Source organism: Onychomys torridus, chromosome 2 (genome assembly GCF_903995425.1).
Source record: "Onychomys torridus chromosome 2, mOncTor1.1, whole genome shotgun sequence".
Taxonomy (NCBI): Eukaryota; Metazoa; Chordata; class Mammalia; order Rodentia; family Cricetidae; genus Onychomys; species Onychomys torridus.
In genome coordinates this window covers 154,826,578-154,896,506 of record NC_050444.1, presented here as the reverse complement: position 1 = coordinate 154,896,506, position 69,929 = coordinate 154,826,578, and the positions used below count along the sequence as shown (strand labels likewise).

The 69,929-nt window shown below is 52.3% G+C and overlaps 2 protein-coding genes across 6 annotated transcripts; both read right to left on the bottom strand.

Annotated features, from left to right (window-relative positions):
* Positions 1-35,014: 35,014 nt before the first annotated feature.
* Positions 35,015-63,405, bottom strand: Arhgef19 (Rho guanine nucleotide exchange factor 19). 4 transcript variants are annotated; one of them, XM_036178866.1, is made up of 16 exons: positions 63,350-63,405; positions 45,379-45,825; positions 44,771-45,052; positions 44,509-44,617; positions 44,361-44,437; positions 43,889-44,151; positions 42,859-43,019; positions 42,625-42,777; positions 42,305-42,434; positions 41,871-41,945; positions 41,696-41,785; positions 41,393-41,553; positions 37,528-37,686; positions 37,173-37,252; positions 35,773-35,877; positions 35,015-35,460 (listed from the first exon to the last, which is right to left on the bottom strand). In XM_036178866.1, exons 2-16 carry the CDS (start codon positions 45,794-45,796, stop codon positions 35,303-35,305), a joined length of 2,421 nt encoding a protein of 806 aa, XP_036034759.1. In that variant the 5' UTR covers positions 45,797-45,825; positions 63,350-63,405; the 3' UTR covers positions 35,015-35,302. The 4 variants fall into 4 exon arrangements, with proteins under 4 accessions (XP_036034759.1, XP_036034758.1, XP_036034756.1 ...); XM_036178865.1 differs by lacking the exon at positions 63,350-63,405 and adding an exon at positions 46,865-46,927; XM_036178863.1 differs by lacking the exon at positions 63,350-63,405 and adding an exon at positions 46,536-46,577.
* On the bottom strand, positions 61,722-67,512 carry Cplane2 (ciliogenesis and planar polarity effector 2). 2 transcript variants are annotated; one of them, XM_036178868.1, is made up of 6 exons: positions 67,206-67,512; positions 66,788-66,938; positions 64,430-64,582; positions 63,796-63,920; positions 63,384-63,520; positions 61,722-63,198 (listed from the first exon to the last, which is right to left on the bottom strand). In XM_036178868.1, the coding sequence occupies exons 2-6, from the start codon at positions 66,897-66,899 to the stop codon at positions 62,949-62,951; spliced, it is 777 nt and encodes a 258-aa protein (XP_036034761.1). In that variant the 5' UTR covers positions 66,900-66,938; positions 67,206-67,512; the 3' UTR covers positions 61,722-62,948. The 2 variants fall into 2 exon arrangements, with proteins under 2 accessions (XP_036034761.1, XP_036034760.1); XM_036178867.1 differs by having other exon boundaries at positions 66,788-66,907; positions 67,206-67,511.
* Positions 67,513-69,929: the final 2,417 nt, after the last annotated feature.

The window sequence follows — 69,929 nt, the reverse complement described above, 5'->3', positions numbered from 1 at the left end:
TGGAGGAAGGAAGGAAAGAAGGGAAATAGATGTGGAAGATGAGGTTGTTGGTGGAAAATGGACAGTGCCTGGCATCCAGGTATTCATCAGCAAACTTTGGTTGAATGAAAGAAGCTGTAAGTGAATAGGGTGTTGGCCCATTCTCTAGTGCTAGATTCTGTGGAGGGCTGTCCCTCTGTGTGCCATGTATGTGATTCATGCATAACCCCCCAAAGTTGATCCCCCCACGTGCCAGGGTGCTGGCAGGCCTCAATGTTGGGGCCCTGTGCTGAGAGGTGTGCACTGGAGTGGGGGTGCTGGGCACAAGGCTGTGCCCCCCCCCCCCACAGCATGTAACATGAGTGGAAGAAACACAGTGGCAGGAGCCAGGGGCTTTAGTGACCCATTTGCTGGCACACCTTTCCCTTCTCCTGGCTGGCCCTGTGTGAGTGGATGCTAAGGGGGAAAGTTCCCTAGTGAGTCTCATAAATTGGCCCTGGAACGTGGTATTTATTGCGGCGTAATCAGCTGTAATGAAGATGGAATTGCCCTGTAAAGGCCCCAAGGAGCCCTGGGGGCCTGAGTGCCACTGCAGCAGACAAGGCTTCCAGGACAGGCAGGTGAAACCAGAGAGAGAGAACATGCCAGCTCACCTGCTGCCTCAATGCCCACCTTTGCTAGGCACAAGCAGACCACCCTCAAGAATGTTGACACCTCGGTTTCCCCACCCAGCTTTGATCTCCATCGGCCTTTGGCCAAGAGCCAGATATAATCAAAAAAAGACCATTGGGCTTACTGCATGCCAGGCTCAGTTCTAAGCACTTTGTCAAGTTGACCCCCATTAGGTGGGAAATCCTGCTCCCATCGTGCGGGGGGGGGGGGGGGCAGGAATGACCCTAGGGAAGTTGGAGAAGGCACCTCAGCCAGTCTGGACCCAGTACACACCTTTCTTCTGTCTCTGGATTTCACAGTTCCCCATCTGGAATGATGTGCCAGCTGTCTGCAACCAGGATTTCCAGGCCGGTGTGATGACTGTCCCCTTATTGGGTTCCGGGGGTGGGTTCTCTCCTAAGTCCTCCTGGACCAATGAGGATCATCACCTGAGCCAAAGGAACTCTTTCTCAGATTCCTGAGTCTCTAGAACTCTCTCCAACCAGCCTGGATGTCTCCCTGAGAGAGCGGTTGAGTATGATGCATCCACATTCCTGGAGCCAAGAGACAGGTGGCCTGCATCATGCAGGAGTCATTCCAGAGATGGTCATGACTGATGGTGACATTCTGAATCAATTCCCTTCATTTTATTTTTATTTTTACATCTATATATGTAAAGTGAGTGGTGTTTGTTTGTTTGCTTGTTTGAGACAGGGTTTCTGTGTAGCCCTGGCTGTCCTGGAACCCACTCTGTAGACCAGGCTGGCCTCGAACTAAAAGATCTGCCTGCCTCGGCCTCCCGAGTGCTGGTATTAAAAGCATGCGCCACCACCTGGCTTTTTTTATTTTTGAGACAGTGAGACAGTGAGACAGGGGGACAGGGGGACAGGGGGACAGGGGGACAGGGGGACTTGCTAAATCCCCAAGCAGGCCTTTAGCTCTGGATTCTTCAGTCTCTCTGGAGAGGCTACAAGGTGTGAGTCAACACACCCAAGGACATCATACACTCTCCTGCCTTCAGGTGATCTAAGTTGTGCCCTGTCTGTGGGTGTCCTTTCCATCTGGACAGTTCCTACCCATTATTATTATTTTTAAGATTTATTTATTTATTATGTATACAGAAGAGGGTGTTAGATCTCATTAAAGATGGTTGTGAGCCACCATGTGGGTGCTGGGAATTGAACTCAGGGCCTCTGGAAGAACAGTCGGTGCTCTTAACCTCTGAGCCATCTCTCCAGTCCCCTACCCATTCTTCAAGACCTTGATGAATGTGTTTCTCAATGTGTGGGTCATGACCCCTTGGGATCCCATATCAGACATTTACGTTAGGATTCATGACAGTAGCAAAATTACAGTTATGAAGTAGCAACAAAATAATTTTATAATTGGAGTCACCACAATATGAACTGTATTAAGGGGTCACAGGGTTAGGAAGTTTGAGAACCTGAAGTGCAGAGGGAACCCAAGACAGATTTAGTATGTTGAATGAATGGATGGATAAAGAGGGAAGAATGGATGTAAGATGAATGGATGGGTTCAGGAAGGGGTGGGTGGGTGGATAAATGGATGCTAAGATGGAGGTATGGTGGCCCAGCATATCTGTCTCCTGCTGCAAAGTATATATGTGACTTGGCTGTGTGGTTTATAAAAAAAGGCACAATAATGGGTTTGTACCCTCCAGGGCAGTGGCTGGGATTCCATGGGATCACATAGTCAGTGTCCTTGGCAGCTCGAATGGGTCTACAGTCAACATACCTTAAATTTCAACTATCCACCAGCTACAGTCAAGACACTTCTGAAGGCAGACTGAGCCAACTAGATACCCTCCGAGAACAAACCCAAGGTCAGGTGTACTACACCACCTCCCCCTTAAGCAGGGAGGTCCTTGAAGGGCAGGGGCCCAGTTCACTCCCTCTTTCTGGCCCCAGTGGTGCCTGGCATACGGTAGGTGTTCAGCAAATATTTGTGGACCGCACACAGGCTTTTCAAAAGAACGCACTTTCCAAGCTCAGGGGAAAAATGAAATTGGCTAATCAGCTTTTCGGGTAAGGCTTTGGGGTGATTTAGGTAAAAGCTTTGCTGAGCACCGCTTCCCGCCCCACTCCCAACACACACACACACACACACACACACACACACACACACACACACACACACACACACACGGGAATGAGGCGGTTTGACGTGAGGGTCGTGGACTCATGTGTGGGCTCCCAGATTTTAAGGGGGTAGCACAAGAGGAAACCCTTGTGTAATTGCGGGGCTTCCCCCACCCACCCCCAGAGCTGGATTAGAGGCTGCACCGCTTCCTCTGGGGCTAGCAAGCGCTTCCTGGGACCCTTTGAAGTGGGTTCTCCGCAAATCCTGCCCGCAGGGCCCAGGGCGGGGCCTCCGCTCGTCTCCCCCCCCCCCCCCCGGGTCACCAGGGTGCCTTCCGCCCACCTCCAGTCTGGATTCTCAGACCCCTCCTCCAGCCCCCGCCCCTCATTCCGCTGGGCCGTCCCCTCCCCCATCTGTCCACATCCTCCTGGCCTTCCAGCTGGGTTTAGATGTCTGATTCGTACCTTACAGAGTGTCGGGCCTACAGCGAAGTATTTTTAAAAACAAAGCAAGCTAGGCATGGTGGCTCAGGCCTGCAAGTCCAGCGATTGGGACTCGGAGGCAGGAAAGGACTTGCCCCGAGTTCAAGGCCAGCCTGGGCTTCATAATGAGAAATCAAAGCAAAAGAGGCGCTCCCTTGAGTTTATGAATCCTGCTGCAAGCCAGAGGAACGCATTGCCAGTATGTGGCACCCAAAGGCTCTGAGAAGTGGGAATTCTATCCCCATTTTACACATTAAAACATGAGTCTCACCTTAAAACCGACTTCCCACCCCCAAGCCCACCCAACTCCATTCCACATGTATGAAATACAGGGAAATCAAGCCCTTGCTTTTCTTTCTGTCCATCTGTCTGTCTTTTCTTTTCGAGACAAGGTCTCAAAATATAGCTCCGGCTGGCCTGGAACTTGCTGTGTAGACCAGCTGGTCTCAAATTCGTACAGATCTGCCTGCCTCTGTCCCCTGAGTGCTGGGATTAAAGGCATAGGCCACAACCCTCTTCTCTTATTTATTTTTGACATATACCTATTTTGTGGTGCCTGCTTGCCACTGTGCCTGAGTGGAGGTTCCAAGGATGACTTGTGAAAGTCCTGTTCTCTCAAGCCACCATGTGGGTCACAGGGACAGAAGCTGCTGCCTACTCCTGCTGAGCCATCTCTCCAACCCCAGGTTGTGTCTTCTATGGAAGAGCCAGGTCCACGGAGGGGGAGGGAGAGGGGCTAGCGGAAAATTCCAGAGCCACAGTGAAGACTGCAACTCTGGCCTGTGTCCTCTTCCTGTCAGGTCTCCCCAGTGCAGCACCTGAAGGCTGTCAGCTCCAGGAAAAGGGCTTCATCATAACCCCTATGCCAGGACATTTGCAATACCGGCAGAAATCAGAGTACCCTGCTTCTTACTGGCTCTGGCACTTCCTGGCCTCTCTGCCTGGATCACTACACACACACACACACACACACACACACACACACCCTGCAGTGTGTGGCTCTTTGCTCTCCCCCCACACTTTACCAACGGGGACATGCAGGGCTAACCGTAGCTCACCCACTAGAGACTTGTGAGTCTGGCACAGGTATATATATACCTAGCACAAAGCTGGCTTCCTGCCTAGAGTCCCAAGGCCTCGGAGATAGTGGGGGATTCCCACTGCTACAGAGGTGGGGCAAAGGGGTCTCCAGGAATGCCCCTACCTGAGTGCCAGAGTCCTCCGCTCTGACCCTGGGGCCTTCCATTCTAGGTACTTTCCTGACAGTCTTATTTCATCATCATTATGGCTCTATTTCACAGGCAAAGAAACTGAGGTGCATACAGATCCTGCTCAAAGCTGCACCACACTGCTGTGGCCAGTCCATCTGATCCTATGGTCCTGGTTCAGCTCTGCTACCCAAGTGGTCTCCTGTGCCCTCTGGTCGTCCCCCCCAAAAAAAACCCCAATGTCCCCCAGTCAGGTGGGAAGATGGAACCATGGCTGGCCCTCATTCACGGTGGGTGAAGAGGTCAAAGAGGTACTTCTGGGACCCAGGCTTGTTTTATCCTACGTCAAGTGGGGATAAAAATAATGCAATATCCACCTTGTGGGGGTAGACACAAAAGTGTGAGAAGTTGGCACGATGCCTGGCACATGGCAGGTCCTCAGAACATCAGCTTTGCTTATTTTTATCACTAACACCCTACTTAGGGGCCCCAGGCTGGCATGGGACCTGTCAAGTGTCACCCCCTTCATTTCCGAGAGCTGGGCATTGGGCGGAAGCTCAGAGGGAGGAGGAATGGAAGGGCGAGAGATGCCACGCTGTAGGTTTGATGCCTCTGAGAACCCCTAAACCTGCCCCTCACTCCTCGCCTCCCCAGTCATAGGTAACCTGCTCCAGGCTCAGTACAGTAACCGGATTCAGCACCGGAGGAATTGGGGGACACAAAGGTACCTAAGGGCACACACACATCCCTACCCAGTGCTTCCTGAGGGGAGCCTCCACCAGGGAGCATGTGAATGGTGACAAGAACCCCCAAGTGGCTTGCATGATGGATGGGCTAGTGGATAGATGGATGGATGGGCTCGGAGACAGACGGATGGATGGGCTGGTGGACAGACAAACAGATGAAAAGCCTACCTGGCAGCGCAGGACTGTCAGTAAGTTGATGGATGGGACATAGGGAGTGTTGAGAGAGATGGGGCCCAGCAGGGAAGGAAGGAAGGGTGGATGGATAGATGGACAGACAGACAGATTGACAGAGGAGGGAAACAGATAGGAGGATGAAGGATGGGTGAGTGGGGGTCTGGATGAGTGATGAGAGGCCCTGCTGAGGAAGGGAGAGGGGTCTTGCTGGGGTGGGTGTGGCTGAAAGAAAGACAGAACCCATGGAGGAATGACTCTTTCCTGTTCCCTGCTGGGACAGGTTGCAGATAGATGGATTAACATCTCACACCGGATGAATGGGCCAAGGGGGTTCCCCTGAGACGGGCTGATGGAGAAAGACAGACAGATGGAGGGAAATGGGACAGGAAGGGGGAACAGGGACAGGGGAGGACCCTGACCCAATTTGGTATGTAGGGAGCCCTAGGGATCCAGCCGCTAGGAAAGTATACATTTCGGGATAATCTCTCCTGGGCACACACAAGTGAGTGCAAGGGTGTGTGTGTGTCCTGATGAAGGTGCACAGCTGTGGCTGGGTACTAGGCACTTCCCAGCATGTATGTGAACTAGTGAGCATGTAAGCCTGGTGATGAGTATAGGAACTGGGGGCCCTCCTCTTCTCTCAAGGCTTGGGTAGGAATCTGGGCATCACTTTGCTTGAGGACCCGGTGTGTTTGGAAACAAGGAACCTCCTGGGGTGCGTGCAAACGACTAGTTTACTGTGTGTACTTCCTGTGTGTTGTTCGGGTTTCTCACCAGATCCATCAAAGGCCTCTTCAAAATGACACATATAAACGAGTGTGGTGCCTCACACCTGGAATCCCAGATGTTGAAACAGGAGGATTGCTGTGAGTTTGAGACCAATTTGGGCTGCATAGTGAGATTGGTTTCAACACACACACTTTGGTGTGGTGATTTAGGCCTATAATGCCCAGCACTAGGGAGATGGAGGCTAGAGGATGATGATTTCCAGGGCAGCCTTGGCTACTTAGCAGAGCTGGCGTCGAGCCTGGATCTGTTTAACCAAAATAAAACAAAACCACAACCACAATTTGAGATATTCTGCGGGTCCCCTGCAGTACACTTACGGGAGTGGGGCTCAGGTAGCCCTGCCCTGGAAGACCAAGGCTAGCCCCCAGCCCTGCCCAGGCCACTCACTGCCATCCCCCAGCATCTCTGCTCTCCCTGCTGCTGAGAAATGAGCCAGGCAGTAGCAAGCGCTGGGCCGGACCGATCCCAAGCGCTGGGGGAGGGGAGGCCACAGACCTTGGGCAGCCGCCCCGCCCCGTCTCGCACCGGCCGAGCCCCGCCTCCCACTTCCGACCCCGCAGGTGCCGCCTCTGAGGGTCGCTAAGTGAGGTTTATGGCACCGCCGCGTCTGCACCCCGCGGAGAGGAACCGGCTCTGCGCCTCGTAAAGGGGGTCGCGGCCTGCGGAGCCTCTGCCTCCGTCGCCTTGGAAACGGGGCGCATCCCCCGCCGAAGGAGAGGCGGGTGGCACCGGCCTGGGGTCACCGACGCTCCCGCTGCGCGTTCTGCATATCTCCACCAACTCCACCGGGTGGTCCCTGCTCTCCTGCTGCCCTTCTCCGCCCGTCTCCCCAAGCGCCTTTGAGAGTCACCTCCTCCAGGAAGCCTTCAGACACAGCCACCTGCAGGGGGCCGAGGTAGGGGGACTGGAGCTTTCTTGCAATGCCCACCAGTGTGGTCATAGCTCTCGCCGTGAACCTTGACCTCAAGCCCAGCACCAGGATGTCCTTTGCTGAGGTCATCTTTTGTCCTCATACCAACTCCTCAAATGAACCAAGGACCAGCTAAGAAAAAAAAAAAAAAATCATCTGGCCACAGTTTACCCATCTGTGATTTTCTAAGTCCGGTGCCTGGAGCCCACAGGGTGAAAGCAGGGGACAGATCTCGCCGTTACGCTCCGACCTCCACAACGCCTTCCTCTAAGGCACATGTGCTGCAGGCGTGCGCAAACACAAAGTAAGTAAGGGAGGCAGAAGCAGGAAGATCTGTGAGTTCGAGGCCAGCCTGGTCTACAGAGAGAGTTCCAGGACAGTCAAAGCTACAGAGTTTTAGGAATTATTTTTTCAACCGGGCGGTGGTGGCACAGATTAACCCTGTCTCAGAAAGAAAGAGAGAGAGAGACAGAGAGAGACAGAGAGACAGAGGGAGTTAGTTATTTTAAAGGGAAGCGTCCAGTACAAGAGTCTTGCAACTCAATACCAAAGTGGAAGGAGACCAAAGGAGACTGAGTAGGACATCCTCACTGAGCTACATCCCACACCAAACCCTGGCTTTGAACACCTACAGATAAGGGATACGGGCTCCAGCTGGTCTTTGCCCCCAGTGCCTGCTGCACCACACAGTGCCAGTGAGTGCCACCCTTGTGGCTTGAGTGGGGCTCTCCAAGCAGTCGGTGAGTCTAGACATCTTTAAGGGACCTCCAACACCCACATCCTGAAGGTCATTAGTAGGTCATTAGGCATGACCTGTGACCCTGCCTCCCCAGCCCAGCTGAGTGCCCCACTCACAGCCTTTTCCTGCAGACACAATGCCAAGGACCAGTAACTAGAAATGCCCAGGGGTTGGGGATTTAGCTCAATGGTAGAGCGCTTGCCTAGCAAGCACAAGGCCCTGGGTTCGATCCTCAGCTCCACATACACAAAAAAAAAAAAAAAAGAAAGAAAGAAAGAAAGAAAGAAAGAATGAAAAAATGAAAAGAAAAAGAGATGCCCAAAGCCAGGCTGATGAGAGTTGCCTTGTCTTGCCACGGAACAGGCACACTGAGGTGTCTTTCTCAGCCTCTTTCCTGGCCTTGAGACTTAGTGACTGACTCCAGAGCTAGACTCTGCCATGGGAGCAGACAGCCTTGGCCATACTCTGAGACTCTTCCTAACACAGGCTTAGAAGGAGAGAAAGGGGCCCAGAGACAACACCAGTCCAGGGTGGCAAACACCCACAGCCATCATCCCCTTTGGCTGTGTGCCCATAGCTCTTGAATATGGACAACAGCCCAGCCAGGTGGCCATTTTATGCCCATTTTATGGATGGGAAAACTGAGTCAAGGAGGGAAAGTCACTTGACAAACATTACCCCCTGGCAAGTGATAACTCTGTTCCTTCCCAGGCACTCTGCCTCTCCATTGCGCTGACTCAAAGCTGACTACAGAGGTGTTCCTGGTGCAGGGTGAGCACCTTCAGGAAAGAGAGGGAATGGAGATTGATTTACTTCATTGTCAATCTGAGGCTTCAAAACCCAGTTTAGGGCCTAGAACATAACAGGTTTGTTGAAGGCACCAGGCAATTATGTCTTCTGGCAACTCCACAGAGATCCTGTCTCCCAGAGGCCACATAGCCAGCGTGTGTTGAGCATCTGGCTTTGACCCCAAAACTTCACACACATCACACTATGATGGACCCTCTCACAGAGTCCAAAGACTGTTCACCTCCCCATTTTACAGGTGGGGAGGCTGGAGAGAGCAAGCTGCTGGAGGAGGGGACGAAGGCTTCTCTTGAAGTGCTGGTCAGGTCTTCCGTGTTGTAGACCTACGGGTGGGCTCATGGGCCCTGAGGGCAGGGTTGAGCCCGGCTGAGGGGTCAGGTGAAAGTGCGGGGCCGCACGTGCATCTACATCTGATTGTTTGCGCAGAGGCATTGGGACACAGAGAAACTGTATCAGACAGGCTGCTGTCAGCACCCTGCACAGCAGCTGGAGGGAGAGAGAGAAATGAAAGGTTTGCTCAGTCAGACAACGAAGGCTGGGCATGTAAACTCAGGCGCTCCAGTGCTTGCCTAGCATGCAAAAGTCCTGGGTTTGCTTGGCCCAAAATGGGCGTGTGTGGTGATGGGGGTCTGTGATCCCAGCATTCAAAAAGTGAAGGCAAAAGTTTAGCTGTGAGTTTCGGGTTAGCTTGAACTACATAGTGAATTCCAGGCCAGCCTGTGCTGTAGCGTGAGACCCATCTCAGGACCTCCGGAATAGCAGCCAGTGCTCTTAACCTCTGAGCCATCTCTTTAGCCCCGTGAGCCCCTATCTTAATAAACCAAAAAGACAAAAGCTAAATGTGACAGACATACTCCTGTAATCCTACTTACTTGAGAGGTAGAGAGAGGAGGAGGACCCTTAGGTAGGCTACATGAGTACCCGTCTTTTCTTTATATCTATGTATTTTATTTTTATGTGTATAGGCGTTTAGCCTTAGTGTATTTATGTGTACCATGTGTGTGCCTGGTGCCCTCAGAAGCCAAAAGAGGGCATTGGATCCCCTAGAACTGGAGTTACAGAGGGTAGTAAGCCTATGTGGGTGCTGGGAACAGAACCTGGGACCTCTGGAAGGACAGCCAGTGCTCTTAACCCCTGAGCCACCTCTTCAACCCTGAGATCCTGTCTCTAAAATAATAATAATGATAATGATAATGGGGAGGGGTGAAGAAATAATTCAGTTGACAAAACACTTGCCTTACAAACATGAGGACCTGAGTTCAATCCCCAGAACCCACATAAAAAGCCAGTTGTTGTGGAGTACAGTTATAATCCAGCACTAGAGAGGAGGGGACAAGGGCTAGCCTAGGCTACTTGCCATGTTCCAGGCCAGTGAGAGAGCTTACTTAAACAAAAGGGTACAAACCTGAGGAAGGACATCCCACACACATGAACATACACACATACCCCCCCCACACACACACACACAAACAGAACAATACAAGTGTCCTCCAGTGGGTGCACATGCAGGGCAGTGTGTCTGTGTAGGAGGTGTGTGGTGGGGAGCTGGGGAGGGAGGCAGACTGCCTGCTGCTGCCCTGTAATAGACCTTCTGTCTTGGCCCCGTCTCCCCAGGGAGCAATGCTAATAACTGTTTTGCACAGAGCATCTGCCTCGTGTGTGTTATGACCTGAACTTATGTCTCAGGCCCACCTGGGGGAAACTCCCCTCCTGTGAACACATCCTCATCCAGGCCTGACCCCAGGGTCCTGAGGCCCCACCCAGCCTTCCTCACCTCCAGACTGGCCTTCCACAGTTCTTCCTGCTTCCACCCTCTGCCTGGGAACTCCTCAAGTGGAGGCCAATGCTCCCCCTTCCGCAGAACACACACCTTTCCAGTGATGGAGCGTTTGGTCCAACTGGGGGCCAGGGGATGCTCCCAGAGCTGAGGCCCACCTCTTCAGACACTGTCCCACTGTCAACCTCTCAGAGCAGGGGGCATCGGCAAGGCAGACACTGCCACCTGTAGCCTTGACTCAAGTCGATGTCATCTGTTTGGAGAGGGCAGCCAGGCAGGGTGGCAGTGGGGCTTCAGAACTGGACTGGACAATGGACTAAAGGGTGCTTGGCCACCTTGGAGTTATCCCCACCCTACCCACCCCATCTCTCAACAGCTCTGCCATTCTATTCTTATCAAAAGTCACCAAAACCAGCCATCGAAACTCCTGGCCTCGTGACCCTGCACCTCATTCTGTGGGCCCCACCCTGGCACCCAGTGCCTACACCCTGTGCATTCTGCTGTTAGCAGGCCCGGAGGGACGAGATCGAGGGGCAAGATCTGGCCCTGAAAGCCAGCATCCTAGACTTCTGATGCCCCTTGCCCCTGTGGCTCTGGCCCTCTGCTCTACTCTGTTCCACTCTTATTTCCCTGGAGGGAGTCTGGTCTTACCCTCAGGATGCCAGGCTGGAGTGGGGAGGCAGCAGGCCAAGGTGCTGCCCATAAAGATAAGGAGAATCAGGCTGCCGGCACTGCTGGAAGATCAAAGGAGGCCCTGGGAGAGGCCAGTGAGGGCTATCAACTGTACTCCAGATCCCTCAGGCTTCTTTCCTTGCTTCCGGGACTTAAGAGACCTTCTGTGAACCCCAGCCAGCTTGAGAAACTGAGGACCAGAGGGAGAGGGGCTAATCCAGGCTCTCATTGCCAGTCCCGGGACACATCTCAGTTACCCCCCATGTGCAAAATCAAGGGTAAGGAATGGCTGAGTCAGTTTTATTACATGAGATAAGAGAGTGGGGACCCAGCAGCCAGTTCGGCGCCGGTCATGGTCATACACAGGTGCACAGCAAAGCAGTCCTCTTTCTCTGGGTCCCAAATCCTCAGCTTGGTTCCTGAAACACACACAGTGACCTCTAAGTTCTTACCACCCCCATCCAGATCACTGGGCCCAGCTTCTCCCACCCCTCCCTGCTGCTCATGTCCCCACATCTGAGCCTCGAGGCACCTCTCCCTCCTCCAGAGGAAGCTGAAGAGTCCCAGCCGCCTCCTGCCACTACCTAACTGGTGACTGGGTTTCCAGAGAATGATGGGCACCCAGCTTGCTGACTCAGCACCTGGAGCTATGGCTTACTTAGCAACCCAGCCAGGCCCTGGGCAAACAGAGCTGTGGACAACCACACCCCACCACAGGAATGCAGTAGCATTCCTGGGGGCTGCCACAGCAGTAGGGTTGGGACCTGGGGGGCAGGTAAGCTGTCTCACCTTCCTTCCTCTGCCACCCTGGCACTGGGCAGGGGGGAGCCTCACACTAGAGCCCAGAGCTCTGTGGCAGCCTTGGCTCTGGGTCCAGTTGGCAGCAATAGACCAATAGGAGGCCCCAGGGGTGGAGGCCTGAAATGGAAGTCTAGAGACTGAAATCTTTACAGTCTTTGCGACCTTGGGCAATGCCCACCTGAACCTAAGATTTTAGCTGAAAAGCAGGCCTACTAGCATGAAAGCCTGCTTCTCCCGAGAATCCGCTCATGGGGGGACCCTCAACTTCAGATTCTACACCCCCGTGAGAGGATGAAGGGAGACTTGAGGTTTTGAGAGCCTAGAGGGAGGGACTTTGGCCCAGAGAGGGATTTATACCCCACCGAGGCAGCACAGCGGCAGCCAAATTCCAAGACTAGGCTGCCTGTGACAGCCTTCCTCCATCCTCCACACTCACCAGAGCCCCAGCACACCACCCAGCTGCTTTCTGTCTTCGGCCTTAGGCAACCCCCGACCCCTCCTCACAGGGACTGTTGCGGAATTTAGGTAGAGAACCCCTGGTCTTCCAGGAGCTCTGTCCCAGTGGGGACCTTCCGGAGGGAAGCCTCCCTCTTTCTTCCCTCTGGGTCAGACCCTCTCGTGGTGTCCCCTCCCCCTCTGGCTGCCTTTGTCCTTTTCTGTCGCTTCCCTGTTTCTCCGGAGCAGAGACCGGGACAGTTCTTCAGGACCTGAGTGCTGATTTGGTCTCTGTCTTTCTGTGTGATATTAAGTAGATCTCCCACCCTCTCTGGACCCAGAACTATTTCAGATTTTATAATATTTGTCTAGACCTTTTCAAGGCTGAGCATCCTTCTTCCGAAAATGCAAAATTTGGACTTGATTGGGCATCCTTGTGGCAGCCACAAGTACTGAGATTCTGACGTCTGAATTAGAGGTACTTGAGATATTACAACAGAAGACAGCTCATTGTCTCTATAAAATCAGAGTCCATCCAGTTGTGCACCCCAGCCCCTCACTGCCTCTGTTAACACCCCAGGTCTGCCCACCTTTGCTTCCCCTTCGGGTTCTGAGGCAGATTCTGTAAAGCAAGTTAGGCTCGCCAGGCCCTGGACGAGCTGCCAGCCCAGCCAAGAGAGGGGACTTCACACACCATTCACTGCTGAGCCAGGATCCGTGGGCCTTTAACCCTAGGATCAGCTGTTGTCCCAGAAGCCTGAAGGGTGGGTGTGCTGTGCCCCTTCTGGGCCCTGCAATAGGGAACCGTACCCTGGGCACTGCCCCCTTCCCCGGGTGGGAGACTGTGGTGGTGGAGAAACTAGAATGCTGTCTCCACTTTTGTCGTCAGGAGACATGGGCATGGGCTTGACCCTGCTACCAAACTTGAGAGTTACAACCTGTACCCCAAGTCAGGCCCTGCCACCTATCCTCAATAAGCCAATTAAAAGTGGATGGACCAGGCCAGGTTATGATGAGGCACACCTTTAATCCCAGCACCCGGGAGGCAGAGGCAAGTGGATCTCTATGAGTTCGAGGCCAGCCTGGGCTACAGAGAGAGTAGGACAGTCTGGGCTACACAGAGAGACCCTGTCTGGAAAAACCAAACAAAAAAGTGGAAAGCGGAAAAAGGAGATTTATTCAGTGTGCTCACATTAGGGATAGGGACAAAGAGAGCTCACAGACTCCCCACATCCATCCTGGGGTCCTGAAGTGAGACTAAAGGTTAAATGGAAGGCCAAGGGTATGCATATCTAAACAGTCTGGGTCGTGGTGTGGTCCTGCCCACCACCACCTCCATCATTATCTGGGTTTTAGCCTCATCCTGTACGGTGGTCTAAGGAATTGTTAGAACTGTGTGGAATCTCTCTCCAGGAGACAAATCCCCTCCCAGCCTGGGTGGGGACTTTTCCTTCTCCCATTATGAGATTCCTGGGGAAATTCCTATTTATTTGGGGTCTACTGTTTCAATAGTCTGATAGTCACATTGAAAGATGCAGGCGTCTCTTTGGATTATTGTCATCTCTGCCAGGCTTGTTTAAATGCCACCGAGTCCCTGTCTCACTTGCCACTGAAATGGGACATGGCGGCCTGGTGAGATGGCTCACTGGGTGAAGGCTTCTGCTGCTAAACTCGGATGACTTGAGTTCCATCTCTGGGCCTCACAGGCTGGATGGGAGGAGAGAACTGACTCCCCTCACAAAGTAGTGCGTGAGTGCCTGTGTGCACGCACGAGGAACACACACACACACACACACACACACACACACACACACACGCTGCAATGAAAGGAGACATGTTAATGGATGCCACCAAGGCATCCCAGGTTGAGGGTTCTCTGAGGTTCGGTGTGTAGGACTCAGACCACAGCAAAGGTTGGGTCTGAACGAAAAGCATACATGTGTGCCCTTGTATGCAAGTGTGATGATGGCTTAGATCAAGTAGATCCCAGTGCTTAGAGCCAACCTGCTACCCTCCTCCTGCCTCCCTAACACCTCCCCGACCTGGGAGCATGCTTCTCACTTCCAGCTGAGGGCCCCTAGTTACAGCGCTAGGGGCTGTGTTGCTAGGGAGAAGTGGAGACCTTGTCTGCTTGCACTGTCCAAGCTCTGCTGATCAGACCCCAAGTTAAAGCGGAGAGCCCCAGCCTGTGCCTCTCAAAGGCTTCCGGCTGCAGCCTTTGCCTGGCTTCAGCCCCAGGCTTTCTGGGGGCTGGCTTCTCCCAGCCAAGAATGATCAACAGGTTCAGCTGTTGCCCCTGGGGGCGCATCTGAGAACCTCAGGGTTTTCTCTGTTGTGGGGGTCTCTCTCCAGGAGCCCTCAGGCCGGAGCCAGTGTCAGGGGGCAAGGTTCCCAAGTAGAGGAGGCTGAGGCAGACAGACATGACTTCATTTCCAGGCATGGGGACAGGAGCCCCAAGGACACACTCCTGGTCTACCGCCAGCTATCAATAGCAGAGACTCGAGGGTCAACGGTATTTAACAAAAGAGCCCTGAGTGGAAGCATGTGCTTTCTCCTCCCCCCAACCCCCTCTCTATCACAGTCTCCTCTTCTGGCCTTCTGGGCCTCCCTTTCTTTGTCTATCTCTTCTCTCCCGCTATCTCATTCTGTCTCTTGATTTTTCTGCCTCTCTCCCTATCTTTCTTCTTTGCCTCCAGGAGGTAAATGTGACAACCTCCCCAGCTCAGGCATCTCTGGTGCGGCCCAGACCTCAGTCCCATGAGGGTGTCCTGCCCCTCACTGGAGGGGTGTCTGAGAAGCTGAGGGCCCTGGCTTCTGCCTGTACCCCCTGCTTCTAGTCAAATCTGTTCCTCCATGTCTCCTGTTTGCGTTGAGCATCTAGAATGTAGTTCTGAAGCTGGAAATAAGTTTTAAAACAAAATGGAGTGTTTGTTTATCAGGGAGGAAGGAGGACCCAGCGGATCATCCCCAGCACCAAACAAATACAGTATCTCTTGTGATATCACTTCCCATTCTGCAATGAAAGGGGGATACCAGGGGCCCATAGATGCCCACGGCTGCATGGGAGTGAGAGGTAAAACGAGGCAGACATAGCCCTCTCATCACAAGGGGGCCTTTCCAACCTGGACTCAGGGTCACATTTATCTGTGTGTTTCTTGGGTCCCTACGTTTTCCAATAGGAAGTTGTGCTTTCTAAGAAGTTGACACCCCCTTCTGAGGTGGTCACCTAGCACAAGGGGCCCCAAGTTAACACCAGGCCTTGGCTGGTCTCCCCTCCCCCAGGACAAGCACATGGCAGCCTCTCCCTCCTCCTCCCTGTTTCTTATGCCAGGCAGTGGGAAGAGAGCTGGACAATTCAGGTACTGAGTCATAGGTCCTCCTGTGACTTCGGACGTGACCTTTGTCCTTCCTGGCTTCAGCTTCCCCATCTGTATAAGAAGGCTTGCCTCTGCGCTGAATACCATTTTCTTGTCCTAACACTTCATGTTCCCATCTCCTTCCGTGGAAGGAAATTCTGAAGCCTCTGGTCAGGAATGCAGCCTGCCTCCCACAGTGAAGGGCACCCCCTCAGCCTGACCTCAAACTCCCAGACTTGAGGCACTTGGGCCCCCTGGGTTTGCAGGGACCTTGAATGCCATCATCAAGAGGAGAGGGGCACAGTGTGTGGGGGAACCCTGCAAGCGGACATTCTGCTGTCAAGGCTGAACTCCCTGGGAGCCCTGGAGTCACGCCAGGGCTCAGGGTGGGTGGGAGGGGTGCCTGGTGGTAGAGGGGACTTCTCCCCCCACCCAGCCAAGGTAAAGGGAGAGGGATTCAGGGCAGTTCATCTTTCCGGCCAGCAACACAGATTGTGCCTGCTCAATACTTGACTCCTTAATAAAGCAGAGAGAGAAGGTGAGAGACCACATGGACACCTCTGATGGAGCGTCCCTCCCTCCCTCTCCCCTCCCTCATTTCCTCCCTCCCTCCCTTCCTTCCTATTTTCCTTCCTTCCTTCCCTCCCTTTCCTGACCCCTTTTTTGTCCCCCCCCACACACACACACTGTCCCTGCTTCTCTTCTGGAGAGCCTGGTGTTAAACATTTACCAACCCCTGGCTGGAGGTCACCACTTTCACAGTGTCCCAGAGGGATCCCTGCCTTAGAAAGTCTAAGCTCAGACACAATGATCCCCAGTATCAGGCCAGGTGACAGATCTGAGCCTGTGGCCTGAAAAACCAAGGGAATGCCTTCCTGGTCCTTGTCACTCAGAATTAACTTCTCTTTTGACTCCATCATGACAGTTTCCTGTGCAGGATGAGGAACAGTCCTGACTGTCCCTTTTTGGCAGAGATTAAAGGGCTTACAGGTTCAGAGCCCCTGGACAGGACAGCAAGCCCTGCCCTGTGACACTGTGTCATCAATTAAGTAAATATTGGCCAAGTACCTCACTTAACCTCTAGGGTCTGTTTCTTCATCAGCTAGATGGGGCTCATTTGATTAAGTGCTCACCCACTCATTCATTCCCTGGGTAGCCCCTAAGTGTCTAGGAAGATAGTGTCAACTGGATTCATGCTTTGAGTCCTGGTTCAGTCCTGGCCCCGCCTTCCTGTGTTCCCCAGGCCTCAGACTTTCTGCCTGTATAATGGCATCTTGCAAGGTGTAACATCTCTCTCTCTCTCTCTCTCTCTCTCTCTCTCTCTCTCTCTCTCTCCATCAACCGGGTATAACAAGGCCACAGCAGAGGATACTGGACAAGTCAGTCCAGCCAGACTCAGTAGGTCAGCAGCTCACACCCCTGGAACAAAGCATGTGATTCCCACCAACAGTGGTCCTCTTCTGTCATGTGGAAAATCACTGAACTGCACATTTAAACATGGCAAAAATGATGGGGTATGGTGGTTCATGCTGTAACCTTAGCTCAGGAAGCTGAGGCAGGCAAGTTCAAGACCATCCTGGGCTACATAGCAAGACCTTGTCTCCAAAAAAGAAAACTAAAACCAAGGATGAAAATGGTCAGTTTTATACTGTGTTTTATTTTACCAATAAAGACCCAAACTGGGCTGGTAGGTGGTTCAGTGAGTGATGGAACTTGCTGCCCAGCCTGACAAGTGTGATCCCCAGACCCCACATGGGAGGAGAGAACTGACTCCTTCAAGTCATCCTCCGACCTCCACACATGCTATGGCTTGTGCACACACACAGGCACACAGACACAGATATAGGCACATACATGTAACAAAAGGACTTTTTTAAAGTTAAGAAATGTAGCCAGGTAGTGGTAGCACACGCCTTTGATCCCAGCACTCAGGAGGCAGAGGCAGGCAGATCTCTATGAGTTCACGGCCAGCCTGGTCTACAAAGCGAGAGCTGTTGTTCAGGGAAATCTCAAAACACCAAAGAACAAAAAAGAAAAAAAAAAAAAATGAAGGCTGTAGAGATGGGTATGATGGTGCATACTTAATTTGGGAGGCAGAGGCAAGGAAGATCTCTGTGAGTTCAAGGTCAGCCTGGTCTACATCACAAATTCTAGTTTATAGGACTAGTTCCAGGCCAGCCGGGGTTATAGTAAAACCCTGTGCCCTGCCCAACACCCTCCAAAAGAGAGAGAGAGAGAGAGAGGGAGAGGGAGAGAGAGAGAGAGAAAGAAAAAAAAGCTGCTAGCTGATTTCTAATTTTATTTTGAATGCTTCACTGGGATGCCGCAACACAGCAATGATCAAACCAGGCAGACATCCCTGGCTTTGTTGACATTCTGGAACGGTGCTGTCCAGAGCGCTCCGCTCTGGGTGGAAGACCACGTGGGTGGGTGTGTTCTGTTACTGCTTTGCACAACCCACTGTCCACTCACTTCCAAAGCCGTTAACACTCCGAAGGCAGCTACCGAAAACAAAGAAAAACCACTTCCAATTTTGTCCACTCGAATGGACTTAAGCAGAAGCGGGATGTGTTGGTACACGCCTGGAACCCCAGCACTTAGGAGGCAGAAGCAGGAGGATTATCACAAGGGGCTGGCCAGAACTACACAGCCTTGTAGACCTTGTCATTAAATAAATAAATAAATACATGTTGAGGCACGGAGCTTTACCTCGGTAGAATAACTACCCAGGAGACACAAGCCATGGATTCCAGCCCCAGCGATGCATAAACGGGTGTGATGGCACACATCCGCCATCCCAGCAGTCAGGAGCTTGAGGCAGGGGTATCAGGAGTTCAAGGTCATCCTCAACTACATAGTATTTGCTCTTTCTCTTTCTTTCTTTCTTTCTTTCTTTCTTTCTTTCTTTCTTTCTTTCTTCCTCTCTCTCTTTCTTTCTTTGTTTTTTTGGGTTTTTTTGTTTTTGTTTTTTGAGACAGGGTTTCTCTGTGTAGCTCTGTGTGTCCTGGAACTCCCTCTGTAGACCAGGCTGGTCTTGAACTCACAGAGATCCGCCTCTAAGTCTCCTGGTCAATGCAGATTCCCAGGCCTGGCTTAGACCCATAGATTCAGCATCTGGGACACAGGGTTCCAGATTCTGTTTTTGTCTAGCACCCCCAGTGACTCTGACATGACATGAGAGGTATGGTCTGAGACCATACAGCTGCTCCCAGATTGCCTACTGGGGAGAAATTGTGCATAGTTCTTTTTTCTTATGTTGGGGCTCCTGGTCCTGACTAGGTCATGTTTAGAGGCTGGGGACAATGCTCCCCACCCAAGGACTTCCCCACCTCAACACACACAGACTTAAAGATAACTAATTCTGGCTACCAGCCCATGACTCCCTGCAAGCCTGCATCCTTCCCACAGAGCAAATGAGTTGGCATTACCATGCTGTAAAGGTAAACCCTGTTCACTGTCCCACCAGCCTCCCATCTCCCCAACTCGCCAGCTCAAGGCTCTTTGGCTCTAACTGGTGGACAGTGAGAGAGAGAGGCTTGGCCCAGGGCCCCACCCTACAGACCAGCCTGGTCAAGCAAGTGAAGGAAGGAAGTGAAGGCAGGCCCGGGGCCAGCGGACTCCACTCCTGGTAGAGCTGACACAGGCCTCAGGAATTTGAAAACAAACATTGGGCCAGGGAAGGAAGAGGCTGCCCCCGGCTGCTGAGCCAGAGCTGGCCAGCCCTTCTCCGGGACAGCGGTGAATTTCAGCCCTGCTCACTGTGGCCCAGGGCAGGAGACTGTGTCTGGGGAGTTTCCACTCCACAGATCACAGCATGGGACATGGAGGGGACAGTAGGGATGTCACCCTCTCTTCCATCAAATCCTGGAACATCCTGGCTGGAGTGAGGGAAGAGAAAGGGCCAGGGGAGCAGAGAGGACCAAGAGAGCCTAAGGCCCAGTACCAAGGGGTGCCCATTAAGCATTTATTGATTGACTATTGTGTCCCAAGAACTAGTGGCTAAGGAGAGGGGGGAAGAGAGTGCCGGGGAGCCAGGCATGGGGGGGCAGCTCTCTCTTCAGAATCTGGACAAAGCTTCCCAGAAGAGGCAGCATCTGAGATGAGCCCTGGAGGGCTAACTCTAGCCAAGCAGGATGGCTATTAACATCACCCTCCATAATCCCATAGCCATAAGAACAAGTGAATGACTTGGCAGGTGCCTGGAGACATGTAGAGTGGATGAAGGAGTAAACGATTGAAGGCTGAAGTCTACACCCATCATCCTGTCCCCTGTGTGTGTGTCTGCTCCCCACGGTCCCACTTGGAGACTTTAGAGCCAGCCTGCCTGGGTCCAGTCCTCACTCAGACACATGCGAACTGTGTGGCTGTGGGCAAATTACTTAATCTCTCTGTGCTCCCATCCCTGGAATGAAAACAGTAATAGTTCTTTCTCCAGCTCAGTAAATTCACACAAGAGCTTGGGACAATCCCAGGCGCTTAGTAAGAACCATAAAAGCCTCCACTGACGTCATAATTTAAGCGCTAGCTCACACATTCATTCATTCACTCACTCATTCACTGATTCACTTCCTCGTTCAGCCTGCCACTCCCACAGTCCTCCGTCCTTACCAGTCATACTTTGGGTAAGCCCCAAGTACCCAGCCCGTTCCCGCCTGGCAGGCCGCTCTCCCATTCCCACTGTGCCACCAAGCTGCTAATGACTCTTCCAGGTCTTTAATTCCTCCAAACCTCAACGGTAAAGGAACTGCCTGCATCAGGGCAACATGCTGAGACCAGAACCAGGGTGTGGGCTCTAAGCCCCTTAGACGGCTGCTCGGCCAGGGCCAGCAAAGGAGCTGTGAGAGAGGGCTGAACCCAGGGCCTCCAACATGCTGGATAGGCACTCTGCCACTGAGCTACACATCTCATCTCTCTTTTTACTTTTCGTTTGGGACAGGGACTCCTAAATTGCCCAGGCTAGCCCTGAATTTTTGATCATCCTGCCTCAGATTTCCAGTAGCTAAAACTGTGCCATCGGGTCCAGTTCCACCACCACCACCCCTACCGCCACCATCATCACCACCATCATCACCACCATCATCACCACCATCATCACCACCATCATCATCACCATCATCACCCCTATCACCATCTGCATTATTCTTCAACGGGGTCTCTGGTAGCCCAGGCTGGCCTTGAACTCTGTATGTAGCTGAGATGACACTGAACTCTTTTTGTTGGTGGTTTTTCGAGACAGGGTTTCTCTGTGTGCTGTCCTGGAACTCTCTCTCTCTGTAGCCCAGGCTGGCCTCCAACTCACAGAGATCCTCCTGGCTCTGCCTCCTGAGTGCTGAGATTAAGGCATGGGCCACCACCACCCGGCTGACACCAAACTGATCCTCCTGACTTCACCTCCCACATGCTGGGCACCCTCCTGTTGTAGGGCCTCTTCCTAGCTCTCTTGACACTCTCTGCTCTGGACCTTTCCCTTCCCTCACTCCAGCCAAGATGCTCTGGGATTTGGTGGGAGAGGTCCCCTCCTGGCCCCCATCCATGATCTCTTGAGTAGAAATTCCCCAGACACTGGCTTATGCCCTGGGCCACAGTCAGCACCATTTCATGAGGTGCCGGGAATTGAACTCAAGACTGTGTGTGCCAGGTAAGCACTCTGCCAACTGAGCTACATCCCCACCCTTCTCTCCTCTTCAGGATTCTCTGAAGTTCCAACCCTATTTACTGCACCTCAGACTCTGGAATGCCAAAGCCCCAGACCTGGTACCAAAGCCAGCTCTGCTGCAGTCAGAGGCCCAGCACCTGCAGACGGAGAGCCCCGTCCAGAGTTGAGCTTCAACGGGGAGCTGACTGGCAGCTAGCAGTACTGAGCAGAAAGTCCCACACTCTGCTTCCTCCTTGCTCACAGGCCCTTGGAGAACAGGTTGGGTTGGGGAAGAACCCGCCACTTGCAGAAATGGATTCTGGTAAGGGCAATTTCCTGAGTCCCTCCTCATGCCCAGCACCGTACGGGACACTTAATATACTTTCCATGGCATTGCATGGTGGTTATTATCTCATTCCCATGGAAACTGTGGCTCAGAGAAGTCAAGGGACTAACCCAAGATGGTACAGCAAGGAAGCATGGTCCTGCATTCAAATCCAAGTTTGACACCCGAGCCTACCCAGAGACAGCAAGATTGGCATCTGGAATTGGGGAGAAGCTGGGCTGGGCATGAGGTGATGTTGGGGCCACAGGGAGGGACTGGAGACAAGAAGAGGGAGGGAGGCAGGGCCGCCCGGCGCCTTTGGGAGCCACAGTACAGGGCGGGTAACGGGAATCTGGCCAGGCCAGGGCCCCTGGGCAGGCCCTGGAAGCAGCAGGCTTGTCCTGTGGGGCCACCTGGGCAATACCAACTGTATGCGCTGACTCAGTGATTGCATTGGCTTTTTCCTGGAAAACAGCAGCCAGGGGGAAGGGGGGTGGCACTGGGAAGGAGGCACCCTGTTATGGGAGAAGGAGGAGTGGACACCCCTTCTGTCCGGCTAAGTTGATAGAGTGCTTGCCTGGCATACACATAGCCCTGAGTTCAATTCCCCTTACTTTCCCACACAGTCCAAGTGCCTTGGCGCCTCCTCTGCATACCTAGGTCCAGAACCACAGAGGACCTACGAGGGCAGGTGGTGACTGAATGCCCATCTTAGCCACAGAGCACAGCCTCTGGGCATGCCCCCACTTGCCTTCGGCAGAGACTCATCTGGCCCCACCCTGAGGGGCAGTGGGAAAGGAATCTGTATGGCAGTCTTCTGTGCCAACCTCCTTACAGACCTCAGCTCTACTCTGCAGTGGGACCAACTTTAGGAACTCAAAGGCCTCCACAGGATTGGGCCCTGAGGTATCCCACTGCCCAGCTGGGCCCAAGAAGAGGGATGGAGTGCTGGAGCATCCCAGTACTCAGGCACCTGTCAGGGCTAGTCACAGTCATTTGTTACACTCTGGAGGGGATAATGGGATCAGGGGCTACGGCCTGCTGCAGATTACATTGGTCCTCACACCCAGTTAGGGCACAGGAAGAGGGAGGCAAAGGCATTCATGAGGGCCAGCAGAAGGACTGAAGCGGGGGTGGCCTTCCCTGTACTACTCACTTGTGGCTCTCAGCCTCAGAGGGCTGCTGTTCATGAGGCAGTGATGGTAAATGTGGAAACTTCTGGGGCAGGGCTAGGACAGCATGGGGAAGCTGATTTCCCTGGTATCGTATTCCCCCCATGGCCAGTCTGCAGTATCATGTAGCTCTCGAGCAAGGGATATCGAGGGGAGCTACTCTTGAGAGCCTATCTGAGGGGCCTCAGCTCAGCACTGGCAGGTCCTCCCCCCCCCCATCCCCAGCTGCCAGCTTTACAAAGCTGTTGTGAGAACCGCATGCATATACTTCGAGGGCTAGGGCATGAGGAGGTGGGGGTGAGCTCATTATAGGAGAGGGCTTTGGTCTCGGAGATGGCTCACTGGGTAAGAATGCTTACTGTATAAGCATGAAGACCTGAGCTTGGATGCCGGAGACTCAGGACAAAAGTTGGGTGTGGCTGAGCATACAGCTGCAAACCTGGACCTATGAGGGCCAGAGACAGGAGACTCTCAGCGGTTTCTGGCAAGGCAGTCTAGCTGAAATGGGGCTCCAGGTTCAGTGAGACCCTGTATCAAGTAATAAGGTGGGAGAAAAATAGCTCAGAATGTCTGTGGCCCTCACACACTCAACTCCCTGTACAACCAACGCCCCCCCCCCACACACACAGAGACCCTAAACCCCATACACACATCATATCATACACTCACACCAAAGCTTCACAGGGAGACCTTTGTTCAGGTAGGAGTCCCTTGCTGTGTGAGCTAAAGCTAGTCACAGCCCCTTCTGAGATTTGGTTTCCTGCTCGGTCAGATTTGGACGATACAAATAGAACAGGCCCCTGGGGCTGCTGCTAAAGAGGCACTTTGGTAAATAGCCTGATATGCTGGTAAACCACTGTCCATGCTGGCAACTGTTCTGCCAAGGACTTGGGCAAGCTGCTGGGGCAGCCCAGGCTATGGGTCATGAGCCTTCGGGGAAAGCTTCTTCCAGAACTAGAGCTGAGTACACACTCGAGATCCCAGAGGCTGTGCCTTCCCTCAGCCCCTGTCCAGTCAGCTGCAGCCGCCTCTACCCTACCCAGGGCCACAATTCAGCTTTAGGCCGACTCCAACCACCAGCACAGGGAGGGAGACCACAGGGTGTGGCGTGCGGGTCCTCCAGCCCAGTCCCAGCCTCTGCTACCCCCTGGTGGCTGCCACGGAGAACTGCTGTTCCTAAAGAGCCGCGAACCTTTGTTGCTTGGAAGGATGTCATGGTCTTACCTATTGTGGAATACATCTTCCACCAGTCTTAGGATGCACAGGGGCAGGATACTGGCTGAAACCAGATGGGATCACTTCCATATTGTTTTGTGGCAGGGGACCCACAACTTTGTGAGTCGATTCTCTCCTTCCATGGGGGTCCCAGGGGTCGAACTCAGGTGGTCAGGCTTGGCAGCAAGCCTCTCTACACGCTGAGCCATCCCCTCAGCCCTCAGATGGGATATAATCAGAGCAGATTGTGGCCTTGGCATGTCACCTTTCAGAGCCTCAGTTAGCGGTAAAATGGGATGATGACATAGGAAGGATTAAGAGTCCCGACGCCTGGCGCCGAGGTTGAGTGGCAGACATAAGGACGGCCATGGAACCTAAGGATTCCTGCTGTGAGTCCGTGAGACACCCCTCATTTCCACACCACTTTCTCAAGGTCTTTTTCACTTATTGTATGTATGATTCGTGTGTGTAAGTACAGGCACAGGTGTGCACTATGGTAACAAGTCTTTCTCTGTCCCACCGGCCAGCTCCCAAATAATGACACAGAGAATTCTTACTAATTGTGAAAGTTTGGCTTTAGCTTAGGCCTGTCCCACTAGCTCTTAGAACTTAAATTAACCTACGTTTTTATTCATCTACGTTCTACCACGTGGCTTTTACCTCTCTCCCATTCCGCATCTCCATGGCATCTTTCACACCTAGATTCATCTCCTATTTCCTCTTTCTCTTCCCAGAAGTCCCACCTATACGTCCTGCGCTAGCTATTGGCTGTTCAGCTCTTTATTAAACCAATCACATATCTTCACATAATGTACAACTATCCCACAACACCACTGTATGACCGTGAAGGTCAGAGGACAACTTTCAGGAGTCGGTTCTCTCCTATGTGTGTTCCGGAATCAAACTCAGGCTGTTAGGCTTGTGCTAGCCTTATTTATTTATTTATTTATTTATTTATTTATTTATTTATTTAGTCATTCATTCATTCATTTATTTATTTATTATTGTGTTTTTTAAATTTTTTATGTGTGTGTGTGTGTGTGTGTGTGTGTGTGTGTGTGTGTGTGTGTTCAGGTAACCACAAAGGGGAGGAAGTCAGATGCCTGCCTGCATGGGTGCTGAGAACTGAACCCAGTACCCTTCACAGCTGAGCCATCTCTCTGGCCTTTTCTTGTCTTTTTTTTTTTTTTTTTTTTTTTTGAGATAACCAAGGGTGACCTTGAACCCCTGATCCTCTTAATTGCCCAGGTGCTACAATCATGTACCCCCACACCTGGCTTTATTGACATTTTTTTAAAGATTATTTGTTTACAACACTCTGCTTCTGTTTTGTTACAGATAGTTGTGAGCCACCATGTGGTTGCTGGGAACTGAACTCAGGACCTCTGGAAGAACAGCCAGTGCTCTTAACCTCTGAGCCATCTCTCCAGCCCCCTATTGACTGTTTTTGAGAAGGTGGTCTCGCTGTGTAGCCCAGGGTGGCCTCAAACTCTCCACGTTTGTGCTCCAACTTCTCAGAGGCTGGGATCATAGGCAAGCACCATCACAGCATTCGCCTGTATCTCTACCTTCAATCCACATTGTTACCCTCATTTAATATGTGAGGAAACTGAGGCCCAGAGGAGATGTGACACACTAAAGCATCTTGCTTGTCAATGGAAGTCAGGGCTCAGGACTGTTCTCCAACCCTGGTCCATTTCCCCATACCCTACAGCAGCCATTTTATAACCCAACCTGGAACCCCACCACCACCACCAACCAGAGCCCTGGCTGTCCTCCCATGCCCATACCACCATTGGACCACCAGGCCCAGCCAACGGCCAGGGGCCAAGAGCAGCCAACAATGCATCTTGCAATGGCCATCCTGCTCACCCCCCTGCACCCCGCCCAAGATGACTGTTCATCCCGTTCTTCTCGACCTTCAGTGGCGAGGATTCCACAACTCCACTTCCTCCACCCACCCAGCTGTTTGTGACAGTCCCCACAGTGGGTAAACCCTGCCAGTGTCAGACCAGGGTCCCTCCCGCTGCCATGTCACCTATTTCCTTTTGTTCTTGCTCCCAGGAGTGTCAGAAATATGACCGGGGAGGACACTGGAGAAGGGTACCTCAGAACAGGAAAGAGACGCTCAGGAACAGGAAGGGAGAGCTCAGCCCAAGTTCAAACCCAGGTCGAAGTGGGAAGAGCGGCCAAGCTGGTCTCTCAGTGCCCGGGGTTGCTCAGCCTGGGTGGAACAGCCTCCCCCACAGCCCCCCCACAGCCTGAGGACACTCTTGCCACACTGGATCCTCAGTGGGTGGAGGCTGCTTCGGGAAGTGGGGAGCAGAGGCCCGGGGGTGAGGTGAGTGGCTCAGACTCAGTGCTGTGCAGGTTTGGATGTAACTCCTGGGCTTGGAACTCACAGAGATCCTCCTGTCTCTGCCTCCTGAGTGCTGGGATTAAAGCCCGGCTGAAAGCATTTTTAAACAGTGATTCTTATCTGCAAGAACCAACAGTTGATGTCCCTCCAAAATGGGACAGTTGTTGGGCAGAGTCCTTGCAGGCATTTTCCTGTGTAAGAAGGCCACCGCTCTTTTGTGAATAGCTATTGTCACCAGCTCCATGGATGTCAGATCCCTCCTGTCGAACCTTCTGTTTATTTTTAAATTAGGGATATTTATTTATTTTGAAGCAGAGTCTCATTATGTAGACCAGGCTGGCCTTGAACCCACAGAGATTTGCCTGCCTCTGCCTCCCAAGTGTTGGGATTAAAGGAGTGTGCCACCATATGCAGCCAAAAGAAAAACATTTTTTAAATGTTTGGCTCAACAGCTAATGGTACTACCTCCAAGCCTGATGACTCGATTCTAATCTCTAGGCTCCCATGGTAGAAGAGAACCGACTCCCACAATTCTCCCATCTCCAGATGTGCTGTAGCAAGTGTAGCCAAAAACACACCAGGGGTGGGGGCATGGCTTAGTGGTTAAGAGCACTGACTGCTCTTCCAAGGGACTCGGGTTCAATTCCCAGCACCCACATAGCAGGTCACACTGTCTCTAACTCCAAGATCTGACACCCTCACACAGACAGACATGCAGGCAAAACACCAATGCAAATGAAATAAAAGTAAATAAATTATTTTTAAAAAGAACACATACTAAATAAAGTGTAAAAAATAGTAATAATAAGAAAAATAGCGGGGTGGCTGGAGAGATGGCTCAGAGGTTAAGAGCACTGGCTGTTCTTCCAGAGGTCCTGAGTTCAATTCCCAGCAACCACATGGTGGCTCCCAACCATCTGTAATGAGATATGGCGCCCTCTTCTGGCATAAAGGCATACATGCAGACAGAACACTGTATACATAATAAATACATCTTTAAAAACAAAAGAAAGAGAGAAAGAGAGAGAGAGAAAGAAAAGAAAGAAAGAAAGAAAAAGGAAGGAGGGAAGGAAGGAAGGAAGGAAGAGAAAAAGGAAGGAAGGAAGGAAGGAAGGAAGGAAGGAAGGAAGAGATGGCTCAGCTGTTGCACGCACTTGTTACTCTTTCTGAAGACCTACATTGAGTAGGTTCCCGCACTCACACTGGGTGGCTCATGGCTGCTGTGACTCCAGTTCCAGGAGACCTGATTCCTTCTACTGGCCTGTGGCACCTGCAGACGTGGCACATGAACACATGTATACACAAATAAAAGTAAAAACGAAGCTTAGCAGTGGTGGTGCACACCTTTAATCCCAGCACTCAGGAGGCAGAGGCAGGTGGATCTCTGAGTTCAAGGCCAGCCCGGTCTACGGAGTGAGTTAGTTCCAGGACAGCCAGGGCTACACAGATGAACTTTGTCTCGAAAAACAAACAAATAAAATAAAATGAAAACAAATATTGAGAGAGAACAGCCTCCTATTGGCTTATGGCACAAGAAAAGAGAGAAGGGGCCAGGATCACTGTGTCTTCTTCAGGAGATGCTACCAATGACTTATTAATGACAATTAACTTCCTCCCAGCAGGCAGACTCTATTTCCCTGCAATGCCATAGGATGGACAAAGCCTTCAGCCCACGGCCTTTAGGAGACATTTCAGGTCCAAAACATAGCAATCAGGAATTGGTTTGACTTTTTTAAAAAAGATTTTCCTTTACCTGCATGTATGTATGTGTACCATGTAGCTGCAGTACCCATGGCAGCCAGAAGAACTGGAGTTACACACAGTTGTGGGCTATCATGTGGATGTTGGGAACTGAACCTGGGGTCTCTGCAAGAGCACAAGAGTAGCCAGTACTCTTAACTGGCAAGCTGTCTCTTGTGCCCTATTTATTTTCTTCTTGAGATAGATAGGGTCTTGCTGTGTTGCTCAAGCTGTTTCTTGAACTCCTGAGAATGTCTCTCTGTGGTCTGGGCTCTCTTGTGTCCTATCCATGTCCTCATGTATTGCTGTGTTTTATTCTCATCTCTGTAAGTGTTTTGCTGTGTGACACCATAATTGTCATTTTAGCATTGACAAGCATCTGGTGGTTTCTGCTATTTTGACAGTGAGTGGTTAGTATTGTGAACAACATTGTGGGGACATCCTGACCCTTTCTGTTGGGTGTGTGCCAAGGAGGGCAGCAGACACTGACTCATGGGGAGGCGCAGCCCAGCAGATGCAATCAGCTGTTCTCTGAGCAGTCCTTCTGATTCACACCCTCTCACAGGCCACTTAGGAATAGCCACACTGCCTCCCAGGCCTCAGGACAGTCCGGAGCCCCTGCACTTCCCTGTGGACCCAGCAGGGGGAGCCACGAAGTCTAAGGTTAAAAACTGAGTTCCCTGCCCATAGAAGGTGCAAGTGAGGAAAGAGAGACAGAGAGACAGAGAGACACAGAGACACAGAGACACAGAGAGAGGATAAGAGAGAAGACGAGGGGAAGACGGTGTGAGGAAGAGAGGGAAGGCAGGAGAAATTAACAGAACACAGTGCTCAGGGTCCTGTGCTGCCGGATGCTCTAGAGCGGATGTTCTCAACTGTCCTAAGGCTGCTGCAGCCCCTTAACACAGTTCCTCATGCTGTGGTGACCCACCCCAGCCATAACATTATTTTACGGCTACTCCATAACTGTAATTTTGCTACTGTTATGAGTTGTGATGTAAGTATCTGATCTGCAGCCCGAGGGGTCGTGACCCACAGTTTGAGAACCACTATACTGGAGCTTCTACAGCCTGAAGCTGGATTCACTGGTTCTTAGAGAGGCCGCAGGTACTGGAAATGAGCTCGGGTTTGTTATTGTTTTCTGTTCTTTCCTTTATTTGCTTGTTTGTTTTTTGAGACAGGGTTTCTCTGTGTAGCTTTGCACACCAGAAGAGGGCACCAGATCTCATTATAGATGGTTGTGAGCCACCATGTGGGTGCTGGGAATTGAACTCAGGACCTCTGGAAGAGCAGCCAGTGCTCTTAACCTCTGAGCCATCTCTGCAGCCCTTTATTTTGGTTTTTCAAGACATAGTTTCTTTGTTTAACAGCACTGGCTATTCTTGGAATTCACTTTTTAGACCAGGCTGGCCTCAAACTCACAGAGATCCACCTGGCTCTTCTCTTGGGTGCTGGGATTACATGCTTGTGCCACCATGCCTGGTCAAAGTGGACAGCAGTTTTTATGTCCCTTACTCCCTTTGTTTGGGTGCAGACAGAGATGGACTCCGGGGCCTCCCGCTCTAATTTTAGTAAGGATCTTTCCCAACAGCCTTACTTCAGGACAAAGCCTTCCGAACAATGGGCTGAGTTTGGTGGCCAGGGAAAGGGCCAGGGCAGCAGGTCCTTAGGCAAAGGCAGGAATGAACACTGACTGGTAGGGAGTGAGTACCAGCAACCTTCGAAGCCAGCGCCTGAGGGCCAAGGCCTGGAGACCCGCTGGACAGACAGTGCTAGAGCCAGACCTCTGCCCACACCTGCCCTCCCCATGTCCTGTCCTGCAGACAGCCTGTGTGCCTCCTTCTGTAGCAAGCAGAGGCAGGGCCCTGGGTCCACAGCCAAAGCTGGTTGCCAGGTCAGGGCCTCCTGGGCAGAGGCAGGGATCTCAGAGGGAGGTGCACCCTGTAATTTTGCCTGGAGTGGGGAGGTAGAGAGTGGGGCATGGGCCCCTTGCAGATGGAGATCTTCTGCAACATTGGTTGCTGCCTGGCTGCATGTGCCAGATCAGCCCAGGCTCCCAGTGTGTAGCTTGGACTCTCAGCCAGCTCAGTTCAGGTGTGCCAGGCAACCCCTCTTTTTTTTTTTTTTTTTTTTTGTCTGGAGACAGGGTTTCTCTATGTAACAGCTTAGTAGCCTTTGCTGTCTTGGAACTTGCTTTGGAGACCAGGCTGGCCTTGAACTCAGAGATCCACCTGCTCCATCTCTCCAATGCTAGGTTTAGAGGCGTGCGCCACCACCGCCCCGCAGCCTTCTTTGTTTTTGAAGACAGGATCTCACTGTATGGCTCTGGCTGGCACGGTACTCACTCTGTAGACCAGGCTGGCCTTGAACTCACAGAGCACTGCCTGCCTGTGCTCGCTTCTGAGTGCTGGGGTTATTCACGATGCGCCCTGTGCAGCTTCTCCCTCTACTCTGTGAGAGGTGACGGCCTTAGCTGCTCCGGTACAGTGAGACTCAGCACTGGAGGGTGTCAGAGGCCTGGTCCACACTTCACGAGGGTCTCCCACTCTTGGCCTGAGTGTCTGGAGTCCTCAGGGGCTGGAGGGAAGGAAGCCCTTTGCTTTGGCCACAAGCTCTAACAACAAAACCTCATTGTCTGTAGTCTTCCAGAGCCTGTCGCTCACACCAGCTTTATCTGTCTGGGCTCTGTTGTCATGTCTGTGTACAGATGAAGCAGAAAGCCTTAAAGGGGCTTGATGCCTTCCTAGATTCATAGTATGTGGATATGAAATGTATGAATTTGGACCAGCAAGTTGGCTCAGCAGATAAAGGTGCTTGCCACCATGCCCAATGACCTGAGTTCAATCCTCCTGGAACCCACAGGCAGGAGAGAACTTGCTCCTTGCAATTGTCCACTGACCCTCCCCCCCCCAAATATAATAAATATGTGTAACATATAGATGAATTTCCTCTCTGTGTGAGGTCCAGAGGCAGTAGTGCTTCAGCAGCAATGAACACGCTTTCCAAATTTACTGTCCAAACTTCGAAAAGAGCCACGCTCCTTGACCGAGTCTCCACCTGGGCAGGACTTGAGCCTGGAGCATCCTGTAGTGTGAGCCCTGAAGGAATCCTGCACATACGGGACAGGATGAACCCCAGAGAGCTCGTGGTTAGGGTCTCGCATACAGCCCATGGCTGGCCCTGAATCAGAATGTGGTCAAAAGCGACCTTGAATTCCTTGTGCCCTCCCTCTCCTCTGAGTGTTGGCGTTGCCATCCCACCGGCTCTTAGCAGTAGAGGAATCCAGCTCAGGGCCACGTCAGGGCTGTCGGGCACTCAACTGACTAAGGTATGTCTCTTCCCAGCTCCAACCCCACCTTGTTTTCAGACAGAAGGGTTTGACTATGTAGCTCAGGCTGGCCTCCTCGATGCCATCCTCCCGATTGAGTCTCTCACCCTTCCAAGGGAATGCTGGGATTACAGGTGTGCATCACCACACCCAGCCAGCTAGAACAAGGAGAATGAAAGTAAGCACTGGGATAGTGGATCACAATCCAAAGAACGAGGAGTCCACGCTGACAGACAGGACAGACTGACAGACTGAACTGAAGGGGTGGACCTGCGTGGTGGAAGAACACCATGGTGACACATGGAGACGACACCTGATGGGGGGCGGGGCTTTGGGTCTAGGACAGTGCTAGAGGTTTTGGCTGTCTTGTGTGGGGCTCTGGGGTCCACCTCCAGCCCTAGAAAGAAAGGGAGAGAGGGAGCATCTCCCCAAATGGTTTTTGAATGTGGGGTATGAGGGCCTATGTCTGTTATCCGAGTACTCAGGAAGTGGAGGCAGGAGGATTCGGCTACATTGAGACACTCTCTAAAACTTTTTTTTTTTTTTTTTTAAATTAACATCATCTGGACTTGGAGGCTCATCTCTGTCATGACAGCACTTGGGGAGGGAAGAAGAGGTCTGAGGATTGCCTTGAGTTTGAGGCTAGCCTAGGCTACCATGCTAAAAAAGAGGAGGTTGGGAGGGAAAAAAAAAACCAAAAAACAAAACCAGCCCCAGTGGTGAGCCATGTGGCCGTCACGTGCCTCCTGACTGCATGAGCCGAGGACTCTGTTTACCTCTGTGGTGTTCTTGCCCAAAGCCGCAGTAACTCCTGCTTCGTCATGAGAAAAACATCAGATACACCCAAATTGCAGGATCGTCTACAAAATACCAACTAGAGTGCCTCAAAATTGCCCAGGTCAGGAAAAACAAGGGAAAACTGAGAAGCCGAGTCTGATAGACCAGGAAGTGAGAGAGTGGACAGGAGACGGCACATGTGGCAAACGTGAAACCCAGGCTGGCGGTGCCAGGCAACTCAGTCATGTGGGCACAGAGGGAGAGGAGGGAAGCCTGCTTGGGCTTCAGGGAGGCTCCAGAAAGACAAAACCAGCTCTGGGGCCAAGGACGCAGCTCAGTTGGGAGGGTTTGCCTCTTACATAAAGCTGTGTCCACCCCCAGCACCATAGGAACCTGATGTGGTAGCACATGTTTGTAATGCCAGCACTGGGAGGTGGATGCAGGACATTTAGGATTTCAAGCTCATCCTGGCCTGTGTAGGGAGGCTGAGCTGGAGTTTGCCAATAAATAAATACAACTTTTAAAAAATCAATAAAACAAAACTGAGCAAGGAACATTAGGGAGGTGTAGGCAAGAGGAAGTGGGACTCCTGTTCAGGGTCATTCTCAGTTACATTGTGAGTTTGAACCAGCCTGGACTACAGAGCTCTGTCTAAAAACACTAATAAAACCAAAGAGAGACTGGGCTTTGGGCTCAGAGGTGGAGTGTATCCTTTGGGAACAGGACAAGCAGGAGAAGGAGGAAGAAAGACACTATCCCACATCATCCTAAAGCCCTGTTCAGCATTCCTCCTGGCCACTAACCTCTTCTGTTCCTCCCCCCTCCCCTTTTTTTGAGGAACAGAATGTCACCATGTAGCTCTGGCTGTCCTGGAACTCACAGAAATCCACCTGCCACTGTCTCTCTAGTGCTGGGATTACAGGTGTGAGCACCATGCCCAGGTCCCCTCTCTTTCTAACCCCAACTGTTCACAGCTAATTCCCCCAGGCATTCCCCAAGGCATTCCCCTCTCTGGGTCAACAGCGTTGCCCCAGCAGCCGGTTATATGCAGAGACCCATGGGACTCGAGGCTAGAGCCTGCACAGTGTGGCTCTCAGGACTGTGCACGTGGGCTGCTACTGTTTGCATCTGAATGTTCCCAGAGACCAAGGTACTGAAGGGTCACAGCCTGAGGCCGTGTTAGAGGTGGTGGACAGTGACAAGTCTGCCTGGGAGGTATTAGGTCATTGGGGGCATGCCCTTAGAGGGCATATAAAGACCTCACCCCTCCCTCTGTCTGCCAGGCATGCTCATCATGAACTACTGGGCTGCAACAAGCACCACAGTCACCAGGCCAGGTGACTGTGGACTGAAACCTCTGGGGACTCAAACTTTTCTTCATAAATTATCTCAGGCATCTTTTTGCAGTGACAGAAAGCTACCACACTTAGGGCCTATCAGCCTATCAGAAACCACGGGATCCAAGCTGGTCCAATCACAGAGACTCCTAGGACTCCACCTGGAAATCCGGCCAGTTCTCTTCCACGCGGGGCCTGGAGAAGCCTGTGGAGGAGGCTAATAGTAAGAGCAAGAACGGGGAGACAGGAAGAGCTGGGTCTTCAGCCATGAGCCACTTGATCCAGCCTTGCCTGAAGCTCAGTTCTCTCCTCAATTTTGTTCAGATCTGTGATGGGCTGGAAAATATCTGCAATGTATGCTTATGTTCATATTGCAGGGACTTATGAATGTTACATCTTTTTGTTTTTGTGAGTTGGTTTTTTTCCTGGGTTTCTCTGTGTATCCCTGGCTATCCTGGAACTCACTCTGTAGACCAGGCTCAAACTCAGAGTTCTGCCTCCTCTGCTTCCCCAGTGCTGGGATTAAAGAAGTGTACCATCACCTCCTGGCAAATGTTACATACTTTAAAGTGTATGTCGGGGGGGCTGGAGAGATGGCTCCAGGGTTAAGAGCACTGGCTAGGACCTGGGTTTGGTCCCCAGCTCTCACACGGTGGCTCACAACCATCTGTAACTACAGTTTCAAGGGACCTGTTGCCCTCTTCTGGCCTTTCCAGGTACTGCATGCACATGGTGCACATACCTATATACAGGCAAAATATCTATACACATAAAATAAAATAAACCACACACCTTTAATCCCAGTACTGGGGAGGCACAGGCAGGTGGATCTCTGAGTTCAAGGCCAGCCTGGTCTACAGAGTGAAGACAGCCAGAGCTACACAGAGAAACCCTGTCTCAAAAAAACCAAATAGGGCTGGAGAGATGGCTCAGTGGTTAAGAGCACTGACTGCTCTTCCAGAGGTCCTGAGTTCAATTCCCAGCAACCACATGGTGACTCACAACCACTTGCAGTGAGATCTGGTGCCCTCTTCTGGCCTGCAGGGACACATGCAGACAGAATACTGTATACATAATAAATAAATAAATCTTTAAAAACAAACAAATAAATCTCTAAAATATTGTTTTTAAGCAGAAAAACATGGGAGAAGTGTGTCCATAGATGTTTTGTCAATGGAGAGATGGTCTAGGTGGAGTCCAAATGAAGCCATAGGTTCACAGCAGGAGGCAGACAGAGGGCATGCAATGAAACTGGACTATCGTTACAAGTGCCGTTCACTGGCAGCTACCCAGCACACAGAGGCAGAGAGCAATTCCCTCCTGAGACCCTGATGGGCCCGCCCAGCACAACTCCACTTGGAGCTCAGCCCAGGAGGCTGCTTTTAGAGCCTGAGCTGCAGTGGAGTAGTTTCAACCCCCATACCCACCCCCCCACCCCATCTCCCACCCCCTGTGGGTGGTGCTTTCTTAGCATAAGCCGCAAGAATCAACTACAAAAACTCATGGAGTCACTTTATTACTCAAGCCTGCTTGGATCTGACACTTTGCTACTTGGAGGGCAAAGTAGCAATTTGACACACAGCCCCTCGGCCCTCAGGGCACCTAGAGACACTCCAGATGGGGTAGGGCTCTCCAGGCAGAGAAGCCCATGCAAAGGCCCTCAGGTCAGACTGCAAGCAGAGGCAGCCCGGGTGTATTTACAGAAAAGTTACCACCCAGCGCCTGCAGAGAAGCCCCCAGACACACAGAAGCCTACAGCACAGGACCCAGCTGGGCCCCAGGCGAGCATCAGGCAGGTGGGTCTCCCAGCCTGCTACTGGCATTGGTGACCCTCTTGTTCTCTCGGAGGTTTCGAAGTCGAGCACTAAGGCTGCTGATCTCCTCCACGTGGGCCTGTGGCACCCACCCCTTCTCACCATCAGCCAGCCGCACGCCCTCCAGCCAGCCTAGGAACACAGCAGTCAGGATCAGTGGCATGGGAGGAGTGCTGGGGAGGCCCTCGAAGGGACTGGGCCTGGTGCCAGCCTGGAGCTGGGTGACATTGCCGTAGCATCACCAGCTCCCAGGAAGGACCCCCATCTCTCTGAGAAGGTTGTTTCCCACTCCCTCCCATCACTCTTCATTCTCCAGCGGGAAGTTCCTCCTCTGGTCTAACCAGGTTCCCAAATGCTGCTGTGGTTGATTACCACTTGCATAACCTTCCCTTGTGACAGGCTGGTCACCCCTCAAGAGGGCTGTCAGGAAAGCCTGGATCTCACCATCACTGGTCCAGGTCTTCACTGCCAGGATATCTGTCTTCTCCAAGGTCAACTCATCTGGCTGCAGGGCCTTGTAGGTCCTCACACACTGGACCTGGGGGCGGTCTGAGAGCCAAGAGAGGGTCCAGGAGCCCCCAGGTCAGAGGTGGGAGGCAGTAGGAAGGAGAAAATGAGGTAGGGGAGGAGGCCACATTTGCTCCTCTGCCCATCCTGGGCATGAGTCTCGCTAACCTGAGGCTCTTGGTGAAGGGTGCTGACCTCTCCAGCTCACTGCAACACCTGTGTTGACTTCTAGACTCCCACACAAACCCCAGGTGCCCACCACATGCCCCTTGACAGGCCTCTGAGTGTCTAACTTCAAACCTAAAGACCTCTCAAGATTCACCTGCTTCACGTGCTGACACTGCCCCCTCTGGCTCACCTCCTCTCCCAGCTCTCTTCCCTCTCGGGCTCACACAGTTCCAGCCACACAGGCTCCTGTGGTCCCTAAGCAACTGATGCCTCAGAGCCATCTGCCAGGAGGCGCTCTCTCCACCCTTCGGTCTGGAGTAGGGGGCTTGTCCTCAGCCTCAGTGGGACTCCGAGCCCAAGCCAGAGAATCTGTCCCATACCAGTTCTTTATGGCAGGAGCATTGCAACCAAGTTTGGGCTGGATGTGGCAGCTTATCCTTCCAATACCAGTACACAGGGAAACTGAGGCAGGAGGTTTGCTACAAATTCAAGGCCAGCCTGGGCTACACAGCAAGACTGTCTCAAAAAGGGAAGAAGGAAGGAAGGGAGGGAGGGGGACCAGACCTGGCCCCATTCCTAGCTCTACCAGCTACTGGCTGTGTGACCTTGGGCAAATAACTTTTCTGAACCTCAGTTTTCAGAGGTGTGAAAAATGAAGACAGTGAATCCAGCTAACAGGATCACTATGAAGATTAAATATACAGAGTTCAGACCACAGCCTGACCCACAGCCTGTACTTGCTGGGAGTGTGCGTTCCTCCCCATCCCAGACCGATAACCCAATCCCTTTACTCAAATACCTTCCGTGACTGCCTACTGCCCACTGCCAAGATCCTCTCCAACTAGACACAGCCTGGCTTGCCAGCCTCATGTCACACCCAAGGGAGCTACCTCCACCCAGCTGAGCGCCCCTTCCCCTGCTACCTACCACTCTAACACCACCCCACACTCTGTACACACCAGATTGCCCGTCTGCTTTGCAACTGACACAGACAGACAGACAGACAGAGCTGTGGTCTAGCCGGGAGGACCTGGGTGAGGCACTTGGCCTCTCTGAATCTCTCTTTCATCGTCTGCAAGATGAGTAGCCTGTTTATGTGGGGTGGTCCTGTGCACCCTACCCAGCCCCTAGTGGTCCTCAGAGCCACCCCAGAGGGTTCTGGGTCCTACCTTCTCCATCACAGGTGACTTCCTTGTCTTCCTGGGGGCTGGATGGGCGCAAGGCTGAGATCCATCGTTGTTTCTCACTTCTATGGAGAGGGCAGCATGGTCATAACAGGCAAGGTACAAGAGCAGGGTTGGGAACCGGGCTGGGAGAATTAGGGTTAGGGCTAGACATCCTTGGCTACATGCAAGGCTCCAGGCCTGTGCCCCCACCCCCACTGCTTATGTGTGTCACCTCCCTGATAGAGGGGCACAGTGGCTGGTGCCACCTGCCAGAATCCAGGCACTGCTCTGGCCATCCAGCCTCGCTCTCTACCCCAGGGGTTCAGCAGGACCCTTGCTCCTGGTTTGGAGTGCTTACTCAGTACGTGCTCTCAGCAGCAGCTGGTGCCTGGCATGCTGCCCATGCAGCAGCCGGAGCAGGAACACGTGACCCGGAATGCCCTGCAGCTTCAGGCTCAGGTCTCGAACCTGCAGCTCAGCCATATTGGCATGGACGAAAACAGCAAACTTCCCGAGCCTGGAGGACAGACAACACAGGACAAGGAGGGTCAATAGAGCCTGGGTCCCTCCCCTCGGGGCCACCCCAGGACCAGGTAGGGGAGCTGATGGAAGGAGGAGGAAGGACCGTTTGCTCTTCCAGGCCTGGCTTCCCATCAGGACTTCCAAGCAGAGGTGCTAAGAGGACTGCTGTGAGTTCAACTGCCTGGCTTTCTGCTGGCAGAAGATTACAGATGCCAGGCCCCTCGCCAGGTACCCTCTCCGTTTCTTTCTGCACCCTTCCCTGGCTCCAACTGGACTCCCAGGTGACTTGCACCAAGAGAGCAGAGGCTGCTTCTCCGCCCTGAAGTCAGAACCAGGTTCTGCTGGGCCTGCAGGGGAAGAGGCTGGGAGGCGGGGTGGGGCCCTGGGCTTGTTACCCTAGCACAGAAAGAGCCCCCCTCCCCGGCCCCCCACTCTCCTCCGGCAACACCACACTGTGCAGGAGGCCTCACCATCGTGTGTGTCCACCTCTCCCCATACATACACTAGAGGGAGCAGGTCCTTCCTCTGCCTTCCTGTTCCCGCATCTGCCCATCCTGAAGCACTGGCCACCTCTTGGCCATCTACACTCACCTGGATAAGAGCCCCTGGTCCCTCCCGCCACTTCACCCTTCAAACTGGCCAGGAGCAGGGTGCGGCTCCTCTACACACCCCCATCCCTCCCCTCAGAACAATTCCAGCCTATACTATGACTTCAACATCTCCACTCCCTTTTCTTGCCCATCTCTTTGATTTGCTTGTTTATTTAGTTTATTTAGAGACAGGATCACTATGGAGCCCTTGTTGTCTGGAACTTGCTATATACAGGCTGCCCTCCATCTCTGTCTCTGCTTCCTGAGTGCCAGTACTAAAGACACGTGCCACCACCGTTATCAGCTTAGATGCAAGACTGTAAAACATCAGTAGTGAATCAGGGTTCTCCCATTGTGCTGTAAGCCTGTATTTAAGATCTCCTCCCTCCTTCAATAAACGGCATTCGGCATTAAAAAAAAAAAAAAAAAGACATGTGCCACCATCCGGGCATTCTGCCCTTTCTCCTCCAGTCCACAGCCTGGTTTCACCATTCCCCAGACATACTCTGTTCCGCCACACCTTTTCTGTCTTTTCCAAATCACTTCTCAACACAAAACTCTTGCTCATTCTTCAAAAACCCAGCTCAAGGGCTGGAGAGATGCTCAGTGGTTAAGAGCACCTGTTGCTCTTCCAGAGGAGATGGGTTTAGAGCTCAACATCCGCATGGCAACTCACAAATGTCTGTAACTCTAGTTCTAGGGCATCTGATGGACCCTTTGGACCCTTTGAACCTTGCATGCTATACATGGCAGTGCACAGACATACATGTAGGCAAAATACCCATACACATAAAATAAATGGAGCCTTTCCTGGAACTCACTCTGTAGGCCAGGCTGGCCTCGAACTCACAGAGATCCTCCTGGCTCTGCCTCCCGAGTTCTGGGATTAAAGGTGTGCGCCACCGCTGCCCGCATTTTATTTTATTTCATGTGCATTGGTGTTTGGCCTTCATGTATGTCTGTGTGAAGGTGCCAGCTCCTCAGGAACTGGAGTTACAGATAGTTGTGAACTGCCATGTGGGTGCTGGGATATGAACCCAGGTCCTCTGGAAGAGCAGTCAGTGCTCTTAAACACTGAGCCATCTCTCCAGCCCCCAAATACATCTTAATTTAAAAAAAAAAAATCCCAGCACTTGGGAGGCAGAGGCAGGTGGATCTCTGAGCTCAAGGCCAGCCTGGTCTCCAGAGTGAACGGCAGGACAGCCAGGGCTACACAGAGAAATCCTGTCTTGAAAACAAAACAAAAAGAGAAACAAAAAACCCAACCAAATCAGTGCCAATGTCTCTTCCTCCGGCAACTTCCCCACTCTGCTTGAGCACATCTATGCATTAAAACCGGGGAGTGGGGTATGGGGGAGTGGGGCAGGGTGGGGGGATGATCGGGCGGGGCTAGAAGGATGGCTCAGTGGTTAAGAGATCCAGCTCCAGGGTAATCCTCAGGACAAGCCTCTGAGGGCACCTGCACATATCCACACACAGACCTGTAATGAAAAAAAACAACCAAAAACAACCAAACAGTATCCCATGCTTGTAATCCCAACACTCAGGAGGCAGAGGCAGGCAGATCTGTGTGAGTTTGAGACCACCTGGACTATGTAGGGGTTTCAGGTCAGTGTGGAATAGAGAATGAGACCTTGTCTTATATACAACAAACAAGCAAATAACCCAGGCAGGGCTTGCTGATACACATCTTTAATCTTAGTGCTTGGGAGGCAGAGGTAGACAGATCTCTGTGATCCTAGGCAGGCCTGCTCTACATAGTGAGTTCCAGGCCAGCCAAGAGTGACTGAGTGAAACCCTATCTCAAAATTAACATGTTCAGTAACAACAAACAAAAACAAAAAAAACCCAGTGACACCGTTATGAAGATGTATGTCCACTGGCCTTGGGTTCCTGTGGACAGAGAGCAAATCTCATTCACGTTTACATCCTCTTCATGCAACATACAGTAAGCGCAGCCCGTCAGTGACTGAACCAAGCAGGAAGGAACTTTTCTCTTAGCTTAAGATACCTTGGGCTGGCAAGATGGCTTAGTGGGTAAGGCCGCTTGCTATCAACGCTGGTGACCCCGAGTTTGATTCCCCAAGACTCACACGACAGAAGAAGAGAATGACTCCTAGTTGTCTTCTGACCGCCATGTATGTGCACCATAGTGTCACACATGCACACACATGTGCACCATAGTGTCACACATGCACACACATGTGCACCATAGTGTCACACATGCACACACAATGTGCACCATAGTGTCACACATGCACACACATGTGCACCATAGTGTCACACATGCACACACAATGTGCACCATAGTGTCACACATGCACACACAATGTGCACCATAGTGTCACACATGCACACACAATGTGTACCATAGTGTCACACATGCACACACAATGTGCACCATAGTGTCACACATACACACACAATGTGCACCATAGTGTCACACATACACACACAATGTGCACCATAGTGTCACACATGCACACACAATGTGCACCATAGTGTCACACATACACACACAAAATAAAATTGAATTAAAAAAATTTAAAAGGTATCTGCCCTTTCGCCCCCTCTCTAGTCTATGGCCCCCCCAAACTCCTTCTCTTCATCCTGCTCACTAGTAAAATCATAACTGTGGGGAGCTCTCCATACTGAGAAAGACAGGACAAAGGCAGTAGGTAACAAGCTGGTGTCTGGCCATTTCCCGGCTCCTTATCGCTAGTGCCCTGACCTTGAGACTGACAAGGGGACTTGCTTGCCAGGGAGGCGTCTTCTGAACAGATGGGAGCAGTCCATGCAGCATGCCAGTACAGAGAAGCTGCCAGTCCTTGCTGCTAACTTTCCCAGGACTCCGGCCAGAGCTGGGCCTGGCTGTGTGTCTCATCACTGCCCTAGACTCAGAGCAGTGGCAAGCCCCTCAGGACACAGCTACCCCTCAGCTCTGCCTCATAGACGGACCACCTCACTGCTTTAGTTGCAAAGCCTCCGAGGCCCAGGACACTGCGGTTCAGCCTGGTACCGGTGAAGGCTGTGAGGCCCTCGGAGGCAAGCTCTGCCCAGGAAATGAAGGATGGAGCCTCTGCTCTCCCTGACCTCTCCCTCCCGACTCACTCTTTCCTCCGGGACAGCAGCAGGCAGTCATTGAAGAGGTGAAGGTACACGGCCTTGCTGGACAGCTTCAGCTTGGCGGGCGGTGCCGCGGGCACGGGGGCCAGCTCCACCAGCTCTCCGTGCCGCACCAGCCAGCGGGCCTGGGAGATCAGCGGAAAGATCTGGAGAAAGAGATAGACAATGGGGAGGTCCGGTGAGGCAGGGGGTGCTGGCTGAGTCTGGAGCAGGGAAGAGAGGCCATGGACAGCGACTACTGGCCCTCCCCACCCCCAGGGGAAGGAGGAAGCAAGGGCTTTCCCTTACCTTGCCCTCAAAGTGGATCTTCTTACTCAAGTGAATGAGCTCCTCAGTCCTCTTCATGGACTGCACGCTGGCGTTGCATTCCTGCACCAGCTGGGGATGGGATGGGGTGTTATTTGGGGTCCCACTAGGGGAAGGGAGACCCTCAGGAGGCCACAGCTCTGGCTCCGGAGCTCACCTCCTTGAGTGCACTGAAGGCCTTGGTGGCCATGTCCTCGTCTTGGGAACCTGGTGCTGTCCGCTTCAAGATGTTCTGGTGGGAGAGAGAGACGTTCTTGAGTCCTGTAGTCTAGTAAGGCACCCGTTCATTCCTGTAAATCGGCCCTCACGTGTGTTCCTGTGAGCCGCCCTACCGAAACGCATTGGGTCACACACAAAAGACATGGGAGGAGGAGGGGCCACCCGGGAAGAGGAAGGAGATCAGTGTGAGGGGAACACGAGGAAAAAGGGGGTTGAGTATGACCTGTGCAGGTTTGGAAATGTCACCGGGGAACCTATCATGCATAATTAATATATGCTAATAAAAGGAAGTCAAACTCGATATAACAACAAAAACATAATCACTGGTGCCAGGCCAGCCTCTCCCTCCCCACCCTTCCTGAAGTGAGCTACCTCCACCAGCATCTTGAGGCGGGTGACCCTCTGGAAGGGCAGGATGAGGAAGGAGGTGAGAGGCAGCCGTTGGCACACAGGGGACTCTTCTAGGCGAGCCAGGATGCCGGGGAACTTGGGATTCTCTAGGCTGGACAGTGGGCAGGAAGGTTCTGTCACAGATTGGTCTCTCAGCACCCCTGCCCCATGCGGTGGGTCTCATTTATTACAGACCTAAAACTCCCCGGCCCCAAGCCCTCGCCTCGGACCTTGCCTCACCCAGTCCTCCGCACCTACACCTGCCCAAGCGCCGCCCCCGCCCCCCACAGAGCCTCTCCTACAGCAGGCGCTGGTAGGTGCGCTCCTGATAGGCCTGGTTGGTGACATAAGGCAGGTAGACCCGGCGGAAGGCGGGGCAGTGGTGCAGAACCACATCGCACACGCTGAAGCGCAGCACGTCGGCCTCCAGACGCTGTTCCAGATCGTGAAGAAACCTGCCGGGTGAGCCAAGGTCAAGGACAGCGCCACTGCAGACCTCTGTTGCCATTCTTAGCCATGCAAGGTCACTCCCTCACCTCTCACTGGTGCTCTTGACCTCGGGCAGTTTGGAAAATAGCCACTGCTTGTCCTGAGTCCCCAGACACTCGCTCAGCTCCACGGAGCCTAGGAAGTGGCCCACGGCCACTGATAGACTATGGATGTAGGAGGCCTCCGAGGTGATCAGCTCAAATTTGGCCTGAGGGAGGGTGGAAGCCAGGTGGTAAGAGCAAAGTCAGGCCACCCGGGACGTTGGGTCTCAAATCTCCCAACAGGATGAGGCCTCTGTAGACACTACTTCCCTGCCCCTTACCAGTCTTGAGGATAATCTGGCGCCAGATGGGGCCTGGGAGCGCCCGAAGTCGCCAGCTGACAAACTCCGCTACTTTAAATTTTCCAGGAGCCTGCACCGCCCCTGGCGCTCTGGGACACCTAGCATCTGTCTTTGGCCCCGCCCACAACCAGGGAGGGTGGTCTCAACGGCCCCGCCCCTGTGTTGCCCCGCCCTGTCTTTGACCGAGCCCTCTCCCCTGGCTAACCCCTAGGACTTCCAGGACCCTTACTTTCCCAGTTTATCCCACCCACTCTTCATGTTGATAGTCCTTCATCCCTACTAAGTGCCTGATCACCTGCCTTTGGCCTCGGCCAGTCCTAGATTCTGTCCCTCCGATCTCATAGCTTCTAGGAGCCTTACCTTCCCAGGTCTTCTCCTCTACCCTTCGCTTTGACAGTCCCTGGGCCCAGCTGAGTCACCTGGTCAACTACTTCTGGCCCCGCCCTGTCATAGGTTCCTCCCTCCAGTTTAGACCCTCCAGACACTTCTTCTGGGGCTGCGCAGGTCCCTCCCCCACCCCAACCCCCGCAAGTTGACAGCCCTTCATCTCTCTAGGGTCCCCATTACCTGCTTCTGGCCTCGCCCCATCAGAGGCTCCACTCCGCCCGCCCCCCTTTCCTGGCTTCCCCGCTGGGCTCCCGAGTCTTTTCCCAGGTCCTCCCACCCCTTCTCCACGTGGACAGCCCCTAACTCCCTGTGGGTCCCCATCTTCTGCCTCTAGCCCCGCCCCTCACCTCCTGCAATTTGCAGTCGCGCAGGCTCAGCGTGGCCAGGACGCCGCTGCCGCGCACGTCGGGGATGTCCTGCCACAGCGAGAAGGTGGAGCCTCGGGTCGAGCGCTGCGCGCGGAAGGAGCTGCTCGGGGAAAGGTTGGCGCGCGGTGGCCCGGGCCCCTCCTCCGCGCCCTCCGCCCCGTCCCCAGGGCCCTCCTCCTCACGCTGCTGCCGCCGCAACTCGCGCGCGCTGGCCACGTCGCTGTACTCCTGGTAGAGGACAGCTGGGCGGGGCGGGGGACGGGAACTCATTTACCCACTCCAGAAACACTAATTGGGCACCAACTGTATGCCATCCTACCCGCTAGACACTGGTACTGCAATTCTCTCACTCGCACACTGTCTCTACCTCCCAACTCCCCAAAAGCAGACTCCCCAGATTCCAACGCCCCGGCCCTCTTCCCCGACTCCCTCGCAGCAACTCTGCACGTACAGTTAAGGAGAAAGCGGGACTGGCGCCGCTCGGTGGCGCTGCTGGGATCCTGAGAGGGCTTTCCGTGCGGGTCCAGCCTAGGAAAGAGTGTCAGGACCTCTTTGCATCCCTCCCCAAGCTGAGCCCCAAGAGAGAGGTGGGTGAGTACCTGGGCTCCAGCAGACCACCGTGGACCTCATTTGGGTCGACAGGTGCTGGCAGCGACACACTGTCCACCCTCATCTCCGCTCTTCGGGATTCCCTCACAGGCAGTTTCCCTAAAGAAAGCAAGAACTGGGAGTGGGTGATCCAGAGAACGACGCGTGTGGGACACCCGGCTGATCATCTGAAGATGTGAACACGGGTGGATAGTCTGAGCCCTACCCGCCTGGCTCATTCTGCCCTCAGTGCTCGGGAGAACAGCTGACTACCTTCCCGGATGATTCCAGCACCTGACCCTGAAGTGGGAGCCCTGGTGGCCGTGCGCCCGAGGCGCAGGGACGAGTGCAGCCTTGTCATTAGTTCAGAGGCTGAGAAGCGTCTTCGCTCCTGAGCCTCAAGACCCCCTCGGATGTTTCCGGAAAGCTCCTGTGGTCTGGGTTCGTCCGCACACAGAGCCTGCTCTTGTGCAGCCTGGCCAGTCTCCAGAAGGCCCGTGGGGGTCTCAGCACCACCAGTGGCCTCTTCATTATGATACACTTGCATCTTGCGCCCTAGGGGTGGAGGTAAAACAACAGCTGTCACCCACTATAGTCTGTCCCATCTTCCTCCTTGTTGCGGTGGCATGACCCTAAGCATCAAAATGAGATCCCCAGGGCAATGGGACAGCAGAGGTCCTGACTGCAGAGAGCAAGGGAACGGGAAACAGGGGCTGCCAGACTGATTATGTAATGTTGGCAAGTCACTTGGACCCTATGAGCCATCTTTCCCCTGTCGTTAAAACTTGTCCTGTCTTTTGGGACATTCTGAAGTTTAAAGAGTTCAAAAAGAGCCGCCCAGTCCCTCCCCTAGCGGCAACACCCCCACCAGGGTGACTCACAGGCTGACTTCTTCTCTGAGCCACCGTGGCTGGCCCTGCGCTGGGGCAGCATGTGTTGAGAGCTCCAGGGTCCCACCAGAGTTGGGGGCTGGGCACCAGGACAGTGGGGCCAGCTGCCAGCCCTGCTGGGTCTCATTCCTCCGCTGGTGGAGATATGGGTGTCTGGGCCTCCCGGGGATGGCGGCCATAACAGTCCTTGGAGAGGGGCAGGGGTCGCCAGGGACCAGCGGCTACCAGGAGCTTGTAGCTCCTCTGGAGTAATGGGGAAAAGGTCCACGCACACTGGCCTTGTAGGCTGCAGGGTGGGCAGTTCCACAAAGGACAAGCTTTCCTGCTGGCACACGGCTACCGGGCGACGGGCAGTGCCAGGTGGTTCAGCCAGGTGAGGCTGGAGGGTTGCAGGTGGCCCACAGTCCATTCCTCCTTTGCTGTGCCACCCTCCTGGGCCTGTGGAGGAGAAGGGATTAGACCCAGATATAGTATGACAGGGAAGGCCTGTGAGCATCATGACTGGAGGCCTGGACAAACCTCTTGTACACATGTACGCAGCTACACAAACACACTCACATGCCTACTTAGTAACCGTCAGTATTAGTCAGTACTTATTAAATGAGTAAGCACTCATGTAGCACCTCATTTAATATCCACCAGCCCTCAGAACTGATGCCGTTACCCCATTTTGTAGGTGAGGAGAGTGAGGCACAGTGGTTATCCCCCAAACAGTAGAGCCAGGTTTTCCACATAGGCATCCCGTTTTTAGCCACCTTGTATATTCTCTAACACACAATGACACATGATCAGACATACAGATAACATACGTTGTAACATAAATTCATGTTCCAACACACAGCCACACATTTTCTTCCAGCACATGTGCTTATATAGATAACTTGAGACATCTCAAATGCAGATACAAGCTCACATACTTTGTTTTGTTACACAGGCTTAGAAACTTTCTCTCAGTGACACACACTGACCCTTTGCCTTATTACACACACACACACACACACACACACACACACACACACACACTGTTCCAGGCACACACACACACACACACACACACACACACACACACACACACACACACATACCAGGATGCAAATACATACGGGCCCCAATATCCTTGTTCTGAGATTATCCACCCCCTTCCATACCCAGACTTGAGGCCTTCATGCTGAGTGATGCCTACATCCTTGCCAGGCTGGCTGGGAGGGTCACAGACTGGCAGGCAGGCCACCACCCAGATTAGTCCCTCCCAGGGAAGAGCAAGGAAATGCCCAATCCCCAGTTTGGGATGACAGAGGGGCTTATCCCCATCCCAACTCCCAGATACTAGATCAAGCCAGGCAGAATGGGCTGTTTCTGGGCAGGACGCCATCCCCAGGCAGTCTGCCAGCACCCCAGGACAGAATGATGAGCCCAGAGGTCCAGGCCCCTCAGCCTCTGCCCCAGGGCCCTCTGTGGCCTCCCAATAGCCCCTCACCTCTTCAGCAGAGACTGAAGCCTGCTGCTGATGCTGCCTGCCTGCTCCGGCAGGGGAAGCCCTCTCTCTGCCCAGCTGGCTGGGGGAGATCCCACCCAGACAAAGGGTTTGATTCATCAAACCCTGTGGTAAGGCGAGGAGAGGGAGGGAGCAGGCAGCGGGCTGGGCGGGGGCCTACACTTGCCCGGGTGCGTTGTGGGCAGTCTGGGCAGCAAGGACCCTTACAGAGGCCCCTCAGGCCAAAGGGGCAGTGCCCAGTCTGACAGAAACAAGAGGGAGACCCAGAGAAATAGCGGCTTTGGAGACAACAGCTCAGGAACCTACTCTGAGACACTGATGAAGAGAAACCACAGAGGCTGAGACGCTTGAGGCCCAGAGCCTGAGACAAGGGAGACACCAAGGATTTCCGCCTGGTCCAGATGCTCGGGCAGATGGGAAATCCAGGAAACAAACAAACAAACAGGGTGACAGATGAACAAATAATAGCTCATGCCCAGTGGGGTTGCCAGGCTGGTGGGAGAGCCAAAAAACAAAAGCGGTTATGATCTGAGTTGGTGAGAAACAAGCCACAGGCACTAACACGGTAGGGGGCTGGGCCCAGCCTAATCTGAGTACAGCAAGGAAGGCTTCCCAGAGGAGGAGGTCCCAGCTCACTGTTGCAAGTTAAAACCCTCAGGGACCCAGTACAAAGAGATGGGGTTGTAATCACCGGTCTGAACCAGAGACAGCATCCTGCACCCCAGCTGCTTCTCCCAGGACTCCTGGCTTGAGAAGCCTGAGGGAAAGGTTGACTGTTCCTCAGGGCCCTCCCCCAAACAAAAACAACAGCTGTACCTCACTCACTCCTTTATCTAGCTTTTGCCCCTCAAGTCTGTGGTGCCCATCTGGGTAAGTCTCTCTGAACCTCCCCTTTCCTCAATCGGCAAAGTGGGAGAGCTGGTACCAACTTCCTAACTGCTCATACAAGAATTAACGGCAGGGCACAGGAGGTGCCTCAGGCACAGGGCATGGTGGGACCTTGCCATTGATAGGCAGTCCCCTATTATTTTCTGTCTTTGGCGGGGGATGGCTTGGGCCAGCAGCCAGTAGTAGTAGTAGCAAGCGGGAGGGAACACAGCTAGCTTCTGTCCACCACACAGGTCTCTTTTAGGTGCGGGAACAACGTAGCCCACCCTAGGAAGCCCCTGGAGAACAGGAAATGAGCCCCTCTCCTGTGATTTAAATAAACAAAACATTGAACTAAAGGTAGAAGCATCTTCAACTAAGACCTCAGAGAAGGCTGGGGGAGCTAAGACAGTGTTCAGGACTTTCTGGAACACAGGATGGAAAAGGGTGGCAGGGGTGTCAGAGTGGGTCTGCCTCCACTGTGCTCAGGAGGAAGGGCCATGGGAATGCCGGCCAGTCCAGCAGCTTTTCAGGCCGAAGCCCACTCAGCCTTGATGTTGGTGATTCGGGTCCAGAGCTGCGTTTAACACTGTGTAGTACTTTTCTGTTAACATATAAAGTCAGAGAGGACTTGCTTCAGGTGGCTGACTCCAGATCTGACCCGAAGATAGACTAGTGCTCACGAGGCAAGGGTCACTCTGGAAACCAGGTTCAGGTCCTGGGTTGACACTGACCAGCCGGCCCTGTGAGGCTTTAGGCAAATTATAAGCCCTTCCCTGGGCCTTAGTATCCTTGTGTGTCAAGTGACCCTAAGGTCCCCCAGAAGTCTCCTCTATGAAACCTGTGTCATAGGTGTCTCTGCAGGCTGAGAAGGATTGGCGGAGGCCGAGGAATGGTCTGTGCAGGGGGCACTACCAGTTAGAGAGGACAACAGGTCTGTCTAGCAAGGTGTCAGAACATCCCCAGGCACTGCTGTTGTCTGGGATAGCACCCTTGGCCCCGGTACCAAGACTTTCTCTCCCTGCTTAGTACCCCTGGCTCTCTGCTCAGAGGAACAGAGAACCTGCCAGAATCCCTTGCTCCTTAAGGGACAAAATCTAGTTGGAGATTATGCCAGGAGAGGGGTTTCCAAGTCAAGCAGAGCCCCAGGAGGCCAAGAATGGGTTCAAGCCAGTAGCAGCGGCCAGGCAGCGCAGCACAAAGGACTCCTTCCGGACACAGCAAGAGGAGGATGGGCTTCTGACCCAGGGCCCTACCTCAGCCAGGGAGCTCCTCCGTCCAGCGACTGGTACAGTCCAGGGCTCCAGGCCACCCTGGGGGCAATGGGGTTGTAGCCAAGTCCTCAGAGGACCATGCCAGCATGGCTCCAATGCTGGGCAATGCAAGCTCCTGGGTATTGTGTGGGGCAGGGAGGGGGGAGGCGAGGGTGAGGGAGCCTTGCAGAGGCAGGCGGCTGTCTCGACGTGCCTGCTCCCCGCCCCCCTTCCCCAGAACCGGTTTGGCCAGTCGGGTACAAGAGGGGGCTGGAACAATGGGAGTCCTATGCCTCCCAGAGGCTCTGAAGGACCCCAGACAACTGCCTAAAGATGGGGTTGCAGACTTCTGCTCCTCAGAGGTGGACCACCCCTCTTCAGAGCTTCCCAAATACTAAGGATAGGCAGGGACTTTGTGAGAGTGGAGGACATCCTGGAAGCTTTGCAAAGGAACCTCCAAACTTAGGATTCCCCTCAGGGGTCCTGAGACCTCCTCTGCCCGTCTTTGTCTATGAACCTGCCCCATATGAGTAAATTGGGACACTCAACTGCACAGCTGGGAGAGAGAAGTCAATTTTGAAAGTTAGTCATCTTCTGGATGGCCCCTCCAGCAGGGCCACTCCTCACCAGTGACCCCTGCCTGCTGGAATGACCGGGCTCTAGGTCTCCAGCAGCTGCCTCCCCAGTGAAATCTTCCCAGCCTACCTGGAGGGAATTCTCAGGAAGATCAATGAACTAGCTCAAGTCAAGGCATCCTCCATAATGGTGGGGGGGGGGGGGGCACACACAAATTTGCCAAGCCTGTGGAAAAGGTAAAGCTACTTCCTCCCAGTGGACTCGCCATGTGTGTGAGCACCTTGCAATTGCCAAGAGGGTGTTATTCATAAGAGTCTGTAGGGTGGGTACAAAGATGATGCCCACAGGGCTAATAACCGGTACACTTGCTGCGTGTAAAGCACTTCACAAGTGTGGGTTCACCCACCGTCCATCACGGCCCTGTGAAGCCCATACTGTGACTGTTACCACGTAGTAGGTGAGTATACAAGGTTTGTGTCCCTAAACTTGTGCACTAACCCATCTGTGAGGTCCCCCCTCATCTTTTACAGATGGTGACATTGAGATGCTAGGGGCATCACGAACAAGGACAACGGGGGCTGGAGAGATGGCTTGGTGGTTAAGACCACTTGCTGCTCTTGCAAAGGGGTCAGACTCAATCCTCAGGATCCACATGGCGGCTCACAATCACATGCAAGTCCAGTTCCAGGTTATTTGACCCCTTCTTCTGGCTTTCTGGCTTTCATGGGCACTAGGCATGTACATGGTGCATACACTTACGTGCATGTAGGTAAAACACTCATACACATAAAAATAAAAATAAAAATGAATAAATCTTAGCCAGGCGTTGGTGGCGCACGTCTTTAATCCCAGCACTTGGGAGGCAGAGGCAGGTGGATCTTTGTGAGTTTGAGGCCAGCCTGGTCTCCAAAGTGAGTTCCAGGAAAGGCGCAAAGCTACACAGAGAAACCCTGTATCAAACAACAACAACAACAACAACAACAACAAAAAAAAAAAAAAAAAAAAAAAAAAAAAGAATAAATCTTAAAGAAAGGAAAGAATAGCCAGGATTGAGACCCAGGTCCGTCTGACCCCACCATGTGCCTACATCTTTAACCACTGACTGTACAGGGAGATGCCTAGCTGACCTAAGTACCCTCCCCATCCTTTTTCCCCCTTCAAACTTAGTGTGTAGGTAAAGAGGATCTTGGGATGTTGAGCTTCCTGCCTCTACCTTTTGACTTCTGGGATTATAGGGAGCACCACCACATTACACAGTGCAGGGGGTTGAACTCAGACCCTGTTGTATGCCAGGCCTGCATCTCCAGGCCCTGGCTATTGCTCCTCCTATGCCACGGGCCCTGCAGTGCTTCATGCCCAGACCCCAGTGAACTCTCCCTCGGAGTGGATCCCTTAGCCTCTAATTGGTGACCTTAAATTCAGAGTGGAGTCCTCTCCTCCTGTCTGCTTTGCCCTCCTTTAACACCATTATCTGGCAAGAAGACACTGACTAAAGTGGGTGGGGGAAGACAGGGTCATGTCAACATTGTACAGAGAGCAGAAAAAGGGGGATGTGGAGGGAAAAACTCCAACCTTCTCGTCCTCCCGAGAGGCATAGCCCTGTCCCCTCGCTGGAAACCAGAGGGCTCCAACCTTGGGGTGGGGTAGGGCGGGAGCTCTAGAGAAGCTTAGGGGGCTGTGCTTCTGTTGCACCAGGTTGGGTAAAGCAGGCCAACTCTCCAGAACAGAGAACCTTCGCCGGCCCACCGAGAGAGGTCAAGGTAAAAGGGGGCGTGTCGTGTGCAGGGTTTGGTAAAGGGCAGGACCAAGCGGAAACTATTCTCGGGAATCTCTGGCTATCCCTGCTCCACTCCAGAAGGCGGGGTTTGAAAGAGCTGAGGCTAGGCTTGGGGCAGTCGGGTGTGGGTGGACCCGGGGTCCGCGGGTTTTACCGACCTACGGTAGCGCCCTGTGGTGGACCGCCAAGAGCTCACTTGAACTTGGTAGGTACCACAGCAGGCCCATTCCACAGGAGCCAGACTAACAGACACAGGGAGATCAGAAGGAGCTGGGGAAAGAGGGACCATAGAGCAATTGCTGTAGCAATCCTCTTTCTTCAGTTTTTCAGATCCTCTTATGTAGCTCAGGCTGGCCTCAAAATGACTATGCAGGCCCGGCTGGCCTTGAACTCGATATGCAGCTAAGGATGACATTTGAACTCCGGAGTCTCTTGCTTCCACCTTTTCTGAGTGCTTGATGTCAATTTTTATTTTTTGAAAAATCCTTATTTGGGGCTGGAGAGATGGCTCGGAGGTTGAGAACTGGATGCTCTCACAAAGGACCCAGGTTAGGTTCAAAATACCTGCATGATCCCTCACAACTGTCTGTAACTACAGTTCTAGAGGATCTGATTTCCTCTTTTGGCTTCTGTGGGCACCAGGCACACATGTGACACACATTTAGGCAAAATACTCTTACGTATAAAAAATAATAAAATAAAAAATTAAATAAGATTTATTTCACGTTATATGCACGACTGTGTACCACGTGCACGCTTGGTGCCCACAAAAGCCAGATGAAAGCGTCAGATCCCCTGGAGAACTGTAGTTACAGAGGGTTATGAGTCACCATGTGGGTGCTGGGAACCTAACCCGCATCCTTGCAAGAGCAGCGGGCACTCTTAACTGCTGAGCCATCTCTCCAGTTCCTTGACAATGGATGTGCACCACGACCTTGTCTACTGTACCTCGTCCTACCGCAGGTTGGTCAATGCCAGTGTCAGAGCCTGAACTCAACCGTGTTTGCAGATCCTAGACCAGAGCCCAGCCTTCCTCTAAGTGGACCATGAAACCAGATGCAGGGCCAGCATTTTCCAATAGTTGAAAGGCCTCGGACCTGGGGGTCCCAAGAGCCTCTCGGGTGTGGACTCCGAGCTCTACACTCCTGCCCCAGTCGCCCATAGAAGTTGGTCCTGCGGCTTCAACCCAGTAGACTCTGAACAGCTGTGCGCTAGACAGACTCAGCTCCTGCGGTTCCAGCTCGGTCCCTCTCGACTGTAGTCAGAGCCTCACCGGATCAGACTCTTGGCTCCTCCTCGTCTAGGCTCAGCACCTCCTCCTCTCCCAGGCTCGTTACCCCGCCCCCAGCCACCCAAGCTCAGCACCCCTGCCCCCTTCAGACCCCGCCCCCTAGGCTGAGTGCCCCTCTAAGGCAGGCCCCGCCCTAATGAGGCATAGCTCTCGGGTCCTTCCCCGGAGGCCCTGCCCCACCCAGGCAGGCTTCACCGCTCCGGGACTCAGCACACAACCTCCTCCCAGGCAGGCCTGGTCCCACCCAGGTTTAGCGCAGAGCCCCTACAGTCGCTCCCCACCCTCCTCCGTGCCTGATGGGTCTCCCACCTGCAGGGTGTGTGCGTGCTTGCTCTGGATCGGAGCCAGGTGAAGGGCACAGGCACCAGAGTGAAGCTGACAAAGCCTCTCTGCTGGCTGAGGTATTCTAACTGGTACGGGAGGTGTGGCAAACCTTTGGAGGGAAGGCCTTCCAGGACCTTCTCTCACCCCCCCTATTCAGGTACAAATCTACGCTCATACTAAGCTGCGCTTGACCTGAGATTTGCTAGGTCATGGGCCCTAGGGGAAAACAGACTATTATTCTGCTTAATGAACACAGCAATAAAATCACTCCTAAAGACACACTGCTGTACCCACAGATCAGTACATTGCTCAACCCCAACCCTCATCAGAGAAGCTTCTAGCAGTGGATGGGGATTAGCAGAGAGACCCACAGCTCTCTGAAAGACTGCAGCACAGCCCTAAATGTTTATCATACCCTCAGGCTCAGGGATCTATTCCAGAGAGAGGGAAGAGAGACCATAAGAGCCTGAGGTGGCAGATGAATCCAAAGGAAACCGCATTTTTCAGACCCAACAGATGCACATATGAACTCACGGAGACTGTGACAGCATGTGTAAGACCCGCGCAATGCAGAAGGCGGAAGTGGGTACAAACTCCCGCCCCTAACCAAGAGGCTATTTGCAATTGGTACTGGCTAGGGAAGGGAAGATCAGTTTGCCTCAATGCAGCGACACATACCTGACTCCAAGGTTTTTGGCTTGTGTTCTGTTTCGGTTTTTGGATTTTTCGAGACAAGGTTTCTCTGTGTAGCCCTGGCTGTCCTGGAACTCACTCTGTAGACCAGGCTGGCCTCGAACTCAGAAATCTGTAGACAGGCTGGCCTTGAACCCAAAAATCTGCCTGCCTCTGCCTTCTGAGTGCTGGGATTAAAGGCATGCACCATCACAAGCCCGAATTTTGTTTTGTTTTGCTTACTTTCTTTCTTTTTAAAAAAGAATTTACTTTATTTTATGTGCATTGGTGTTTTGCTTGCATGTATGTCTGTGTGAGGCTGTCAGATCTTGGAGTTACAGACAATTGTGAGCTGCCATGTGGGTGCTGGAGTTGAACTTGGGTCCTCTGGAAGAGCAGCCAGTGCTGTTAACCACTGAGCCCTCTCTCCAGTCCACTTGTTTGTATGTGTGTGTGTGTGTGTGTGTGTGTGTGTGTGTGTGTGTGTGTGTGTTTAAGATTTATTTATTTATTATGTATACAGAAGAGGGCACCAGATCTCATTGCAGATGGTTGTGAGCCACCATGCGGGTGCTGGAAATTGAACTCAGGACCTCTGGAAGAGCAGTCGGTGCTCTTAACCTCTGAGCCATCTCTCCAGCCCTCCAGTCCACTTGTTCTGTTTTTAAGAGAGAGAAAGAACATGAAGTTTGGTGGGTAGGGAGGGGAAGAGGATCTGGGGGATTAGAGAGAGGGAAGAATACAAACAGAATATATTGTATACAATTCTCAAAGAATAAATAAAATATTTCTTAAAAATTACCTGGGTTGGGGATTTAGCTCAGTGGTAGAGCACTTGCCTAGCGAGTGCAAGGCCCTGGGTTCGATCCTCAGCTTAAAAAAAAAAAATTACCCAGTGTTTGTGATATAAATGTGCTGAGAGAACCCCATCATGTGGGATACCTTGTACACTACTCACACGAACAGAACTGAAAATATTTAAATAAATGAACAATATTTTAAGGAGAAAAAGCTAGGCTTGCAGCAAACTATGACAACCAACCCTCAGGGTTTTCAGATCACTAGCCTGGATTTTTCTGCTGTTGGCTCCCATTTCCATATAAATTTTTTTGTTATAAGATTCAAAAAAATTAATTATTAATTTTTTCCATGTATGGGTGTGAGTCCTCTGGAAAAGCAATCAGTACTCTTAACCTCTGAGCTCTCTGCCTCCATTTCCCTAGTTTTTTTTTTTTTGAGATAGGGTTTCTCACCATGTAGCCCTGGCTGGCCTGGAACTGCCTCTGTAGACCAGACATACAAATCAACACTGTAGATGAAACCTTGAACATGAGTATCCTTGTGCAGTCTAGGTCCTGAGAATCTCTGGGAAAGAACAGAGCTGGTTGGACTTCTGTTAGGTACAAAGGTCAGTCTCATGCTCCTGTACCCAACCCACCACCTACTAATGCCAGGCAGGAGGCTCTGATCCAAAGCCAGAGCTATGGGTAGCCATGCTTGGGGCTCCCAGTTCCTATGGGGCACAAGGACAACCCTGCCACTCATAGCTTCACACACTCTTTTTTTTTTTTTTTTTTTTTTTTTGGTTTTTTGAGATAGGGTTTCTCTGTGTAGCTTTGCGCCTTTCCTGGAACTCACTTTGGAGACCAGGCTGGCCTCGAACTCACAGAGATCCGCTTGCCTATGCCCCTCCTCCCTCGAGTGCCAGTGTGAGTGCTGGGATTAAAGGCCTGGGCCAACGCCCAGCACTTCACACAAACTTCCCAGCTACAGAGGTGTAGACCTGGCTGTCCCTAGTTTAGGGTCAATACTAGCTTGAGTGTGGTACAGCTGCTGGAGGTAACACTGCCAGCCTAGGTAGAGGGCTGAGAGACATCACCTGGATCCCAACCACTGGCCGACTGGGAGGAGCCTGTGGATGCCTGCCTAGGGCCTGGATGAGTGCTCTTGCCTTTCACTGCCCCATAGGGAGTGCATCTGGGTCAGGAACATAGAGTTGCCAGGCTCAGAACAGGACAATGCTGAGAAGACCATAGTAAATTATAATAGACACCAGGAAAACATCTCTGTGGGAAAATTTGGAGCGGCAGAGAGGGCTTTCATAGCAGGAGGTAGACCACTAGGGTCCCAGACATCTGGGGGAGTCAGTCCTAGAACAAGGGACCAAAGCCTTCCCTCCATGAAGAGTATTTCGGCAAAGCAGGTATATATGGGGTATATATGTAGGGCTCCTTCAGGCCTGTTCAGAGTCCTAGGCATCAATGTGGCCAGAGCAATGGGTACCCCTGCTGGAAGAGACAGCAGAAAATAGCATCCTAGGGCAGCAGGGCAGCGAGGCTGATGTCTCAGTCTTTGGATGAGGGAAAGATCAAATTCATTTTCATTTTTGTTGTTGTTTTTAGACATGGTGTCTCAAGGTTTCCATTGCTGTGAAGAGACATCATGATCAAGACAACTCTTCTATGAAAACATTTGATTGGGGTGGCTCACTTATAGTTTCAGAGGTTCAGTCAATTATAATGGCAGGGAGTATGATGGCATGCAGGCAGTGTGTGCTAGAGGAGTAGCTGAGAGTCCTGCATCTTGCAGGCAATAAGAAGTTGACTGAGACACTGGGTGGTATCCTGAGCATAGGAAACCTCAAAGCCTGCCCCCAACAGTGACACACTTCCTCCAACAATGCCGCACCTAATAGTGCCACTCCCTATGAGATTATGGGACCAGTTACATTTGAATTACCACACAGTGTTTCACTGTGTAGCCCTGGCTAACCTGAAGCTTGCTATGTAAATCAAATTCACACAGATTTGCCTGTCTCTGCTTCCTTCATGCTGGTACTAATGGTATATGCCACCATACCTGGCATCATCTTTGGTTTTGTATGGCTTTTCTCCCAAGGGCTACTTAAGAGTCTGTGATCCAGGCAGTGGTGGCACACGCCTTTAATGCCAACACTCAGGAGGCAGAGGCAGGAGGATCTTTGTGAGTTCTAGGCCAGCCTGGTCTAGAAGGCAAGATCCAGGACAGGTTCCAAAGCTACACAGAGAAACGTCTCAAAAAAAAAAATGTCTGAGGATGGATGATTGGATGATAAATGGGTGGATGAATGGATGAATGACTAGATGGTGGGCAGTTTGGTAGATGGATGGATAAACTGGATGGGTGGATAAATGGTAGGTGGATAGATGGCTATATGGATGGGTAAGTTGGTGGATGATGAATGTGGAGGTTAATCAATGGATGGATAGGTACTTGTTTGGGCAGATAAGTGGATGTGTGGGTTAGTGAAGGAGTTGACCAATAAGTGGGTAAACAGAGAAATAAATAATTGGATGGATATATGCAGAGGGCTAGAGAGACCAGTGCATGGCTGGGCAGGAGACAGATCCATAAGCAGCTGAACTGGACAAACAATCAGTAAATCTCTTTAAGGGCACACAAGTGGGTAGGAAGGGCACACAAGTGGGTGGGAAGGGCAGATGGGTGGGTGGATGTACGGATGGCTAAGCAGATGAAAGTCTGGTTGGATGGTTGGTAGATATGAGGCTAGATGAGCAGGAAGATTAATTTACCAGTTTCACTAATGTTAATTGACTGTGCAAGACTCTGCAGTGGACATTGTGATGGGAATCCCACAGTGATGGGTATCCCACAGTGAACACACTAGGTGAGGTCTATGTACTAATGGAGTATGCAGACTAGCTGGGAAGACCAACATCAAAGGAGCAGAGATGTCGATGTGAGTAGGTCCTACTGAAGAAAACCTTCGCAGGGACAGACGGACACTGTGGAAATGACCATTAGCTGAGACCTAGAAGATAAAATGGATGACAGTGTAGGGAGCCCTCCATTGGTGGGGGTGGGGCAGTGTACTAGGGCAGGCTACCGTAGAAAGCCATGTGAGCTGTGTGCTGTGGCTCCAGAGGGAACCACTAACATTGACATTGTTTCTTCAGTTCCCTTTCTGCTTTTTTCAGTTTTCTAACGCCAGTTTATCCAAACCTTATATGAAATTCCCTGTTAAAATAGTGGGTTTTGCTTTCTGAAAACACTAACCATGGAATGGATTAGTGACAGATGGCTGGATAGATGGAGAGCTAGATTCATAGATTCATCCAACAACCACTTACTAAGAACCTTCTTTGGGCACTGGCGGTAAAGCAGTTGGCATGACGCACTGGGTCTCTGCTCTCGGGGAGCTCATTCTAGTGGTGGAAGACAGATAAACTAGATAAATGTTGTGGCGAAGCTCAAGGGATGGGGCCTCTAGGGATCACGTGGATCGAGGAGACCCTTATGAAGGAAGGTGGTGTTAATGCTGATGCCTAAATCAACATCAGATCTGAGTGGAGAGAATCCCAGCAGAAAACAGCACCAAGGCACTGTGGGGAAGCAAATGTATCTACTCACAGGTCCAGTGGTGCCAGTCAGGAAGAACCGGTCGAGGCCAGATGGAACAGGCACTTGCAGGCTGCTGTGAGGGGTGTGGATGGATCATCAAGTGTGACCCATATGAGCATACACAGCAAGGTCATGAGCAGGATGCAACTACAGTTTTTTTTTTTTTAAATAATTTTATTATTATTGTATATATACAGTATTTGGGCTGCATGTATGTGTGTGCCTGGTGTCCTTAGAAACCAAATCCTCTTGAATTCAAGTTATATACAGTTGTGTACCTCATACATTCCTGGGGTCTGAGGAAGCCAGAAGAGGATGCTGGATCCCGTGAAACTGGAGTTACAGACCCTTGTGAGGCGCCATGTGGATGCTGGGAACCAAACCTGAGTCCTTTGGTAGATCAACCAGTGCTCTTAACTGCTGAGCCACCTGGAGGCTCCACCCCTGAGGTGACCCCACTCCTCCTCTGCCTGCAGCATGTCCATAGGCTCAGTGCCTAGCAGAACAGCAGTCCGATGGAAGGTCAGGATGGCCAAGAGCACCACTCAACTGTGCTCCTGGGAAGCTGGTGGTCAAGGTTGACCAGGTCCCCCAGGACTAACCAATCCAAGAAGTGGGAAAGGAGGTGTTGCAGCATTCTTAGGGAGAGAGAAGGCTCAAGGGAGATCGTCCCTCGATACTCCTGCCTCCTTGGTGAGGTGAAGACCTCTCACCTGGAAGAAAATGCTGCCACCGGGGAATGGGGCACAAGTGCCCCTATGGTACCCAGAGACCCTGGTCATTACTGGGGTTTTGTCTGCAGGTCATCGTTGCCTCAGGCGGAAGAGGTGTGAAGGGATGGGTGACCAGAGAAGGCAGATCTGCGGGAGCCAGGAGCTGCTGGAGCAGCCCAGCTGGGCCACCCCTCCTTCTACTCACTGTCACTTATCCGCTAAAGACAGAATAAAGAAGGTCTCCTGGCAGACTTGAGTCCCTTCTTACTCCCCTCATGCTCTCGGCCTAAGCGTCACCTCCATGGTGAGAAAGGCCTCTGCACTGGTACAACAGTGGCATGGATGTTTTGGTGTAACCAGGTAACCAACCGCTTTCTGACTGGGTTTGAGGTCTGCTCCAGAGGAGGAGCGAGGGATTCATGTCTGGTACCATGAGCCTGGTCAAAGGCTCTGGAGGTCAGAGGCTCTAGCCGGGAGCCTTATACTGTTGTTTGTTAAGTGGACATGTTGTGGAACTTCCTTCTAACATTTGTTTATGCCCACAGATTAGCGCTGCAGAGATGCATAACTAACCAAATGACAGAGAACAAGTGATGGCTGGATGCTCGGGACTGAACAGAACACATATGCAGACCCGACCCCAGCCCCAGCCCCAGCCCCAACACAGAACAACACAGAAGAGGGGCCAGTAGGAGCTGAAGGATGGGAGGAGACTGTGAAATTCTGACTTGTAGGCATGACTGTTGCACTCAGGAGCTCACTGTAACTATGGTTACCTGTACTAGCTCAAGCCAATGAAATCAGTGAACATTCCAGCAGGCATCACTGATTGGACTCCGTGGGTTACAAGAATGAAAAGACATGAAAATGAGATGGGAATGTGTTGGGGGACCATCAGGGGGAGTCAGGGACAGGTAAGATCAAGATATGTTGTAGGGGTTGGGGATTTAGCTCAGTGGTAGAGCGCTTGCCTAGCAAAGTGCAAGGCCAGGGGTTCGATCCTCAGCTCCAAAAAAAAAAAAAAAAAAAAGATACATTGTGTATGTTTACAACATTGTCAATGAACAGAAAATATTCTAAGACAAAACAAAACAAGACCTGAGCAACAGACAGCACTATTGCACCTTATCTTGGTGCTGGGCAGGGCTGAACCTGGGTAGAGCACATGCGGCTGTTACCTCCCCTGGACAGCATGCCAACTGAGCACATGGTGACCAATGAAATATCCAATGCCGCTCAGTCTCCCTCCTCTTCCTGCTGGACCACCCCTTAAGTAAGCCTCAGTTTCTTTCCCATACTTCTAGGAGTCCAACACTCACTCCCCTGACATCCCAGCCCCCATCCATTATCTCACCCCCCAATTTAGTCCTCTGTTGATTTGCCCGGACCCTTAGCCCTCGTCCCTAACTCTGCATACTCCTCTCTCCCTTTAGTCTGCACCTGGCATGTGAATGTTAGGACAGGCACAGGCTGGCCAGGGAGTAAGGTCTAGGGCCTGGACAGAAAACTCAGTCACCACCACCCCACCCCAGGACTCAGCCAGCCATGGTCTCCTGTGGCCTACCCAGCAGCCTCTGCATGATCTGGTCCTGTATCCCTGTACCTTGCTGTGGATGTTCCCTGACATCCTAAGGCCAGGCTGCTCAACTGGCAAGAACCTTACTAGTGGCTCAGTCAGTATGGCCAAGGAGGGAGTAGAGACAGGAGAGGAAAGGAGCAGGAGCAGAGGAAGAAAAGGAGGAAGAGAACAGGAAAGATGGGAGGGAAGGAGGAGGGAAGGAGGGGGGATGGGCAGGGAAGGGGAAGGAGGGAGGGAGTCCCCAGCAAGGTATCTCCCCTCCTGCAGGGTAGAAGCAAGATGGGCAAGGGAAGCTAGTGAGGAGCCTGACCCATCTGCACAAGGGCTGTTTGCATCTCTGAAACCTTGGCTGCCTGTTCCTCTTTGGGCTTTGGCCTCACTGTATCTGTAGGATGTGAGGAGACAAGAGAAGGGAGCTAGGTAGTTCTGGGTCTGGGAGAAACAGTGGGGCTGGACCTGGCTGCACATACATCCGCACCCTCCTAGTCCAAGGGAAGACTGCCCCACCTCCTACAGGCTCTCTCCAGAGCTCCAAAGCCCAGAGGTTCAAGCTGCGAGGGGCCAATGGCTCCTTTTCCCCAGTTATTCCTTCTAAGTCCCCTGATCCTGGGGTCTGATCACCACCTTTGTCTTCCAGGGAACCTCAGGAAATTTCAGGAACTCCGGAAATCTCAGAAGAAATCTGTAGTTACCAAATGGAGGGAACCCAAGAGAGGTTCTGAGGGAGTGCTGTAAAATGGTGGAGGCAGAGCTGGGCAAGCCCAGAGGGGCTCCCATGACACTTGACAAAGGACATGGAGCCTTAGGGCTAACATTTGCCATGCTGGGCTTCAACTCTGCCTCTCCCCCTCATCCTTCTGTTTGGAATGGACTTGCTGACTGGGTGTCATTGTAAGTTAGATGTACATAATTTATTCTGGGACTGTTTGGACTACAGGGTCTCTCGAAACTAGACAAAATGAAGCTTTTCAGTAGGAGACAGCCGTGAGCCTATGGGGGCAAGGCACAGAATTTAACAGCCTGGGTCTGCACTGTTTCCCACAGGCCTGGCTGTCTAAACACCTCCTAAACATATGAACCTTTGTATTAGAAACTGAACTCTGGGTTTTTGTTTGTTTGTTTGAGACATGGTCTCACTATGTAGCTCTGGCTGTCCTGGAACTCACTACGTAGCTAAGGCTAGCTTTGAACTCCCAGAGATCCACATGCCTCTGCCTCCAGACAAATCCTTCTTTGACCAAGCTGCTTCTGTCATTTTGTTATACTAACATAAAAGTTACTAAAATCAGTTGGGGCAGCGGTGGCACACACCTTTAATCCCAGCACTCGGGAGGCAGAGGCAGGCGGATCCCTGAGTTTGAGGCCAGCCTGGTCTACAGAGGGGAGTTCCAGGACAGCCAGAGAAACTTTGTCTCCAAAAACAACCAAACAAAAGCTACTAAAATCAGCCACATCAGCCTGACTGAGGGAGCTTGGATGACACAAAGCTGAATCTGCTCACTGCTATGTCCAAAGTGGACTGCCAAAATGGCAGTGCTGGTGACAAGGTCCTAAACAGAAGGATTCTGACTGGGTAATCAGAAACTTAAATTTGGGATTCCTCAGGAATCCCCTAAGTTGGGTTTCTGCTAACTAGGACCTCCCTTTATTTGCCCCAAAGGTCAACTACTTTGGGTATCTAGTTCCCAATTAATCTGAACAGCCTGTATCAGCTCACAAATCCTCCCCTGCTGTCATCTAAAATCTGCTCGCTTTTCCAGCATTTTGCTACTTTCTCTGCCTGCCCCTCCACTGAGAGATAGCTTTGACATTCTGATCCCAGTAAACCTTTCTTTCTACCCACGAAGTGGTCTAGATCAGTGGTTTCACTGTGCCCTTGCTTATGCTCACCCTCCTCCCATACTGGAGAGCTAGCTCAGGCTACCTCATATCCTATCCCCTACTCAGTAGGGAGGGTCCTTGGCCCTGCCCAGTGATATTTTCCAACTCCTAGGCAAAGCCCTTGTCTGAAGGCCGGTTTATACCTTCATAGTACTCAAGGTCAAGAGTCCTCAGAGAGAACGTCTATAGCTTCCTAAATATGCAGGTGGACCACTTCTCTCAGGCTCCCTTTTAGTTCCATGTGACTGGGTGCTGGTCAATGCAGTGTGCCCATAGAAACCTCTGGTAGCCATGTACTTATTCCAGGTCTGCTGACGGGATGCTAATAAACTGGGAACATGTGTCTGAGTAAGTGCAGGGAGCGAAAAACCACTCCTACAGAGTTCAACCAGATCTCAGAGTTTATCTGTTGGAGCAAACGGTGTTACTTCAACCAGCAATGCTCCTGGTTGAAGTCAAGAGAGGTCCAGGGTCCTTCTGAGGTGCTCCCACCACCACCATACCCTCGGTGGATGCTGTAGAAGGGTGAAGGGCAGGGGGGCTGGGAGACCTTTTGGCTCTGGAGCCTTGTGTCCCCATCTTACTGCCAGGCGAGGGCCCTCCCCAGCCAGTCCTGAGGACTGTGTTCTTGCATCAGCCTTGGGCCCTAGGTCCCACCATCTGTCCTGGGTCACTTAAGATAGGGGAGTGGGGATCATCAGTCTCTGTCCCTACTCAGGATGCCATCACCCTTCAGCCAGGAGCATTCTCTGGGGAGCTGGGGAGCAGGCCGGCTGCCACCTGGTCCTGGTGCCACAATTGTTCTGCAAGGCCATTGAGCACATGAGCAGTGTCAGCCAGCCCAGCCCTCCCGTCCAGTGTACGCCCATCTGCCAGCCGCCGCCCTGGCACACTCTTCACCCGTAACAAGGGCAATTCCCATGCTTGCCGGAAGGCTGTGAGGTCTCGCTCTGGCACGTCTGTGTGCATGTACTGGTCAAACCTGGGGGAGGGTTAAGGCTCCTAGCCAAGAGGCTCTGCTCACCACTCCATCAGACCCAGCCTTGGCCTCCTCTCTAGAGGCCACACCCAGGGGCTGGTGTAGGTCTTGGATACCCTATGGGTTGGACCTCACAGGGTGATAGGTATCTTACCAGGAATGAGTCCTAGAGGCTACTCAAAGGATACTTGGAGCCAATAACCATCTTAACGACCCCAGGAGCTTCGCTGGCTACGCGGGTCAACTGCCCAGGAAGGTCTTCGAAGGAGGCGCGGTCAGTGAAAGAAAAGAGGAACAGGAAGGCATCTGCATTCTCTTTGCAAGCCTGAGGACCAAGAGGCTGGCTTGTGGCACACAGACACATGACCACGTAACCCCATGGAACTACAAGAAGGATCAGCAGCATCCCTTCCTTCCACTGACTGAGAAACTGAGGCCCAGAGCACAGAGTGGCTGGGACACAGTCCCCAGTGCCAGTCAGAGCCCTGCAGCTCAGGACACCACCCTCAGGTAACTAATGTTCAAGTCAGGCTCCTGTGGACAGGGTGGTCTCTGACAACCTCCACCCACAGCCCGCCTAGGCCCACCTGCCCAGCTCACCGGCAGCATGTGATCAAACTTCTTGAGGGCGGACTCCCCACAGTCCCAGAACTCGAAGCGGAACATGACTACACGGTCACTGGCCTGTAGCTTGGCTGGCCAAAACACCACAGTGGTCTGAATACCTGAGGAGAACTGGGATCAGCCATTCAGAAGTGGGTTGGGGGGGCGTGGCTTGGAAGGGGTGTGAAGAAGAGCTACATCTTCATCCTGTGCATCACCACTCTGACATGGAAGGCATGGTCTCTGACCTGGGAGAATCCTCAGATCAGGAAGGAACAGTGTTGCTTTGCAGGAGTCCTTGGTAGACCATGCCAAGTTGACCCACGCCACAAGAGGTCTCACTGCTTATATAGGGAGGCCTCAAAGGTTCTGGGACATATGATGGATCAGAAAGAAACATAACGGGGGGGCGGGGGATGGCTGGTCTGAAGCATCTACCTTTATACTAACTAGACACGAGACAGGGAGCTACCATTGTCTCTAGTACCAATCCAAACAACATGACCTCCCAAGGTCACAGAGGAATTGGCATAATTATGTCTAAACCCCAGCTAATGCAGTCTGGGGCCAGGTTCTTGCCTCCATCTCATGGAAGGCCACCAAGGACAGGCTGAGGGTTGGATCCACTCACCAGTGGTCTCATGGTGCACTACAGGCACCTCCAGGCCTGCCAGCTTCGCCACCAGTGCCGTCTTGCCCACACCGCTCTTCCCGGACACAAAGATCTTGTAGCTGGCAGTATCAATGGCCACTGAAGGGGGTAGCACTGGCCGTTCAAGCAACCCTGTGGCAAGGAGGGAGCCAGGGAGTTGGGGAGTTAATTCTGCTCTTGCTCAGACCCTGGGAGAGATACCCTATATCTAAGCTAACTAGCCAGCCTGGTCCTCAGCCTTCAGCTCAGCTCAACAGAGGCCAAGAAGACACAGAGACGGCCGTGAATCTCATGGTTGATCTGTTCAAACTGTCAACTGCTCTAGATCTTTGCTGGGGGCCTGGATGACATACACTCCTCTGGGCACACTTCGCTGTAAACACAGACAAAACACTGGGTGTTTTGCTTGCATGTATGTCTGTGTATCCTCTGTGTGCCGGTGCCTGCAGAGGCCAGAAGCAGGTGTTGGATTCCCTACGACTGGAGTTACAGACAGTTGTGAGCCATCAGGATGCACTGGGAATCAAACCTGGTTCTTGAGAAGAGCGGCCAGTGCTCTTAACTTCTGAGCCATCTCCAGCCCCTGATATTTGTTTATTTATTTATTTAATTTTATTTATTTATTTTTTTTGAGACAGGGTTTCTCTGTGTAGCCCTAGTTGTCCTGGAACTTGCTTTGTAGATGAGGCTGGCCTAGAACTCATAGAGATCTGCCTGCCTCTGCCTCCCGAATGCTGGCATTGACGGCATGTGCCTGGCTTTGAAATATTTTTTTATTGATACTGTTATCATTCAATCTGGATTTCTCATACACAAAAACCAAAAACATGGTGTTTTACAATTTCTTCTTTAACAGGGAAATCTAAGCAAAAGTGTTTACAGCTACTAGAAATAAATCCCTTAAAACCAGTTCATTGAGAGCTCTGTAAGTTCTTAAAACTTGCACACAGGGGTTGGAGAGATGGCTCAGTGGTTAAGAGCACCAATTGTCCTTCCAGAGGACAGGAAATCCATTCCCAGCACCCACATGGTAGTTCACAACCATCTGTAACTTCAGCCTCAGGGGATCTGTCCTCTTCTTCTAACCTCTGAGGGCACTGAATGCATGTGGGGCACAGATACACACCAGGTAAAACACCCATGCACATAAAGCATATTTAATGATAAAAAACTTGCACATAAAAATAAGTCAAAATGGTACTATTCTGTGGTCTGATGATTTGAAGTCTGAGCTGTCTTTGTTCTTGTCTTCTTAGTGGTGCCAGGGACAGAACCAGCATGCTAGGTGACAGCTCTACCATATATCCCAACTCCCACAAGACAGAATTGTGCTGTGCTGCCCAGGCAAGCCCTGAATTTGTGATCCTCCTGCCTCAGCCTCTCCAGTAGCTTTGGTCTGAAGTCTGATGGTGCTGGACTCCAAAAGCAGATGCCATGCCTCTTGTCCTTGCTTGGGTAATTTGGCTTAATCCTGGGGCACACCAATGTCTGACCCTAGACAGCAAGACACTGAAGGGGTCTCCTTTGCTCATTAGGGTGTAACCCTAAACAAGTCTCTTAAATGTGCTGTTAAAAATGTTGAATAGGCCCAGCCTGGTGGTGCCTTTAGTCCCAGCACCCTGGAGGCAGAGGCAGGCGGATCTCTGAGTTTGAGCCAGTCTGGTCTACAGAGCGAGATCCAAGATAGCCAGAGCTACACACAGAAACCCTGTCTCAAACACCCCCCCCCCCAAAAAAACCCCACTCACCCACTTCCGAAGGAAGGAAGGAAGGAAGGGAGGGAGGGAGAGAAAAAGAGAGAGAGAGAGAGAGGGAGGGAGGGAGGGAGGGAGGGAGGAAGGAAGGAAGGAAGGAAGGGAGGAAGGAAGGAAGGAAGGAAAGAAGGAAGAAAAGAAAGAAAGTTGAATGGTGGTGTAGGCCTTTAATCCCAGCACTTGGAAGAGAGAGGCAGATGGATCTCTGTGAGTTCAAGGCTAGCCTGGTCTACATAAAGAGTTCTGGCTACATAGTGAAACCCTGTCTAAAAAGACTGCATAGGGGACCACTGTGCAAAGCTCCTAGCAGAGAGGGCATGGCCCCAGGTGAGGAGGGCTCAGCCAACAGCATCTCTGGTGACAGTTGCTGTTGGCAGGGATGGGCCGTTTCCATGTTCCTGGCTCTGTTGGTGGAATTAGTTCTAAGGAGATTTGGGGGAGGGGGCCCTAGAGAGATGGCATCCAGGGGACCTCGATGGTGAGCACTGCTGTGGGGTAGGTCCCACTGTCCTGATTCTGGCACTCCAGGGAGTGTCAAGAGTGCACGTGTGGCGTGAGGTGTGTGGCGAGGGGAGGCACTTACCAAATTCCCGCCGGCGATTCTTGCGCAGGATGCAGGCTAAGTACTCCTTGCCCTCGACGGTCTCATGCCAGTCTGGGACAATCACCGAACCGTGCATGGGAGGTCTGGCCATGGTTGAGGCTATAGGTTGTGGTTAGGATGTAACAGAATACTGAGAGCAGAAGTGGAGAGAGGGGTCACCATTATCCCAAGCTGGCCCCTTGGTTCCTCTTAATCTCCCTCTGGCTCTCCCTTGGAGCCTGGCTCCCCACCCGAAGGTGCATTTCCATAGCCCTCCAACCCCCCACATCGCTCTCTGGGGAAATAGCCCATCCTTGTCCTGGGAAGGTATTTCCACAATCCTCTTCTGCCTTATCGCCTTTCCTGGGTCTCACAGCCACGTTTCACCTCTGCCTCCCAGACTCCCGGGACCACCAACCTTCACAGTCCGTGCAAGCAGGCTGGCAGGAAGAAGGATTATCCCTTTAAAAGCCCGCCCTGTGTTCTTGCCCTGCTCGCAGAGCCTGCTTCCGCCAGGCCTAGACACAGCCGCGAAGCGCATGTGCAGAATGTTGCCATGGTGACGCAGGGGGAGGAAGGGCTCCTGAATTCAGGCCGGTCTTTGTGGGTTCTGCAAGGTCTGCAGTTCCTTCCCTCAGCTGGATGTCTTTGGCTTTACCAGTTTGGGCTCAGATTTTCCTCTCAAACATGATCATCTTCCCCAGGAAGGAGGCTTCTTCAGTCTTCAGTTCTCTGTACCCCGGTTTCCTCTTCTACAAAGTGGACATTAACATTAAATGCTTTTTCCTTTCCTTTCTTTCTTTTCTTTTTCTTTTTCTTTTTTTTTTTTTTTTAAAGACTGTATCACTATGTATCTCTGGCTGGGCTGGAACTTCCTATGCAGACAAGACCGGCCTCGAACTCACAGAGATCCTGTCTTCTGTCTCTCTAGTGCTGGGATTAAAGGTGTGCACCACCATGACTCCCTGCTCCCCCACATACCGTTCTTTACAACAGTGTCTGGGCAGCACAGCTCAGCAGATTTAGTTATTATGTTGATGTTATTAATGTTACGGCCCCATCAATCCTGCTCAGCAGGTCCAGCATCAAACACCTCTGGATTGAGAAGTCAAGGGACTTTGTAAGAGGTCTGAATAAAGAGTCACTTGTTTACTAATTGATTTATTCATTCCTTTCATTCAACAGGGACCAAGCCCCAACTGTGTGCTCAGCATCAAGTTGGTGCTGGAGAAGCTAGGGTGAGCCACAGTCCTGCCCTGGACTGGGTGCTCCAGCCTGGGCCTGTGAGCCAACCCAGAAGTTGGCTGCTCAGTAAATGCCTGTGGGCTGGACAGGACATAGGGGCCACCCCTGAGAGGCATCTATTACGTTTATTCTATACCAGCCTCTTGCACAGTGACTTCAAGTAGGGCCAGCCACTGCCTTGCAATGACTGAGTTAAGGGGGCTTTGTGGGGGATGTTGCACTGGAGTCTGTGGACATTCATCTCCATATAAACAGCATTATGTCTTTTCTATTCCAGATGAAGAAACTCGGAGGAATGACATGACTTGTCTGAGGTTACACCCGCCACACAGCTAGTCAGTGGAAAAACAGACTCAGAGGCCTGCGTTACCTGACTCTAAAAACACATGTATCTATTCGGCCAGATTGGGTTTTGGGTATTCAGCACTTCGCCCCTAGCATCTGGGAGGGGCTAGTGGGCCTAGTTGGAGGAAGAGGGCTGCAGACCCTCAAGAGGCAGACAGGTTTGTGTCTCATTGGGTAGGGAAGGGAGGAGGATGCAAGAGAGGGCGTTTCCCTCACTGGCTTACATGGCGTCGAGGCAGAAGTGCCAGAGGAAACTCTGTGGCTGGAATCCATTGCTCATGCTCCGGGGCTCCTTCTGTAGTGCTCAAGGGTCTGCACAGTCAGGCATGTCCATAGCTGTGCATAGCTCTCTCCACAGGCCAGGAGTGCTCAGGTCTGAATTGTCTTTGGGCTTCTAGACTTCACACGCAACCTTGCCCAGGCCTGGCTTGTGGGAGGCTCAATGAGAGGAAATGCAGCCCTTGGCAGAGAGAACTGGTGTTAACCTGGGGGTGGGAGAGCTGGTTAGACGTCATCCGGGGAACAGACAGAGAGGCTGGTGGTTAGAGGAGCTGGTGGCCAGAGGGTGGGGAGTTTAGTATTCACTGCCTGAGCTCAGGGAAAGATACTTGATGACCCAGCTTCACCAGGGAACATAGAGCCTTCGAGTGCAGACATTCTGCCTCAGGGCCTAGGAGATGTGTGTCTGTATTTAACATATGCACTGGGCTGTTCTGCTAGTGCCATAGACTGGGGCTCAAAGAACAGAGAGTTTCCGCACAGCCGAAGGCTGCATCTCCAACTTCACTGCAGGCCTGGGTTCTGGTGCCTCTGCCTTCTCCACATTTGGACATGGCCTCTTCTTTGCTCAATACCCTGCTATTCTTTTCTTCCTTTATGGAGGTGAGCTCTCAATATGTAGTCCAGGTTGGCCTGGTGAACTCCTGATCTTCTTGTCTCAGCCTCTTGTGTGCTGGGATTTCTAGTATGCACTACCAGTTGGGCGGTGGTGGTGCATGTCTTTAGCCTCAGCACTCAGTAGACAGAGGCAGGTGGATCTCTGAGTTTGAGGCCAGCCTGGTCTACAGAGTGAATTTCAGGACAGCCAGGGCTACACAGTGAAACCCTGTCTCAAAAACAAAAACAAAAAACAAAAACAACCACCCCCCAAAAAAACCCCCAAAAAACAAAACAACAATAAGCCTAAAACAAAACAACCACCACCAAACCCCAAAAAGCTAAGTGTGCACTGCCACACCAGCTTCTGCAGCTCTCACTCTCTTTCTTGTTTTTTGTTTTATTTTTGATGCAGGACCTGGCTATGCAGCCTTGGCTAGCCTGGAGCTTGCTATGTAGACCAGGCTGGCCTAGGACTCTCACAGAGATCTGCCTGTCTCTGCTGTCATGAGTGCTGGGACTAAAGAGCATTGACTATTACACTGTGTGAGGGAACTATCTGGTTGGATTAGGGCCCCACCATTCTGACCTATTTTAATCTTAACTCGCTTCCTAAAAGATCCATCTCCAAATTGAGCCTTATTAGAGCATGGCCTCCCTCAACATATTGTAGAGA

Coding starts and splice junctions, on each gene's coding strand:
- Arhgef19 (XM_036178863.1), bottom strand. Junction 42,435..42,624: donor CGCACCTACCAGCGCCTGCT/GTAGGAGAGGCT, acceptor CCCACTGTCCAG/CCTAGAGAATCCCAAGTTCC. Junction 37,687..41,392: donor CTGCTGTCCCGGAGGAAAGA/GTGAGTCGGGAG, acceptor TCTGTCCTCCAG/GCTCGGGAAGTTTGCTGTTT.
- Cplane2 (XM_036178868.1), bottom strand. CDS start 66,899: ATGGCCAGACCTCCCATGCACGGTTCGGTGATTGTCCCAGACTGGCAT. Junction 64,583..66,787: donor GAATCGCCGGCGGGAATTTG/GTAAGTGCCTCC, acceptor TCCTTGCCACAG/GGTTGCTTGAACGGCCAGTG. Junction 63,199..63,383: donor AAGATGGTTATTGGCTCCAA/GTATCCTTTGAG, acceptor ACCCTCCCCCAG/GTTTGACCAGTACATGCACA.